This window comes from Tauraco erythrolophus, chromosome 4, assembly GCF_009769465.1.
Source record: "Tauraco erythrolophus isolate bTauEry1 chromosome 4, bTauEry1.pri, whole genome shotgun sequence".
Taxonomy (NCBI): domain Eukaryota; kingdom Metazoa; phylum Chordata; class Aves; order Musophagiformes; family Musophagidae; genus Tauraco; species Tauraco erythrolophus.
The window spans coordinates 28,812,817-28,884,905 of NC_141468.1; positions in this window are offsets into that span (position 1 = coordinate 28,812,817).

Consider the following 72,089-nt stretch of genomic DNA (forward strand, 5'->3'; position numbering starts at 1 on the left):
TGTGCTTGGTGTGCACATTGGCATCCCTCAAGGTAATCGCCTCTCTCTTCTTCTGCTCCTGAGTCCCCTCAGCAGCCAGGAGGAAGCTCTGCTGGTGGGGTTGATGTAAGCTGCTTTGTATCTTCTAGTTGGCTCACTCTTGTACAGTGAGCAAGGAGAAAACTGAAGGTAAGCATTGCACCTTAAATAGCAGGCACCATTCTCAGAAACCATGGCCCATACCAAGGTGCAGCCCACGGTCCACGCATGTGTTATTATAGGTGGAGATTCTTGAAAGGTTTTGCAGCACACTCTGAGTTACTAAGGCACTTTATAGGATCAAGGGCAGGCATTGTTGTTCAGGTAGTACAGAAGGTTAAAGAAGGTCGTGAAAGTGGAACCAAAGGGAAGCTGGTGGTGTAACAAAGAATATTGCTTCCCTTCGAAATGGTCTGGTAATAATACAGACTGGAGTGAGATAGTTCTGAACAGCATAGCGAGCAGCAGGGGTTGCAAAGTGACAACCGTTGTCTGTGGTAGACTGTGAAAAATCCTGATTTGATAGAAGAAAATAATTCTGTGTAGCATGTGGTGATGGATGGAGTACAAGAAAAGAGGGAAAAAAACAAGGAAATTCCTGCCTCATGTTATCAAAGAACAGCACCAGAACCTGAGAAATGATGCCAGAATGTGGACTTCCCACCATCACGATGTTTAAGATCTGGTCAAATCTTACTTGGCTATAACTTTTCTTATCTGGTAGGAAATAGACTTAATGTGATTTACGCTGTAGCTGTTGATAACAAAGCCAAATTTGTATTTGTGGTTTGATGTAATATGTCAAATCAGAAAAGGTATTCGCCCTGACTATAGGGAATCTGCTCCACAACAAATTAGTGACTGGACCGGAAATATTCCTGCAGGCAGCTGATCTGACTGCCCTCAGTTGACAAGCTGCACTAGCTGACATGCCACACTTTCCTTGTGCTCATCATTTCCTTTGCTTTATAGAAAATGTTACGTCTTCGTGTGACTGCAGGAGAGAGAAAAGAGGAGAATACACAGAGGACCTGAAATTCTCCAGCAACGTTGAACAGTATCTCCAAACCTGGTGCATTGCTGCAAAAACTCTGATTTATCTCAGCATTCCCAAAAGTGTAATTTTCTATGAGTGAGATTGCATAGCTATGTCTGCTGCTTGATTCTATTTTCTTTAGAAAAATGTCTGATGCTCTGCCCTATACTTTCAGCTCTCTGCAGCTGACTAAAGCAGGGGATATCTTTCTAAAATAGATAGCCTGTTTCAACCACAAATTGAGTGGGCATTGACTAGATAGAATTATATGTGGGGCAGAAGGTCAGATGAATGATCGTAATTGTCCTGCTTGGCTTTAGATCATTGGATTTATCTGTGCTAAGTCTCTCCATTCAGCTTGATTCAAGAGAGTAAAATCCAGAGCTCTATAAAATAGGAATCATACATTCAACCAAATGGAGAATAGCTGAGTATAGACATATGGCAGATTCATTTTTTCAGGCTGTTGATAATCTGAAAGAACATGTAGTAACAGAACAAATCGGCATGTTGGTGGAGGTTCCCCCGCCACCCACAACGAATGATATTTTGGGGCATATAAATAGGAGTCAATTACAATAGCACATCCCTTTCAACATGAGTAATTTCTACTGAAATCCAGGATGACTACTGTCAAAAGCAGATGTACAAAGGCATAACGTTCCTTCTGCTTTAAAATGATTATATATTGCAATTACATGCAAGAGAAGGCAAATCACTTAAGGACTCTTGGAAGAAGTAACTTAGTGGAAATAGGAATGTCTGTCAGTTTCCTGACATAGTTTAGATGTTAAATGACAGATAACCTTAGATCACCCAAAGTAGATAGCAAAGGTTTGTTGTATGATACTGTCTGACAATGAAATCCTGCATCTTGACAATTGAATTAAAACATTTCTTTCACAGCCACGCTGAAGGTCTCTATGCTGTTATTGTCTCTTGCACTTACATGACTCTACAATGTTTAACTTATGTAGAGCCAATGTAGCAGTGAAGATTTGCTGCATAAAGTCTTGAAGGAAATTTTCTTCTAGTCTAGGAATATATTTTTTTGATCTTGAATTAAGAGCCTCAGGGTGGCTGATGAGCACAAGGCAAAAGCCTGGCCCCACTGAAGTGTTACCAGATACTGCCCCTGTAGTGAACAGAATCCTCTTAAGAGGATGACTGCCGAGATATATTCAGTGGTCTTTGTCTCTCTCAAACAGGGGAAAATGAAATGCTGTCTTTCCACTATGCAAATTTTGCAGGCAGTTTACTGCATTTAATGAACTGTTACAGCATATGCAGCTGAACACTTCCCACCTGCTCTTCACAGATCTGGCACACGATAATCACTTGTCCTATATTTCTGTGCTATATAGTGGCTTCCTCTGCTCATAGAAACACAGCCCACAAAATTGAAACAAAGGTCTCTATAGGCTTCAGTTTGCCAAAGGTTAAATCTATCTCCTCTGCTCAGGCCAGCACATGAGAGGCTGACTGGTGGTATCTTCTCAGCTTTAAACAAAGCCAAAAGCTAGGTGGTAGGCAAGAAAGTCTGCTGCCCTTTCTGTGCTACAGCTCAGACCAAGCAAGACTATGACTTCCTTTTTGTGTAGGCTTTCACCTTTAGAGCCACAGAAGTCTCCATGGAGCTTTGAACTTCTTCTTACCGCAGCAACTTTGCAATGGTCATACTGGAATGGAGGTAACTGTGCAGAACGGGTGCAGGTAAAAGGAAACGTGTTAAGCGCGTTCAGTGACATTCAGCTCATTGCAGAGCGTTTAGAAGATACATCCATCAGTAAGGTGCCTCTTGAGGTCAGTTATGCATAACCACAGCCTTTTGTAGGTCTCCTTTTTGCCTCTCCCATGTTAGGCATAGCACTCCCATTCCTTTCTTTTCTATCTTTGTTAATATAAAATTATGTCCACGCTTGTTTGTCCAAGAATATTTATTATCCAAAGCCTGTGCATAACTGCATGATAGCTTCCTGGCTCTTAGCGTAATTAATACTAGTGCTATGTAGGTTATGTCAGAGTATGAGCAAGAAACTGTGATCAAGTCAATGGCTAGAGTGCTAGGGTTCAAATGCTTATACTGGGGACTGTTTTTACCCATTTATACTACTAGTCCCAACTTCACTGCAGGAGTGATATTTGTACAGGTTTTTGAAAATGTTCTGACTATCCTACCATTACTTGGAAACAAAAGGTGGACCTGAACCTTCTCATAATTCATTTGTCTTGCACCTGGAGAAATTGTTCATTTATATAAAAAAAAGATCATACATAACACATATATAAACTGCATACACTGGCATTGCCTCCCAACAGAAATGTACTTCAATTGTGGACCAGGCAAAATTTTTAAAAGATTTTAAGGAAAGGTTCATGATTTAAGTTGCCAGCCTTGAGGCATGTTACACATGTACTGTTTTAGCTATCTTGAGTTCCGTCTCTAAAATTGAAATATCTCAGATCAGTAGATACTTTTGCAAGTTTTGATCTCATAGATTTTAATTCTGAAAGCATAAGCTATTTAAACTTGTATTCTGAAATGAACGTCTGTTGAGTTAGGTAGGACATAGAAAGTTTACTGGGAATATTAAGAATATTATTTGTTTGGTCAAATATTTTATCGAAGCTTTTATTTCCTGAGTCAGGAACAAAAACACAGCAGTTAAGTTTCACATTCAATCAATCATCTTCCAAGTTTCTTCTTTCAACTTCCTACCAAGTTTAGTAGCTTGACTGATTCCCATCTTCTGATGTAAACTGGTTTTATTAATCTTTGAACAACTTAACTAACCATATATCTTATTTCTCACATAAAGGGAAGTTTTTCTCCCCAGTCTGCACTGCACGTAAATATCCAGCATCGGTGGGATTTTTTTTAGTAGAGTTGAGGCAGAATAGATGTTCCAATACCAGAATTATCCAAATGCATCTTACTAGATTCAGACACTATCTTTGTGAAAATAATCACAATAAAGATTCAGGTTGAAAATGCAGTCACTGATTTATTTCACCTGGCTTTTAAAGACAGTTAGGGAAGTTAAAGTACTGACCAGAGCATTGTAGGTTTTGGTATTCAGTATCTCTACCTTTAGAGCTACTGCTTGATAGAAAGAGCATTTGATTATGGTAGAAAGAGCTAATTTGATTAGCTTTGAAGACAGGCTGAGAGAGTTGGGGTTGTTCAGCCTGGAGAAGAGAAGGCTCTGAGATGATCTTATTGCAGCCTTCCAGTACTTAAAGGGGGCCTACAGGAAAGCTGGAGAGGGACTTTTTACAAGGGCATGTAGTGATAGGACAAAGGCTAATGGCTTTAAACTGAAAGAGGGCAGATTTAGATTAGATATAAGGAAGAAATTTTTCACTGTGAGGGTGGTGAGGCAGTGGAACAGGTTGCCCAGAGAAGTTGCAGATGCCCCATCCCTGGAAGTGTTCAAGGCCAGGTTTGATGATGAGTTAAGCAACCTGGTGTAGTGGAGAGTGTCCCTGCCTGTGGCAGGGGGATTGGAACTAGATGACCTTTGAGGTCCCTTCCAACCCAAACCATTCTATTCTATGATTCTATAAGGTGCTTTATGAGAAAGCTCGTGTCTTTGAGCTCCACCTACAGCTGGTAAAGCAATAGACTTTCCCAAAGGTTGAGTCCAGGTTGGAGTCAAAGGTATTTGATCCAAGAAACCTTCAGAATAAATAATCAATGTCAGTGGACTATAAAGGGAAATAAAGAAGACAAGCTGTTTAATCTATGTGCTTAAAGTTTGAACATTTTGAACATTTCTCTGAAAGCTTGCATTCAGAATTATTTTCATTTTATATAAAAAGAAAATAACAGTCTGCTTTCAGAAAAAGCACATATGAATTGTAGTATGCAAGACACTGCTGATGTCAGCGATGGAGTCACTAAGAAGGAAGTAAACAGTTGACTCAGGTAAATTATGAGCTCACAGTGACGAAGAGGAGGGGAGCCCGAACTCAAACCTCTGTGTAGTATACCTTAGTATACTTTAAATTTGCTTTGCATTTCTTCAGGTTATGAACTCTTAGCCAAACCATCTCCACAACAGAATGAGTCAAAATATGTATTTAAAACCAATTTACTTGTGGTTCAAGGTTTTGCATCTCACAATCATCTCTAGTAAAGTTTTTTGCTTGCTTTTGATTGATCAAAGAAAGCATGGCACAGCAAAATTCCTAGTGAAGTGATAAATGTCCTTACCAGTACGAAACTTTGCACTTGTACCCTCAAAGTAAAAGAGTGCTTGCGAGAGTCAAGAGTGATTAATCACCAACTAACGATTTCAGGATTAGGCCCAGAGGAAAATTTAGAAAGATATTTATCAGTATCTGGTAACTTCTCCAGAGTGAAATAGAAACACTTTTGCAACAATACAAAAGAAAGCCTTATTGAAAAGGTACTTCTTTTTATTGTTTTTAGAAATGTTTCCAAATAGGCTTTTCCAGTGGCTGTGATCCTTAAGATGAGAGCTGATATAACTTTCTCTCAGGGCATAATAGTGATAATATGAATTGTCTTTATGGATTTTCCTAAGTGTGTATATTACAGTCCTGATTGTGCTATTCAGAAGTGGAAAGCTTTGGGACAAATGTAGCCCCAAGTCTGGTATCTTCTACTCTACCAGGCAAACAGTGTCTGTTCCTCATCATGGTTTCAGTGAGGTACCTCTGACAGAGTCTTCTTCCATGGACTGCTTAAAAATGCTGAAACTTAAAAGTCAGAGCCTCAGATTTCCTCTCCCGTGGAAATACAAATGGGTGGAAAACTGGAGGAAGTTACATCTTGAATTGTCTCCTGAACAGAATTGTTGAAAATTAATTCCATGGAGAAAGCTGTTTTTTACTCTGAGAGATTAGGCCATTCTTCTCCATGAGTCTCTAAGATACGTAAAAGGCTTGGATGACCCACACAGAGGTCCTGCAAAGCAGTGCTCTTGTGCCCTGTCCTTGTTTCTGCCCCAAATCTCTGCCAAATTCCTCAGTCAGCACCTTTACAGATAAAGCTGATCAAAACCCAGATTTTTCTGGGAAGCTCTTCCCCCGCCTGATCCAGTCTTAGGATTTATCTGTTGAACTGAATAGGACAGCTGACCTAGCTGAAAAGAAATCACCTCCTCTTGCGGTGGGTTGGGTTTCAGCTAGATCAGCTCTTCAGATCTCTGCCTGATGGTGCTAGTCCAGTGTAAAATCAGGTAGAAACACGTGATAAGGCTTAAGAGAGGGATTTATGTCCTAGGTTGCTATAGGATTTTATCCTTAGTTTTCAGTGTCTTTTCTGCCTAAGAAGAACAACTTGTCTTTCTCCTGACTTGCCCTCTGCCTCTTTTTGTTTTATCAACAGAAGAGTGCAAGTAGATACCAAAACATTTTACAAGATAAGAAGCAGCATGTAAAGTGCTGCAGAAGTGTCATATGAAATAGATGAGATCAGTGCAGCCTCCCTTTACTCTGCTATGAATCAGCTTCAGCACAGCCTGCCTAGAAGTGCTTTGACAGTATCTGGCCTTCTTTTCCTTATGAGCACAAAAAGACCTCTGTCTTCTTCACTCTACTGGAAGTTTTGAGTCTCAGCATTGTCTCTCTGTGTCCGATAAACAAACCAGAGAGATACCTGCAGAAAATCACAGGCAGCAACTCCTGCAGTCATGATGGTTTTTTAACCTTTGCTCCCAGTCCTTGCAAAACTGGGTGATATTTAGTGATCCAACAAGTCTGACGTCATAGTCCCTGTATGGGAAATAGAATGTGAAAACATTAGTATATTATTATCAGGGATTAAGAACATTGAAACGCTGGGGAAGCAGTTGATAAAAAATGGGGATATTGTTTACCAACAAAATAAGTCAAATGACCTGAGTGGCCTGACTTTCAATTGCAAACCTTCCTGTCAAGTTCTCAGAGCTTTTGTAATAGCCTTATCTTGCCTGCTGTGTTAGGGGAAATTAGAATAGTTAGAAATTTTTTATACCTATTTGCTTCTCCAGCTGCAACATAAGTCAATTTATATTTTTCATAAATTTAAAACACTCTAGTCCATCTGGTTTTTATTCAGTAGTGGCTTTAAAGAAATACCACTAGAGGGCAAGATGACAGCTGTAAGCCATTTGAATTTTGGGACTTCGGTTCTGCAGATGTTGAGGTTGATGAGAAATTATTGACTCCAGTGGTGCTGAAACAAGCCTTAAAAACCCATTCTCTTCCACGAATGCTTAAAAATTCCCCTGAAATCCTTATATATGAAAAAGAAGATATTTAATTTAGCTAACATGCTATGAATAACTGTTCAATGTAGTTTAAAAAATGATATACATTGTCAATCTTTAACAAGAAGATACAAGTATCACATCACATGTCCTTCTGAAGTTGTCTAGAGTTCCTCAATATAAACAGCAGATTTTATTCTGTGATGGTTAAATATTTCAACATATATATATATACACACACGCGTATGTCAATGCCTGCACATACACACAAATTTACCTCTGCATTAACAATATAGATGGAGTGCTGAGCAAATGTGGAAGAGCTGAATTTGATTCCTAATACTGTTTAATTGTTCCCTAGAGCTTAAAAAAAACACTTTAAAAAATATCTAATGCAGTCTTATAGCCAGAGGCTTTAAGCTTGTCAGATGCCATAAACAAAACCTAAGTGGTCCTGGTCAGTACTTGAATGAGAGGCCTCAGAGGCAAGAAAGGAGTCTGTGGGATGTGTGTGTATTTTCTGCTTTTAATCCTGCTGCTGTTTCAGTCTCCCACAGAAGTTCTTGTATTTCAGTTTGTTCTCATCATGAAACCTTTGTTTCCTTTTCTTCTTATATTTTAAAAAGAAAATTGTATACAAGCAGTGGGAAAAATTCTAAATTACCAGCTCATTTTTTATTCTAAACATTACTTGCATAAGGCTTCAAAGGAAACAATAAGCAGTGTTTGAAATAAGGTCTTTAGTATTTGGCTCGTTGTTTCAAGGATGCTGTGGATAACATTTCAATTACCAAGTTACTGTGGCCTCAACCTGGAACTGTTTCCCTTTAATTTTGTCCCACAAGGGAATATAGCTGTGATAGCACTTTTTGTTACATTTATGCAATATTCTTTGCTTTACGAGTCCCTAAACACACTTCATCAGGCATACAGCATGTTGATACGTTAAAGGGGTTTCCTCCTGCAAGAAATAAGCATCAAGCCTTGGAAAAATAAGACTGTTAACAGAGTAAAGGGGAGAGGCCCCAGTATTGCTGGCTGCTGAAATCAGTCTGAACTTCTCTAGCCTGTTGAGAGTCCAAATTTGCCATGTCTTCACATGATTGTTCCTTAGAGTTGACCCAGGAACCAGGACCTGGTGGAACCAGCTCTGGGGCTTGGAGGAAAATCTCAGCTCAACTTGCACCTTGAAGCAAGTTCAAGCATGTACTTTTCGACAGTGAGTAAGGTCCTGATGTACTCTCCCAGATCAGATTAATCTTATGCATATTACTAAAGATGTTCATGGAGAGAAAATCTGATTTTCGCCACAAGTTTTGGAGGCTTCATCCTGATGGAACATCCTAAAGCTTTGAGTGCTTCTTTCATGGCAGGGCAGGCTTGTAAGTCAGACCTCTACACCAACAGCTTTTAAATCTCCAGCCTGGTGTGTCAATCCCAAAAACCATAGACTTCTGTGTCTGATGGGTCCTTGGGGTCAGATCCTGTTGGCCACAACCCCAGATGAGAGGCTGTCCCTCCTCTACACAACTCTAGTCTCAAAGGAGCTCCAGGACCGACCTTCAGGGCCAGCAAGTTCCTGCATAGCACAGATGTAGCGACACCACCTCCCAATTCATATTGAACTGACATCTCTGGGGCTTGGGAAAATGTAATGATGAGCTGTTCAAGTGCGAGTGAAAAGTCAGACACTTTCTTTTAGGACAAGGTAGATGATGTAGAGATGTTATTTGTCCCGTTTGTCTTTTCTCTTGTTGTCAGTCCCTGAGCTAATCTGGCTGCTGGTGACGGTGGAGTCATCAGAGGCACACGCAAGGGATTCAGAGGGGAACATCATGCTTGTGATCCAAGATGGAGAAGGGAGATCCCACTCAAGAGACTGCTGTTTGTGAAATCCTGAGAGACATTCAGTTACTGATGAAATCCTGCATGTGGTGATTGCAGTGCCCCATGGGGTAATACTGTCATTCGAGACCAGACAGCTCTTCTAAGCTAGCACAAGCCACAGATAAGCCATTGGTTTTGGTCGGCTTCTGCAGGACTGAGTCACTTATTTGATGGATAGTTGCACAGATTAGTATTTTTCTAAGGAGCTAGATCTGTAATGGACAGGGTACGGCACACTTATATGGCTTGACTCTCTGGTGGATGAAATTTCCCAAGTGATTTGGGGAAAAGTGTTTCTTCGGTTTCTGTGATTTTGGAGTATTCTATATAAAAGTTTCTGTCACCACTGTTAATCGTGCATATTTTAATAGCCATGTGTCCAGTACCTAAGGTGACTACATAGGATAATAGTAATTAATGATGATCATTATAGGTAGTTGAGTAAAGTATAGCTAGTTGCATTTTTCAAAAAAAGTTGAAGGTCAATACCTACACGCAGACACTTGCACACACATATTCTGCGAAAGGTTATCAGTGACTCTTTTATTGTTTTATTTTGCAAGTTTATACTCTTTTTGGTCCAGTTTCTCCATTTATCCTGTATCTGATGATCTACCTGTTGCTAAATAGGAGCATCACTGGAGTTCCTTACAACAGTGCATCAGGGGAGATGTGCTCAGGAGAGCAACCCAAGGAGATGATCTGAGGGCTGGAGCACCTCTGCTATGAAGACAGGCTGAGAGAGTTGGGGCTGTTCAGCCTGGAGAAGAGAAGGCTCCGGGTGATCTTACAGCAGCTTTCCAGTACTTAAAGGGGGCCTACAGGAAAGCTGGAGAGGGACTTTTTACAAGGGCATGTAGTGATAGAACAAGGGGCAATGGATTTAAACTGAAAGAGAGGAGATTTAGATTAGATATAAGGAAGAAACTTTTCACTGTGAGGGTGGTGAGGCAGTGGAACAGGTTGCCCAGAGAAGTTGTAGATGCCCCATCCCTGGAAGTGTTCAAGGCCAGGTTGGATGAGGTTTTGGGCAACCTGGTGTAGTGGAGGTTTTCCCTGCCCATGGCAGTGGAGTTGGAACTAGATGATCTTTGTAGTCCCTTCCAACCCAAACCGTTCTACGATTCTATGATTCTATGATAGAGACAGGGAGATAGTGAAACTCACAGGACATCTGCTTGCGCTTTCAAACGTAAAATTTAGAGATTCAGAGAAAATGTTTTGTCTTTCAGGTTTTCATATTTCAAAGGAAAATCAAACGGAGCATGAAAAACAGACCTTGGAAAATTAACCGAAGCTCTAATTTTCTGCAAAAAGACTGCTTCAGTAGGAATATTTTCATCAAGCTGTTAAAGGCATAAACCCCTCTGATGATTGAATATAGTGCTCTACTCTAAATTGTAAAAACAAGTATGAATTCTTAGACATTTGCATATATGCTAAAGATACGAGTCGGTTCCAGCAAAAGTTTGTCTATATCCAAGATGTCAGTCTCTTGAACTCCACTGAAACTCTTCTCGCAGGCAATGCCTAGGAGATCTGCTTCCAGCTCTTAATTTTCCTTTTGACTAATCTCGCTATTAGTTAATAAGAAGCTATTTACACTTCATTACCAAGATACTACTGTCAATATTAAAATATAATTGATCCTCAAATTCACCATTTACATCTGCTGCAAAGTGAAGTCTACATTATCTTTTTGTAGCATTTGCTTCAATTGAGGAGTGTTTTGCATGATCTTTACAATTTCTTATGCTAATAATATTCTTGCAATTCCCTTCATAATATAAAATAGTTAATTATCAATCATGACAATCCTGCTATGGGCTTAGATAGAGTATTTCATGCCTCCATTTACTAACCCCTGTTGTCAAACAGTGAACAAAAACCATGACTGTTTTCTCTTAGTTACTGTTGCTTTGGAAACTAGTTACATGTCTTGATTTGTAAACGACTAGTCTTTCAAAAAGAGAGTTAAAAGAATCTCAGTGCTCTTTCCTTCCTTTCTTTCTTTCTTTCTTTCTTTCTTTCTTTCTTTCTTTCTTTCTTTCTTTCTTTCACCTTCTCTCTCTCTCTCTTTCTCTGTTATGATTAATATACTATATCTAAGAGCTCTATTTCAAATTGGGGGGCTACAGCTTTTGAGCCTCCTGTGTCAGTCTTCTGAAAACTAATTAACTCATAATTCAGTTTAGAGCAGGCATTTATCAGCAGAAACTTAGAGAGGAAGGATGGTGTAACAACTAATGAAGTCTTGCTCCAAGGTCTTTACCAGCCTTCCTCAGTGACCTTAGCAAATCTCTGTGTAAATACTGTTATTCTCTTTTCTTGTGTCTGGTTTCTAGAGAAGAAGCATTTTGAGCAAGGGCTATCACTGTATATGAGAATGCTTTCAAAGTGCTGCTGTCCTGACAATGTTCTTCAAAGATGCTTCTTTTTGCCTTTGAGTCAGTAACAGGTCTCTGGAGTTTTTCCCAACATAACCAGAGTGGAAGGGTCCACTGTTACTTAAGCTCTTGCAAGTAAGAAGGTAGAAAGCATGGAAAAATCATTCAGATTCCATGATAATACAGTGCCCACTTTGAAATCTGAATGCAATGTATTTGTGATTATTTAATTGTAGATTTTAAATGGCTTTTTTTTTGTTTAAGGTGTATCTGTCTAATTCATTACATGGATACCAGTTAAGTCCATGTAATTTTTAAAAATAGTTGTTGTAAAACAGAAAATGTAGAACAGCTACACATCCATCTAATGACTTACGCTTTGAATACATTGTTAGAAACACCTCTTTACTTACCATCCAGTAATTGCCTCATTAACTCTAAGAAACTGTTAGGGTGCTTTGTCTTCTGTAACATACTCAGAAGTACTGAGTTATTTTCACATCAGAAGGCAGCAAGGAGTCTGATTTTAGTAGTACCTGTTCACCACGGTGCAAGATTTCTGGCATTAACCCAAAGAATGCAGTTTTCTTGGGATTTTTGTCAGGGATTGAAATGCTTTTGAAAGTTACCAAGCTGATAACTCTGGAGACTGTCATCCTGTATTTATCTCTTGAATGGGTACCACACTGGCAGTGACTGCTTAAGCTGCCCTATATTGCTCCTTTGCCATCTACTCCAGCCAGATGTAGAAGGTCTACTGTTAAAAAGGAAAGAGGCAGCCTTCATGACTTCATACTGAAAAGCAGTAACAGGTCTGCAGTGCTTCTAAATGCTAAAATCCTCCATTGGAATGACACTCAAATCACCACGTTTATTTTCATCTGAGTCTTGACTGATACCAGTTGAGCTGGTAACTAAGTCAGCTAAGATAAGAGATTTTCTCCCTACTCTTTATAGTCAATAGTCAGAGGTCAGTTCTGCCAGAAGAAAATTCAGAGCAGGAGCCTAAAGTCAGATGCTGCAAATCTCTGATGTCACTCCCCACTCCTCATCAAATTACCAAAGTTTGAGTATCCCTATAACAGGATTGCAGCTCATCCCACCAGTCTCCCTACAAGACCTAGAAGTGCATGACTTTTTTGAATTCTCCTAAACTACTGAAATGAGATTGTAGCAAGGTGAGCGTCAGTCTCTTTTCGCGAGAAATGGCCTCAAATTGTGCCAGGGTAGGTTTAGATGGATACTGGGAAAAAATTCTTCACTGAAAGGGTTATCAAGCATTGGAACAGGCTGCCCAGGGAAGTGGTTGAGTCACTATCCCTGGAAGTATTTAAAAGACTTGAAGATGTGGTGCTTAGGGACATGGTTTAGTGGGTCTTGGCAGTGTTAGGTTTACAGTCGAACTCGACGATCTTAAAGATCTTTTCCAACCTTAATGACTCTATGATTCTAAACCCACAAGGCTCCAGTCGTCTTCCCAGGAAACATCTGTACAAGAGAAAAGATATATGGATAATGCTGGTCTTGAGAATACACTTTTCCATTTCCAGCTCCCGAAACACCTCTGAAGAGGAATACCTCGGTACTTTTTTAATATTCTGAAGCAAAGTATTTGCATTTCTCTGAGTATTGCCCAGGACACTGATACTAATGAGTAGTACATCCTTATAGGATTGGTATATTTTAATTTTACCCGGCTATTCCAAATCTGCAGTACAGGAGACATTAACTTGAAAGCAAATGAAAGTACTCTTTTAAAAAATGCCCAATAAACACTATTGTAAATATTTAATAACAACCTGCCAACAAAATTTAAAGAAAACTGCTAATTGATCCTAAACTTACATCTGAAAGTCATTTAGCTAACAAGCCGTAGACACTGACAGTTACGTAGTCCATATGATCAAGGACGCAGAACTTGCACACAGTATTTGCAAACAGGTTACCTTCATGGGAGATGGAATATTAATGATGGACTGGGGAAGAATGAAAGCATTTCTGTTTGATCCCTCCCTTGAGGTTCCTTGGAAGGGAACAGGAAGAGACTGGGACTGGAATTTCCATTGAGATCTCTACCTCCTTTGTGACTACTGATCCCAAATTTATTCAAGGTAGAGGTTGATCCTCATAAACTGCTGTCGTGGGTTAGGCTGATCCGGCAACCAAACCCACGCAGCTCTCCCACTCCAGTAAAATGGAGAGGAGAGAAAAATGTAATAAAAGAGCTGAGGATCGAGACAGGAACAGAGGAGCACCCACCAACCACGGTCCCGGGCAAAAGAGGCTGTTTTCTTAAAGCAAAACTGTTTATTAACAGCTACCTACAAAAGAGAAAAGCAAACAAAAACGGTTACTTGAGAGAATAACAAGAAAACAAGGCCAGGTCTTAAAAACAACACCACTCCCCCCCTCTTTGCCTCTTCTTCCCGGCTCTACCTCCTCCTCCCCCCAGCGGCGCAGGGGGCAGGGAATGGGGGAGTGCAGGTCAGTTCATTCCAAGTTGTTACTGCCGGTTCTCTTAAAGGAAAAGGAGTCCTTACACCATTGTCCCTTGCTCCAGTGGATCCCCTACTCACGGCGAAAGCGTGAATCCTACCCGCTGGGGGGCAAATCCTTACCCCATCGGATTTGCCCCAAGTGCGGGCTTTACCAGTCCTGGACCTTTAAGGAGCTGTAGCCACTCGCTCTGGCGTGGGTCATCAACAAACTTTAAATGCGCTCCGGCGTGGGTCGTCATGTTGACCTTAAATGCGTCTCCATAGAGACTTTAAATGCATAAGTGCGTAAAATGCGTAAAATGCGTAAAATGCGTCTCGACCTGTGCCCATGATTCACAATAGTCTCAGGCTCAGGCATCTCCTTTAACAAAGCACCTCCCCATCGGCGGGGGTTGTCTCACGGACTCTAGATGCGTACCGTGCTCAGGCTCTGGCATCTCTTCTCGACGTGGGTCATCCACGGGCTGCGAGTGGGTCTCTGCTTGCTCCACCGAGGACTTGTTTGCAAAGGGCCTGCTGGCAAGGGGGACTCAGCCGCGGCACTCGTTGTTCCGTTCCATCTTCACTGACCTCTTATCTGTGTGTGGCCGTTTCTCTTAGATTTCAGTCCTGTCTGGGTGAACTCGGCCCGGTGGGCGCCCCGGCAGCGGGGCTCTCCCCGAGTTCCCCAAGCGGCTCCGCCGCCGCCATCCTCGACGGAGCGGGTCCGGCCCGGCCCAGGCCGCCGGCCCGGCCGGGAGCCGGGAGGGGGCCGTGCCCCCCTCCCGTCTCCTTGCTCCTGGGCACCGGCACACCTTTCCGGTTCCTTTGTCCGACGTAAATAGGGCAATTCGCAGAGGCGCCGATTGGCTCAAGCCCCGAGGGGGACGGGAGTCCGGTCTGATGGGCAGCTTCTGCCACCCGGACCTCCCCCCCCCACTTCAAACCATAACAACTGCTTTCCCTTGTATGGAGATGTTAATGCCCTTTTTGCAGTCATCTCCCCTCTCAGTGGTAAACGTGGCTTGTTTTCATGACTTGTCTAAACTACTAGCAAATCTTTACTGTAGTTAGAGGTAAAATGCTCTTTCTACCCTGGAAATTTGTAGAATTCATCCTGAAGCCTTTCTACGCTGGACACCTCATATTTACTGCAAACGTGTACGAATGTGGGATTAGAGCTGCATCTGAATACTAGCTCTCTCCTGGGACTAGAGGGTTTGATAATCAGTTTGGGATGGCTAATTCCCAAACCTTGTCCTGAAATGGTACAGTGATACTACTACATTTGCATACACATGCTCATTCCCTCCCCAGCAAATTCACTGCCTGCCACAGTTCTTTGATAATTAGCCTCACCTTTCTTAAGAACCCCTTTTAATTTGCTACTGAAAGATACATGCAACTAAGATTATGAATCGAGCTCTCAGAAGTCTGGCTATTAGATTGCAGCACGTGACATATAAGCATCAGTCACTGAAGGCAAGAACTTAGAGTTGTAATGATCATAATTACTGTTCCTTTCTCAAATAATAATTCTTAATTTCTGTTTAGGATCTATATACCCACATGTTTCACAGAAAGTATGTTGTTAGTCTTTGAACTGCAAACTCCTCAGGTCTCCGGAGGAATATACTTTAAAGGATAAAACTAGATGTTCTTGTGAAAGCTGAAATCTGCAGTATTTTTTAAAATTTCCTTTCCTAAAAATATGCCTCTTGATCTATTGTGAATCAGATATCTCAGTCTATCCACTCCCCACTTGCTGCACTAATGAAAAATTAAAAGGAAATAGAAATAAAATATGCATTCCAAATGTATTGGAGACTTCTTCAACAGCACAACAGTGTAGACAGTATTAAGTTATTCTTTTATAAGCGTTAGCTACAGAAACTTGGAAATTAAGAAAAAAAAGTGACCTTCAGTTTAATATTCCCAGCAAAGGTAGTGAACAGCATCCTGGGGATAAGAATATATTGAGCTCATCCACATTTAAGGCCCCTTTTCACCTCAATCAGCTTGGCAGAATAGTCGAGGTTTTTTTTTTTGTATAAATTATCTCTTTTTGTTCCTCTTCCAAGGACTAGCACTTACTGTTCTAGGCCAAAATTCTGACTTCCTCAGACAAAAGATAATTATAAAGTGTTTGGAAAGTATTTAGCACACTATTCTTGTGTGCTAATTAAAAATGTGTGTGGATACACCTGATCAGGTAAAACATGCACTTATACACAGAACAGTTTTGCAGCAGTAGCATGTTGAATGTCAGACAAAATACAGAATCTAGAAAAGGGTTGCTCCAGAATATTTTTCATCAAATGACAGGGAATGAAATATGTGTCTCGGATTTTCTCTTTTGGCCTGTGTGTGACCAGCAGTCACTGGGTAGCAAAAGATGCTGGGTGACACAGAATCTTCAAGGAAAAGCCCAAATGCTGAGAAGAGGAAGCAGAAAGCTTTCACTTCCAGCACGCTCTAGAGCTTGTAAAAAGTGCAATTGGAATCTTGTTTTGTTGTGGATAAAAAGATCTTTGAGAAATGTCTAGTCTGGTTGTATCTTGCCTCTTAATGACGCACCAGGACTACTTAATTGCACTAGCTGCCTAAAAACATTCTGCCTCCCCGGCGTAACATAAATACCATGGTGCTCTCCTTGAAACAAAAGGCCTAACACTTTTAGAAAATATTAACTTTTTACTTATCTTTTGATTACTCTAGCTAGAGGTGAAAAAACAACAAAGCCACATCTGTGGAAAGAGCTGTTATCTCTCTTAATATCCGTATTGAGAAGTTGTGTACTTTTTTAATGCCTAAAGTCAATTGCTGTCTCACAAGGTCGTTATCAGAGCCGTAGACGAGGCACCATATATCGCTTTCTTGGAAAGCATTCTGAAACAGCATCATACTTTCCGAATTGTAAATAAAGAGATATATATATATAAAAGTGCAAATAAATAAAAAAGATAGTTAATTTACATATGTCATGGAACATATTTTTTCTTTTCCAAGTAGTAGGTATGAGGTTCAACTCTCAGTGAGTGGAGACCAAGGCAACACTAAAGGACTGAGACCAGAACCTTAGAAATACCAGTTTCTTGCGATACCATTTTTTAATGACAGCAGTATACTTTCCTGACATTTCATGGCTTGCTTTTGTAAATGTAACTCCTACTCCCAGCTTTACCACCTAGAATATATTTTGTGTCTGCTAGATTGCAACGATATTGCTTCAAATTAAAAGATGCTGCTTTAACCTAAAATCTGTCTTAACAGAGTTTTGTTTGTGGTGATGGTTTTTTCTCAGGTTCAGTTGTACCACATTTAGTTTGGTGTTTTGAAATATGATTCACATCACCTTTGTACGGTTAATCTAAGACAGTTTGATAGTTCATCAGCAATTAGAAAACAGAAGGCCATAGGCCTATATTAAAAAAGTGAGTGATGCAAGTATGAAGCAATGTCGCCATAGCAACTCGGCTTGCACACAGGATGCTGTATTTAACCTTGGGGAGCTCTTAAAACTCTTCATTCCTGAAATAGCTAAACACTATATGGTAATGGGGATGTGCCTTCAGTGCTATAGCAGTAGATTTATCTAAGAAATGTGCAAATGCTTTGGCACAGTATAACTTCTAACTAAGAAACCAATAGTGTATGAGCATTCAAACTGACGTGCCTCATGGAAATCATGGCTCACTGTTATAAATGTGCAAGATTGCTTGCTCTTTTTGGAAGTGGGAGGGAGCTATCTGTAGAGCTTATTGCAGTAAGACAGAAGTACCTTAGCAGGAAAATATTTCCAGGAATTACAGTTAGAGTTTTATTTACTAGTCCACACACCCCCTTCTATCTGCACAGTAACTGTGAGCTTTGTCAGGAAAAGGAGGAAAAACACGTATGCTTTTGTGTTTTTCTTGCAGTTTTGAATTTTCCAGCTCCTGGTAAACTAGCCATGTGGATGATAGAAATTAGAAATGTGAATCTATATGCCCTCAAGTCAAACAGAAGTCATGTGAATTAGCCTCACTAGATGGTCATGATGCTAGTAAAAAAAGCTCTAGGCAGCCAGTTTTTGCTATAACCAACATTTCAATAATCTTTGGTAAGGAAACAGAAGTTTTAGAGGTGTAAGATCATAAGATCAAAACAAATTATTAGAAGAAACAACCAGTGGTAGGTTTGAATACTGTGTGGTTACTACCTCCCTCAGTGCTCAGGCTAATGCTTCACCATTTCCCCACTTAGCTTAAGACCAGCTAATACCATAAAATACCTAGGACAAGAGTCCAGATTCAAATGATGAGGACTTGTTACCCAACTACCTTTCAGGGTACCTAAATTACATATAAAGTTTCACAAAACCCTCCTGAGCTACCTTAGGTGTCTACAATCCCTTGGCACCTCAGTTTCCAGTGGTAACATGCCCCAACTTCTTACTTTTCTGCAGAAACAATACATCATAGTCAACCATTCAGTGTCCACCTCATACCTATGCTCTGGCAAGACTTGGAAACAAGGCCCTCCCATCTGTATCTCACCTGTAGGATAGAAGTGCTGATGTCTTTATACAAAATGATCTTCTGGGAAGAATAATTCATTTGGGACAAGGAAATGTGAAGATCTATCAATACAAGAGACACATTTATGGATACTTAAATTCCAAGGGAAAATTTAATAGAAAAGCCCCATTTAGCCTTTTAAGAAACTTATTAGGCAGGTTTACCAAAAAATGAGAAAACAATGGTATTCACAACATACGAGAGAAAAGGAAGAGACACTATTACAGAATTATATCATAGCTGACATAGTGTGGATTTCTACTATATGGTTGAGAGAACTGTATAGAGGGAGCTGTGTTAAATGCTGTTTTTTCCTCACTCTGCTATTGCACTGCTGTTCAGGAACATGTGCTCGTATTACATTTTAGTAACTTGTCTGAACAGGTAATTTAGAACTCTCCATTATAGTTTAGTGGGTTTTACAGAATTTCACAACCAGAAACTCTGGTGTGAAAGCGGAAAAATAAATAAATATTGAAAAAAAAAATCTATTAAATATGAGAGCAAAAAGAAGTATGAATGCTTTTAAAATTTCTGCCAAGTATCAAAATCAGGTTACAAGACTAGCTGGAAGTATTTTGGCCAGTCCACCAGTTTCCAAGTCAGTAATCTGTAAAAGCTGTGGGTTCATTTAAGAATCAGGTCCTGTGCCTAAGTGAAGTCAGAAGCCAGAGATTCCCCACTGACTTCAGCAGGAAAAAAAGGTAAACCTGTTTTAGGAGGGATGAATGTTGAAAATTTCCAGCTTCAAGACAAATACCTTTTGGCCGAGCTCTTCAGTCAGGTACAATCCTGTTATTTGCTCTGTTGCTCCAGTGACAACGTTCTCAGTGGAGGCTGTGACTAAAGACTCTCTTGTAATGGGGCCAGAGACGCCCATCTGCCAGTCTGACCGCCCTGCTGGGACTTGGGCTTCTAGACTGATCCAAAAACCTTAGGCACAGTGGAAAGACTGTTGAAGCATATCCAGTCCCTGACTGTGACTCATGCTATTCGTGTTAGTCATCCATGTGGGCACTAATGAAGTGACTGTGAGGTTCTGGGAACACAGGGGACGGCGTCCAGGTCACAAGTGATGCTTGCCAATAGTCCCGTTTGACTGCAGAGGCCTACCCTGGGTCATATGAGTCATGAATGTAGATCTTTACTGATAGTGTTGGCACTGGGCTTCAGCTTCCTTAAAAATAATGCTGCTTTTTAAAGGTGGAATGGTGGGAAGAGGGAGGCTGTAACAGGGAAACTGTCTGATACCAGTGCTCAAATTTTGGGAGAAAAACTTTGATCTAGGGTTAAAAAGATGTGCACTCAGTCTCCAGAGGAGTCAATTACAGAGTTTCAAATGCTGTTTGAAACGTTATGTGTCATTCACAGTATTGCAGAATCTGGCAAAATGTCTAATTTAATCCCCCGACTGACCGTCAGGTTTTTTCAATAGAACGACTGCAGATCAGACCATGACTTCAGGCTATTTAAAATTACTATTCTAAAAAGTTAAAACTGCTTGCAAAACACTGTCTGAATTCAAGCAAAAATATATAAAATAAATAGCATTGTCTCATAAATTCATAGAATCGCAGACTGGTTGAGGCTGGAAGAGACCTCTGGAGGTCTCTAGTCCAAGCCTTCTGCTTAAGCAGGGTCAGCTACAGCAGGTTGCTCAGGGCTGTGTCCATTCAGGTTTTGAGCATTGCCAAGATGGAGACTCCACAACCTTTATGAGAAACTAGTTAGAGTGTTTGGCCATCGTCATAGGAAAAAAAAAGTTTTCCCTTGTGTTTAAATATAAATTGCTGTATTTTGCTTGTAAGCATTGCCCCTCAGCCTGTCACTGGATACCACTGAGAAGAGTCTGGCTCCATCTTTACTACCATTTCTGGAAAGCTGGATGTTGGGAAAAGGTGTCATAGACTATAACACTAAGAAAAATCTCATTTCCCTGGATAAGAGCTGGGCACTACCACAGCCACTGGGGTGGTTTAGCCACACTCAAGTAAAGTAAGTGCTGAACCCCCTCCTCTGCATGTCATTGCTATTGAGTGACTGCCAAGAATGATTTTCAGTGATTTATGTTAAGCTGGAAGGGCACTTCACGTGGAGTCCCATTTCTTTGAAGTATATTTATTAATGGTTGAACGATTAGATTAGAATCATAGAATCACAGAATGGTTAGGGTTGGAAGGGACCTTAAAGATCATCTAGTTCCAACCCCCCTGCCATGGGCAGAGAAATCCTCCACTACATCAGGTTGCCCAAAGCCTCATCTAACCTGGCCTTGAACACTTCCAGGGATGGGGCATCCACAATTTCTCTGGGCAACCTGTTCCACTGCCTCACCACCCTCAATGTAAAAAATGTCTTCCTTAGATCTGACCTAAATCTCCCCTCTTTCAGTTTAAAGCCATTGCCCCTTGTCCTATCACTACACGCCCTTGTAAAAAGTCCCTCTCCAGCTTTCCTGGAGGCCCCCTTTAAGTACTGGAAAGCTGCTGTAAGATCACACGGAGCCTTCTCTTCTCCAGGCTGAACAGCCCCAACTCTCATAGTTGAGAGCTCTTCATAGCAGAGCTGTTCCAGCCCTCAAATCATCTTCGTGGCCCTCCTCTGGAAGCACTCCAGTAGCTCCATGTCCTTCTTATGTTGGGGACTCCAGAGCTGAACACAGTATTCTAGGTGGGGTCTCACGAGAGCCGAGTAGAGGGGCAGAATCACTTCCCTCGACCTGCTGGCCACACTCCTTTTGATACAGCCCAGTATACAATTTGCTTTCTGGGCTGCCAGCGCGCATTGCTGACTCATGTTGAGCTTCTCATCCACCAGCACTCCCAAGTCCTTTTCCTCAGGGCTGCTCTCAATCCATTCTCTGCCCAGCCTGTACTTGTGCTTGGGATTACCCAGACCCACTTGCAGGACCTTGCACTTGGCCTTGTTGAACTTCATGAGGTTCTCACAGGCCCACCTCTCCAGCCTGTCAAGGTCCATCTGGATGGCATCCCTTCCCTCCAGCATGTCCACAACACCACACAACTTGGTGTCATCTGCAAACTTGCTGAGGGTGCACTTGATCCCACTGTCCATGTCTCCAACAAAGATGTTAAATAGCACTGGCCCCAGTACCGACCCCTGAGGAACACCACTCGTCACTGGCCTCCACTTGGATATTGAACCGTTGACCACAACTCTTTGAGTGCGACCATCCAGCCAATTCCTTATCCACCGAGTGGTCCACTGAGTGGTAAATTCAATTCCTTATCCACCGAGTGGTAAATTCAATTAATAAGATTAGAAAATCTATGGATCATATGAAAGAAGAAGGTGCTCCCACTTTGGTGACAGGATCAGAACTGAAAATTAAATGAGTCTGAAAAATCAGACATCATTTGAAATCAAAAGCAGATGAAATTCAACAAAGAAATGCAAACAGACAAATGTAACAGGAGTGACTTTACACAGAAAAGGATCCGGGGGTTGTAGTGAATCACAGACTGGCTATGAGTAACAGCATGATATTTTTTAAAAAAAAAATGTTTTGGTCAAATAGAAATATTTGGTCATAGGAATATTGTACGCAACCCTTGGGAAGTAATTATTCTGCTCTACTTTGGACCCAACCAGATCTCAGACCACTGTGTCCACTTTTAGACATCACTTTTTAAAAAGTTGATGACTTGGAGAAAATCCAGAGGAGGATGCAAAGAATGCTGAAGGTTTAGAAAACACAATCCGTAAAGAAAGGTAACTCCATTCTTTTAGGCTATGAAAGGGGACACTAAAAGGGGACAGGATAAGTCTTCTAGTATGTAAAAAAGATCATTATAAAAAGAATAATAATCAGTTGTTTTTTAAGACCAGTGAGGAAAGACAAGAAGAAATTATTGCAACTAAATATTGTCTGCTCTAAATTGCACTATTAGTGCGATCTTTTAAGAAGGAATATTTTGGCTGTTGAGGTACTGGAGTAGCTCTCAAGAATATGTCTGAATGTCTTTATTGGATGTGTTTAAGGACAGTTCATACCATCACCTGTTGGGGACAATGCAGGGGAGGGACAGGGCATTCTCCTGTCGTCCTTCCCAAATATGTGTCTCTGTGGTTTTAGGACAATGAGTCTCAAAGCGAATTAATTTCATCCTTTTTTGTAACATAGAAAAATGTAGATTCTGAGTCCTATACAGAACACATGAGTGTCCTTGGAGAAGGAAAGGTTCACATTTACCAGTCTTTAGATGGGATGAGGATCTATAAGCAGGAACGAAAGAAATATTTCCTAGCGTGTAAATTTGGTTTACAAAATCTACTAATGCTGTGCTGAAGGCAATCCTAGAGAGCTCCTGAGGTAGACTAGACTTCTGCCAGCAAACCAAAAGCTTGGGATGATCTCCCTCTCTCATGTAATCCTCTCTTTCTGTGTCTTCTTAAACAATTCTAGCTAGAGATGTTTTCTCCCTGGGCACTCAGAAATCTTTCTTTTGGAATATGAGAGCATGCTAAGTCCCAGATATTTTTTCTCAAGTGTGCTGAAAAAAATATAACCTAAATTCTTCCTACACAGTCCCCAGATCATCAGCTAGCGTAAATCAGCACATCACCATCGGCTAGAAGGTGCACTTCGTGGAGGATGAATGGCATAAAAGTTCTGTAGGTAAATTAAAGGTATCAAAGCAGTGGTCTGAATCTAGCCACATTTCTCAGATAGACAAAACCTCAACTCTAATTTACCAGTTTGTGATGTAAAGAAGAGATTATTAATCTGATGCATCCAGTCTTTATGAGTAAAAATTATACAGCAAAGCTTGTATGAAGGCCATGGCTGCTGCTGCTTTTCCATATAAAATGAAGTTACGGTGCCAAACCAGCTATATACAGAAGCAAACCTACTGGGTTTTTTGGCAGACAGAAGATCTGAAATGAACTTTGACTAAACTGAAAAGGCACAAGCACACTTGGTGTTTTGTAGTTAAAACCTTGCTCTCTTTCCAATCCAATGGGCCATGCGCAGAGCGGGCAGATCCTCCTCCTTAGTGGAGCTGTCACTGACCTCAGTCAGTGTGAACTGGTCACTCATTCTGCGGAAGCTGTGTGGTTCCCCACTAAAGCTAAAATCATCTAGGAATATAATGTTTTCTTTATTTTTTTAAATATAATTCCAAATGATCTAATAGATAATGCATACAGATCACACAAAGCATTTTTGTTGCTAAATCAGTGTTGTTCCTTCATGTTAAATTCTATAGATTTTGTCCATAAAAGAAGCCATGCCCAAAATACCCTTCTCCAGAGCAAGGTCATTTCAGGGCAATATAGAAATTTCTTTACCTGTACAGTCTAACTTTGTCAACATCTCTCTAAGTAATTTCACAATAAACTTTGTGGGACAGATTCATTCCTGAGGAAAGCCAGCAGAAGTCAGTATAAACAGACTTAAATGAATGCCTTTTCACCAGACACGAATTTATCACCGACTTCACAGTTGAAAAGTTTGATCCAATAGTAAGGCATCAGAGAGTGAAAATAAAAAGTTACGATAAGACAAAAGATGCCGTCATTGCCTGATAAAACCTATGTTAAAAATGCTACCGTTCCTTCAAACCCAATTCATTCCAATAATTACACAGTCATTAAAGCAACAGTCTAAAGGGAAAAATACCCTCATGGAAGAGTTCATGTGAACAGTTATTTAATCTGCTTTCTAGTATATCTAGATGAAGGGCTTTCTTCTGAATTTAGGACAATCTATTATCAGACCTTTGCAGTCATTCTACTTAATTACTTTTCTGCCAGGATCATTTTTACTCCTAGATCTATGTACAAGGGTAGTTTAGAGGGAGAAATGTTATTCTTTCAGCTGTAGGAGAGTCATTCTCATCATTCTGTGAGTGGTTTCACACTGTATTTTTCTCACGTTATCCAGCACTAAATAGACAACTATTAATTTCCAGGTAGCCTCTTCTGTACTGTCTGAGGTCTACTGCCGCAATCAGATTTTAACATTCATATTCTGTCTTATTACCAGTGTGAGCACCGCAGTCCCAAACACAGATCATCAATGGCCTTGCTCTGCTACTGCTTAGTCAGGTATGCTCTCATGTTCCAAGAGAGTATGTTCCTCTCACCCACCTTCCCCGCTGAGCACCCTAACGACCTGGTTATAGACACATTTTTGCACTTTCATTCTCTCAGGAGCCAAATGAATATTCATTCCATGCAAAGTGGAACAGTTTGAACAGAAATAATGGGACACCTCACCCTTGTGCCTTAAAATAGCCGACCTTTTGTGATCAGCATATTCACCTCGAGGTGGGAGGTGTCAGGTCAGATTCCCTCAGGCAGCAAAAGGAATTTAACCCAAGCCTTCCACAGTCTTGCTGGGATAGGTAGGTTTTATGACACGAGCTTGTTCTTTGCTGTATCTTTCTGATTAGCTTAGCTTCTGCCTACATGTAACTGTTGATCCCTTAAATAATATTGGTCATTTATGAAAAATTAGGATTGCCTCTGTGATGCTCAGCTGGGCTTCCTTTCAGTGGAAACCAGGGTGCACAGAGCTGAGCCCCAGCCTTGCCTGAGTAGGATACAGATATGTACTCAGATCCAGAGTGAAAGCAGTCACTCTTTGCATGGTCTGGATGCTGGCATTAGACAACCTGATATGCTGGATACTCTGGGAGATGTCTCTCTTTCCTAGTGTTATGTGGAAGGCAGAGCTTCACAAGCTTTCTAAACTGGAGAAACACCTAAATTTTTGGAAAGAGATCTGTCTTGCAGTGTTACCACAACTGTTTTCATTTACAAATACCTACAAGTAGTTGAGCCTGGAATGTTTGTGTGTTCCTCTTGCTTTCCTTAACTCTCCTTGTTTGTTTGCTTGAGTGTATAACACTATACATACACTTGGTGGGAAAAGGGGTTCAGTTTTTGCACTGGTTTTATGCAAAACCTTTTGATGTCTTGCAGACTACTAATTCAGAGTTGTGGATCCTATGCTATGATAGGGCACCTGAAAGGTATCTATTCCACTACCAAAATCTCTGCAGATGTGCTTTGAGCAACCTGGTCTAGTGGAATTGTCCCTGCCCATAGCAGAGGGGTTAGAACTAGATGCTATTTAAGGTCTCTTCCAACCCAAACTACTCTATGATTCTGTGATTCTGTGATTCTGTGATTCTATTAACTTATCTTCTCCGGATTCTGGTAGAAATCATTTGTACTAATATCCTATTGTCAGAAATATCCACTGCTTTTAGATAGCCAGCTTGGAATTCATGTTTCAGAGCACTTAACTTTTTTATAAAGTTTTATGCAGTAGAAACCAGCTCCAGTTGGAGTTGTGAGTACTCATTATGTCTGCAAATTCATTCCCAGCTCTTTCATATTAGATACTCAGAAAATGAGGAACCCATAACTTGTGGCCACTTTATGAAAACTGTGGTTTGGGTGACCTTCTCAGCATCATGCAGGACTTGAGGAAAGATGCAGGGACACAATCCCAGGTATCCATGTCAACACTCAGATTTTCAATTAAAGAGGAGATATTCAGGGGGCAATATTTTCCTCTGGTGCACAGCCTTCATTTGACATGGGACAACACTGACTGCATGGACTGTGTCAGAATTCCTGTGGAATAACTAGTATCTGATCGTCAAAATAAAGACTTCATTGTAACACCTTTGTATAAAATCAAAATACTCTTTAAAAGCAGTAGTAGTCCAGTAGCAGCCTATCTTATTCCTTCTGAGTGCTGGGGTTTGTGGTCAGAGTGGGTGAAAGGAGCTGTGGTCGCATAACCAAATGTTGGCTTATCAACTGATCTGGAAATCTAATTTGGTTTATAGCAGTTCAGAGGATGTGAGAGATGAGCCTGGCCTGATGCTAGTTTATGTAGCCTAAATGTTAGGAAGTGAAGCAATTATATAATGAATTAATTTGAACTTTTTCTCTTTACTGAGACATGTTACAGGTTAATTTATAGGAGATTTTAATAGAAAAGTAATGCTGAGTCTCACTCTAAAGCTTACTTCAGGCTCAACAAAAAGAGCGAGTAGATGTTCGTAGGGAAAGATAAGAACTGTGACTGTTTCCACCTGCAGTTGTGGTCTCACGATAACCTGGGGGTAAACTTAAGGTGTCCTGTCCAGGAGCAGGCTGTGTGTGTGCATACGCATGCGTACATGTGCACGTGAGTTGAAGGCAATGTCTGGAAAGTACCCATAAATGTGACCCAGAGAAGCAAAGCGTGAGACCTTCTGAGACACAGAGGCAGAAAAACTTCCACATTTGTTTATTCTGTGTCTAGCAAAGCAAAATTACCTTATCATTTTTTTCTTCTTTTTTTTCTTTTGTTAAATAAAATTGCAAAGAACATTTCCCTTTTTTCCCTTCTTTTTTTTTCTTTTGTTAGATAAAATTGACTTATATTTGAGTGCTGTCTAGTTACTCTGGCCAAAGAAGCAGCAATGGTGAAACAGGCTTCAGGCCTGGGATAATATTGTGAAGAATGACTCCTTGGAAAGACATCATAAATTGGCTGGATGGTCGCAAAGAGTTGTGGCCAACGGTTCAATGTCCAAGTGGAGGCCAGTGACGAGTGGTGTTCCTCAGGGGTCAGTACTGGGGACAGTGCTATTTAACATCTTTGTTGGAGACATGGACAGTGGGATCGAGTGCACCCTCAGCAAGTTTGCAGATGACACCAAGTTGTGTGGTGTTGTGGACACGCTGGAGGGAAGGGATGCCATCCAGAGGGACCTTGACAGGCTGGAGAGTTGGGCCTGTGAGAACCTCATGAAGTTCAACAAGGCCAAGTGCAAAGTCCTGCACTTGGGTTGGGGCAATCCAAAGCACAAGTACAGGCTGGGCGGAGAATGGATTGAGAGCAGCACGGAGGAAAAGGACTTGGGAGTGTTGGTGGATGAGAAGCTCAACATGAGCCGGCAATGTGCACTGGCAGCCCAGAAAGCCAACCGTATCCTGGGCTGCATCCAAAGAAGCATGGCCAGCAGGTCGAGGGAGGTGATTCTGCCCCTCTACTCTGCTCTCGTGGGACCCCACCTGGAATACTGTGTTCAGCTCTGGAGTCCCCAACACAAGAAGGACATAGAGCTGCTGGAGCAGGTTCAGAGGAAGGCCACAAAGATGATGAGAGGGCTGGAACAGCTCTCCTATGAAGACAGGCTGAGAGAGTTGGGGCCGTTCAGCCTGGAGAAAAGAAGGCTCCGAGGTGATCTTATTGCAGCTTTCCAGTACCTAAAGGGGGCCTACAGGAAAGCTGGAGAGGGATTTTTTAAGGATATGTGGTGATAAGACATGGGGCAATGGCTTTAAACTGAAAGAGGGCAGATTTAGATTAGATCTAAAGAAGAAATGTATTACATTGAGGGTGATGAGGCAGTGGAACAGGTTGCCCAGAGAAGTCGTGGATACCCCATCCCTGGAAGTGTTCAAGGCCAGGTTAGATGAGGCTTTGAGCAACCTGGTGTAGTGGAGGTTTTCCCTGCCTATGGCAGTGGGGTTGGAACTAGATGATCTTTGTAGTCCCTTCCAACCCAAACCATTCTATGATTCTATGGTTCTATAAAAAGCGATGGTGCAACACTTTCAGTAGCAAAATGTATCCTTTAGATCCTGTACATAGGACAGGGAATATCCTTGCACTGAGAACACTAGTAAAAAGTACATAAGATGACTTGTGATCCTTCTTCAGGAGTAGCTTTTAGTTACCCACACAGAAGAGATTATTTGTTTCTATTTTTTTAAGTGTTGATTTCTATTAGTGAAGAACAATCAGACAATGAAACCACTACAAAAACTAAAATGAGCGGGAGAAGATCTAGGACACTTTTTTTTCCTTCATATAGAAACAGACTTGCATGGAGCTCCATAGAAGATGGGGGATGAGTATTTGGTTAAAAGAAAGATGTCCAATGCTATGTTAGCACAAATATTAATCAGGTAGAAGATAAATCTTATTTTTACTTGGCCTTTTATGTATTATATAAATTCTTTTCTTAAATTATTTTCCATGGATAATCCTCAGCAGATGTTGGCAAGGTGTTTTGAAGAAAAACAGAGCAGGACGGAGCTTTCATCTTCCTTCTGGGAGTTCCCAAGCAGTACTCATGAGAGATATGGACAAACTGGCAGAGCAAGAGATACTGGGAAGCCTAAGCATAAAAGGATATGAAAGGTACGGCAGGAGAGAGAGAATTTTTAAGTGGAATGCAAACTTATGCAGAAATCATGTGGGTTAAATTCTCTCAAAGCTGAAAATTACTCATCCCTTTCAAATGCAAATGATGTAAAGATGTCTTGTATCTAAAAAGGTAAGAGTGCTCACTTACTAATGACACATAATATCAAACATATTTTAATTTAGGCTATCTGGAGTGTGCTAGTCAGGAAATTGATCTAGGCAGCAGCAAAAGTCATTAGAGATATTTACAGAGGTTTCAAAAATAGGCTACACATTTTTTACCAGAAGTCTGTATCTGAGAAGGTGGTAGCTAGAATTAACTTTAATTTCCTTGGTGACAGTAATGGCTGAATGAAAGTTTTCCTGTAGTGCGGTGAAGCTGGTGCATTGGAGCCATCCTTCCAAAAAGTTATTCCTTTTAACCCAGTGCTCAAGAGACCTTAGATTTTAAATGAAGCAAAGTTCCAGTATGAGGCATTGCAATTTCTTATGCTGAGATGTTAAGGGAGGGAGTTGGGGTTTTTTTTTGCTTGTAAAATGATTGACTTGCATGTGAAGAGGAGAGGGGCAATTGGGGTAACAGTCTAATTTATAAAATGTGAAAGTTTAAAAATTCAGTGGCTGACTTGTTTTGGCACATTCTCCAGTGAATCACAAGTTTAATTCTCCCTGACTAGAAAATTAATAAACTCCTCAAGTTCCTGTTGGGATACATTCAGCAGGGTGTTTAAATAGCTGGTCTACAGAATTGTTTGCAATTGTCAAAATGTTCAAGTGAGCTATAAATAGCCAGAAGTAAAGTAAAACAGCTTGCTTCCTCCATGAACTGGTATTATTGTTCCCTACAGTATTTCGTGCATATCAGGAGATTCTTTTGTTATAACAGGGTCTCTGCTCCTCAGCAATCAACAATAACTGTGAACAGTTAAGTTTGAAGACTATGCTGTGCAAATGTGTCGCTGCCATGTCATGGCTGCAGTGCTTCCACAGGTTGTGTCCCACAACCTCCACCCTCTGCTGTCACCTGCAGCGTAAATGACCTCGACTTTGACAGAGCTCATGTCGGCAGACATATATGTCAGGTTTTTCTGTAGTCGTCTTAAAGATTTCATTCCGGCATGCCAAAATTGCTCCAAAATTTCAGTGGCTTAAAAAAAGCTGTTGGCAGTTGTAAGAGATAAGCGTTAAGACCATGAATGTGCAGATCTTGTCCTCTGTAATGGATCTGACCACTTAAAATTGTCTTCTAAATTTGTTAGGATAAGTACATTCATAACAGGTGTTGATAATAACACAAAGGTACCTGCTGCTGCATCCATTTTCCAAGGGACCACTGACTGGAAGGAGAGCTGGGGGAACAGGACACTTTCTGATGAGCAATGGCGTGCTGCCCAGAACTATTCCTCTCTGGCTGCCTGGCCCTCGTTGGCCACAAATCCTCCAGCTCAGCAATTTTAAAGTCTGATCTAAAGCCTGCTGAGGTCAGAGATAGTCCTTTCACTTTGAGAGACTGAATGATATCTTTCAGCATACCAGTAATATTTTTGTGCCCTTAAAATTATCAGGTATTTTGCTAAATTGAGGCCATACAGAGGTTTCAGAGACAGGTCATCAGCTTTTGAATCTATAACCAAGTTCATTGTTAATAACACTATGACAAATTTATTTCCTTTTATGCTTTTTGGAGGGCTTCTTATATTTATGTGCTATGCAGCAAGTCAATATCATTCAGTGCAAACGTGTAGGATTTTAAAATTGAAAGAGTTCAAACTGTTTACCTCCCTCAGTGAGACTGAGTCATGGAAGGAAAGATTCCCTACAGCCCTTGTAATATCATTCATTATTTAACTCAATTTCATATTTCTTTTCATAACAAAAAGATCTTTAAAAGCTTTAAGTAAAGGTGATCTCTGTGTATGGAAAGGTGTGGAAAACCCTTTGGCAGACTGTGACTAACGCAGAGAGAAGCTGTTTTTGCTACTGTGTTTAAAGAGGATTGTACAGTACAATTCTTTGATTTTAGCAATCAGGAGATTTTAAAAGGAGCCGTCTGGTCATGGCAGCTCTGTGTCTCTCTGGAGTTATGATATTCGACAGTAAGACAGGCGTTGCTATGGTAATTAAGCATTTTTCAAGGTTTCGGGTTTTTTTCAGATTTCTTCAGTTATTAATAATTTTCCTAAAACAGTTTGGAAAAATACTGGTACTTTAAAATATCACTTGTTCCTCATAAATGATCTATTTAGAGTCTAATCCTTGTCTTTTAAAAGTCTGTGGCAAATCTCCTACTGACTTTTATGGAAACATGACTCGGCCTTAAATATTTGGCAATTTCTGTATTATTCCCTCCAAGTAAATTTTTTTAATCAGAAATATTGAAAAATGCCACGGTTTCTGACATACTAATTCCACCAGGGCTTTCGCAGGCGTGTTGTTTCTGGCAGCACAGTTCAGCCAACTCGAGAAACCTCAAAGCTCATTTCACATCCCCTTCTGGTTCAGAACTGTCCTTTGTGGTACTGCAGAAGCCAGGCATGGACGTTCTCATCGCACCATCTCTGAGAGGCTGTGAAACCACAAGTTCTCATAGTGATCATATGGAAAAAAGAAGAGATTATAGGCAAAAAGATGCCGTAGTCTGACAGCTTTCACCAGCGGTGTTCCCCCCGAGCCACCTCTGCCCCAGGTTGCATCCCCCAGTAGCTCACTAGCAGGATGCGATGGAGCAGTCCTTCTACAAGGAGATCCTGGAGACAGCTCCCAGGCTGGAGCTGAAGGCTATGTCACCCGTTGCTGCAGCACCCAAAGTGAAGGCTCCCTTCTCCTGGGGGAGCCCAGATGTCCTGGAGTCTGGCTTGGCACCACCAGGCACCTCAGATCAAGACAGATATATTGAGTGGCTCAATCCTTCGAAAAGACACATCAGACTGTTTTCCATCTCTTTGATAATAGCTGAGTGGTTAAAAGCAGGCTGGGAGGTGGAAAATGTGGAGCTGCATCTTCAGCCTCCTCTTTACTTGGCAACTGCCCTAATAGCTAAGGTATTGTGTAAACAGCCATCAGTTGCTGCTGCCATTTCATTAAATTCAGTGTGTGTGGAATATGGGCACATCAGGCCTGTGGAGGAGTCTCCTAGGAGACACGCCGATTTTGTGAGTCCTAAGGAATCTTAGAGGAAAGGTAGGTTCATATCAGACGTTCAGGTCAAGCAAGAAAGTAACATCTCCAGCCGTTTGTGACAGCGCAACATTTGGCACCCAAATAATTTTTCTGGATAAGACTTAGTTGCAGACAGACTGTCAGGCATCAGAGGAGGGGCAAGACTTTTTCTTTTGAATCGCTGTCGTGTGTTGCTCACCAGCCTGGGCTGCAGCACCAAGGACACTGTTACATCTTCCGCAGCCAGGAGGAAATGGCCTGCCTCTTGTAGGCAGGGTCTGTACCTTGAGTTAGTTGGTTAATTAGTTAGGCAGGGTCTGTACCTTGAGTTAATTGGTTAGTTAGTTCATTGTATTCAACTCAATCCAGCTGGATAATAATGATTGGATGCCATAATTCCCCCTTTTTGTTTTACAATTTTTGTTTTCAAAGGTTTTTTCAAGAAGGCTTTAAGGTGAGCAGAGACCCGGTCCATTCATCCAACTCCGGCACACTTCCTTCCCGCGAATACCACGTCAGGGCTTGTGGCTTTACCTTCTTCACCAAAGGACTCTTGCTCAGGCTCCCAGCTCCAGCTCTGGCTTTGGCTCTGGCTCTCAGCTCCGGTGAGGGAGTCGGGGCTTCTCAGGGTCTCACAGATGTATCACGTCAGGGTCACCAGTTGCTCACCAGCCTGGGCTGCAGCACCAAGGACACTGTTGCATGTTCCACAGCCAGGAGAAAATGGCCTGCCTCTTGTAGGCAGGGTCTGTACCTTGAGTTAATTGGTTAATTAGTTCATTGTATTCAACTCAGTCCAGCTGGGTAATAATGATTGGATGCCATAGTCATGGACTTTCACATCTTCTGCATGAAGAGTGCTTTAGACTCCTAAATGTTTTTTTTTGGAACTTGTCCTTAAGGAACTGTAGATAGACTGTCATCTCTATTTTGCCAGATACATAGTGTCTGTGTCTTGTGTGCAGTACTGGAATTTTTGTGAAACTTCTGCAATAAGATGAGACAAATACAAAGTTTTCAGTCTTATTTTTACTAATTGAAAATACCACCTCTTAATAAAGAGATCAAAGAAAGAAAACAGATGGTTTGGTGCGAGATCATTCCTCTAGTTGAAAGAAACCCCTCCTCTTTTTCTGTGATAGAGTCACAAGAGAACATCATCTTTGAAGAGACTTCAGCCCAACGTGATCTTTCCAAGCTGTCTTATGTAACCAAGAACAAAAATGATTCCTTGACACAATGTTCATTCTAGTCTTGTATTTTCAGCTCCTTGACTTTTAGCGCAGGGTTCCTGCAATATTTCTCTCCCTTTTGCTGAAATAACCTGTACAGGTAAGGTGGGTGGGGTAAGCACCAGCATAGGTCTTCTCATTTCCTCTCTTCTCCCAGACTAGTAGTTGACATTGCTTTGGTGCAGTGTGCCTCTTTATCTCCTCTTCAGCTTACTCAACAGTTAAGGATCTACATCTTTAATTGCCTAAAACTTGAAGGTAATTAATTACAGCCTTCGAGATTCAGTCTCCCAAATGATCACTCTTAGTTCAGCTTATAACAAGAAAAGCATAAACAAGCATTTTTCACTGAAGTGCTGCAGGAAAAGCTGACTTCAGAGTTCAAACAAGGAGCTGACCTCAATATATCTCTGGATTTGTCCTCAGCATTTTGAATTGTCCCCTCAGATGATTGATGAAAAGAATGGTAACCCAAATTTCCTGTGGGGAAGACGGTAAATCAGCAGAAGACAATCTCAGAGGTAGAGCATCTCATTGGTCAGTCCATGAGTATGTCAGTGATGCAGACTGACTGGCTCAGAGTTCAGGGAATTCTTGCATTTTTGTTTTTTCGATCTCAATGGTTTCTTTCCTTATCTTGGAAAGTCTGGCTATTGAAACTGTAGTCCCTATGGTCTTATTAGAGCTATTGTTCGGAGGCTCTGGTACTTTAGGTAGGCTGAAACTGTTACAAGAAATGTAGCACAGTTTATCAACAATGCCAGGTCAACAGCCCTTGTTGTCTTGTTCATCTTTCACTGCATTTTCAGGAAAGTCACTGATCTCTGGTGAGCTGGAGCTTTTGATACACACTCAAAACAACCCAAATAATCAGAAGAAAAATTAAAAAGCTTAGTGTGCATTTCTTGTAAGTTATCTTATCCTGATAATATTTCATGTAGTTGATAAGTGTTCATAAAAGTTTGCCCATGGTCTTCTGAGCCAACCACACTTGAAAAGTGGCCAGACACTAGTGATAACATTGACTAATTCAGCTATAATGAGTTGGTTCCTGCCAAGGACATTCACTGAAAGTCTTCATTGTGAGCAGTTCAGTTTTGCAAGAATGCAGCAACGGATATAGTATGTGATGCTGGACAAAAAGTCTAGGACAAAAGGTCTGGTTACTTGCCAGCTTAGACTTGATGGTAGCCTCTGGAGATTTTTACAAAAGTAAATTTTAATTCTCAAGATAGCTTCCTGAATTGTACAAAGGATAAGACGGTTTCCAAATGAAAAGGATTTGCCAAAACCGTGAACTGGCGGTAATGTTTTTTCAAGATTTCAGTATCTTGACCGGATATGGCTTGGAGTTTTGACAAATCATAGAATCATAGAATCATAGAATGGTTAGGGCTGGAAGGGACCTTCAAAAGTCATCTAGTCCAACCCCCCTGCAAGGAACAGGGATATCTCCAACTAGATCAGGTTGCTCAGGGCCTCATCCAACCTGGCCTTGAATGTCTCCAGGGATGGAGCATCCACCACCTCTCTGGGCAACCTGTTCCAGTGTTCTACAACTCTCATGGTAAAAAATTTTTTCCTAATATCCAATCTGAATCTACCTCCCTCTATTTTAAAACCATTACTCCTTGTCCTATCACAACAGGCCCTCCTGAACAGCCTCTCCCCATCCTTCTTGTAGGCCCCCTTGAGGTACTGGAAGACCGCTATAAGGTCACCCCGGAGCCTCCTCTTCTCCAGGCTGAACAGCCCCAACTCTCTCAGCCTGTCCTCATAGGAAAGGTGCTCTAGCCCTCTTATCATCTTCGTGGCCCTCCTCTGGACCCTCTCCAACTGGTCCATGTCCTTCTTATGTTGGGGGCTCCAGAACTGGACGCAGTAGAGTCTTCCTTCCTTCAGAAATCATGCAAAGGGTATACACTCAAATTCAGAGTTCCTGAGTCCTGAGAGGACTCAGCTAGTTAGATGTATATCTCTGCAGGAAGGCTTTGCCACAGTGACCATGGATTAGCACCACTTGGAAGTTGTAACAGAGCCATTTTTGATAGAGTTCCTGAAAACAGAGGTTAGCGAGCAGAAGGAACTCATTGACCCTCAAGGATGTAGGCTCGATTTTCCCATCCCAATAAACATCTTGGGAATTCTTCGACTCATTTGAACCCTGCAGCTTGAGATTTGATCTTGGTCGGCTTCTGATCAAGGACTAATTTTTCATGTACATAACAGTTCAGCAACCTTCGCTCAAAGTCTTTGACCTTTACAGATACTGTGCTGTTTCATACTGCACCTGTTCACTCACCATTCTTGTGGTGTTCAGGGACCCCTTCTCAGACAAATAATTTCTGATCAATGGGCAAAGCTTCAGATGAGCCAAAACAGGCTTGTAGGAATTTCCTGAGGATGAATGATGACAACCCTCATGTCACTGTTTGTCACTGTTAAACAGAACTAAGTGTCCAATGACTCACTTGAGCACCAGTTGCACGTACATGTACTGGAAGAGGTGTATCATAGAGGTCAGACTAAACACAACACAACACATCTGTTCACAGGAACCTTTTTTTTTAATGAAAACTGTTACATGTGAGATTCATCACATGTATAGCTGTAGATATCTCCACATTAGATGCATGGGGCAAATTGCTGAAGAAAAAATCGGTCATTTTTAGGAGGTTCATTGTGGTCTTGTTACAATGGCTAGTATTTAATATTGACATCACATAATAACATGGTGGTGTGTCATTAGGTTTAGCAGGACTCTGCCAAATCTCTTGCTGCTCTGGGTGCTGCTAACTTTCCAACCTGCTCTAGCTGTGTCCATACGTGTCAGACTTAAAATTTAGGAGGATTATTTAAGGAGGAGATAAAATATTTATCAAACTTCCTAACAAAGTATCATGTGATTTCTTTGCTTCTTCAGATATTTTGTTAAGGACTGTATAATATTTTGGGCTTCTGGGCCTGTGGCAGAGAGCCAATCGGTTCCTTTCCTGGCTGATTTTTTTTTCAGTTCTGATGCTCAGCTAAAACCCTCAAATTTGATTTTCCAATTGCCTCTGTTAGAAGCAGAATTAAAAATAAATAGTTCTGGGATTGTTACCTTATAAGCAGGAACAATGGAACCTGAGGCCCTGCTTTTTACTCAGCTCTTTCACGGATGTGAAACTTACTTACTGTTATCAGAGCTTCCACTATTGCCCCATGCTAACACCATGTAATGGGTTTATTGTATTAAATAAAGATACCTTCTACAGAGCTGCTTGAATTAGTGTGTCTTTATTCAGGGGCTGCTTCTTGGAAGAGGGAAAGATGGTTGCAAACCTGGAATAGGAGTATCTGTAATTTATTTTTCTATTTAAAAATAAAATGTTTCCACATAACCAGAACAGAGAAGGATGACTCCACTTAAAAAATTAGCAATTGCTATTTACACTTCATTCAAATAAGATATGCTGAAAATGCTATCGGTGTTGCACAATATTCAGCTTGTATAGTCTGAACTTTGTGTAGACCTTGTGCAGGGCTCTGGCATTTCATTTCTTGTGATTTTTAATAGCTCCCAGATCATGCAAGCTGGAGTATTTAAAAATTCCTGCATCCCATATTATTCTTATTTCACTCCACGGTCAGTCACCCTTTACAGGGGCCTTCAGCAGTATCCGAAGGATGAGTTGCGTAATGCCTCTCTTCAGCACGTGGGTGTATCTTTAATAACGTGCTGTCATGGGTGCTCGGGGATTCCTTATCCCTGGAACTCCTGCTAACTCAAATGCAACTGGGTGTTACTCAGGACAAGAACTAGGAAAGGCCCTGGGGGCAGGACTGACCGAGGGGGAGCAACCAGAAGTCACTGCCTGTGGTGGCTCATGCTCCAGCCCCTGGGAAAGGCAGCAGCAGCAGGCAGACTTCAGGCTGCTAAATCTCCCAGACACTTTCCTGATCAGAAATTCTTGGACAAATTAAGATTATTAATAATAACTAATAATAATGCATCAGTTATAGAACCTACTCTTTTCTCCATGGAAGGCCTAGCATGTGCTAGAGCAACAGCCCCTGACCACTAACTGATTTAGGCTGCTTGAAATTCAGTCTTTCTGAGTAATTATTAGTCAGTGCATCAGGTATCCTTTTTGCTGTTGCTAACTTTCCTTGCTAGCCACATTATTTTGTGAAAGATCAGCTGCATAATGCATTGCCTCTGAAGTGTAGGAACATCAGACTATAGGAGGAAACGAGGAGAATAGCTGCTTAGCCAAAACTTCAGGTTTAAATCATGTCGCACTATGTAATGACAGGTAAAAATGTTGCTGTATCAGAATTACTGATCTTCATGGCTGGTGATATTTTACATCCACTGCTTGACCTCTGGAAAGAACAATTGCAAGGAAAGGTAGAAAGACTCACACTTAATCTTGTTCCCAATCCAAGTTTGAGACCTGAATTGAAAATTATAGACAAGTGTGAATGTTTTTTAAAAATTCTCAATATTTTTGTTCATTTTTAACAACAGAAACAATCTGAATTTCATCTTACGAATTGAAAGCTGTGGTCTTGAGTCGTATCTGCACTTGAGCTGACTATGAGTTATTGTAATTCCTGAAAGGCTAAGGCCTAAAGGCATGATTTATTTCTAATGGTGACACTATGACCATGTGTCATATCAGTACTCATATACAGACATGAAGAATTAGTAAACAATGGACCAAGAAAAAGTGCAATAATGCTGTATTATGAGAGAAAGATCTCCCTGGGTTTGTGCCTGGCAAGGAAGAGCCAGAAAATCCCAGCTGTGTTTCAGGCAACAGAACTGCTTGTGAGTAGGTCTAAGAAGTAAAATATGTTGGACTGTTGATGTTGACTCAACTCTCAGCTAAATTAGAGAAACAGAGAGAGAGAGAGAGAGAGAGGGAAGATGGCTAAAATAAAGTTAAGTGAAATTCATGTGGAGGAAGATGGTCTAGTATGCAGGATGGGAGCAAAAGTAAGGGAAACAGGTATCAGAGAAGCGAGGGTCTGATGCTGGGAGAAAAGAAATAATGAATCAAGGCTGAAGACTGAAGCTTAATTAATCACTGATGTATCAGCACATCAGTAGGAGAGAGGATCAGAAGATGAGAGATGAGAACAGATGAGAAATTACCAAAAATAATGCCTGAGAAATTACAGAGAGATGAAGTGATGAGACACAGAGAGAGGAAGAGGAAATCTGAAGTTGGATTAGAGAAAGGAGTAAGAGAACAATGGCTGGTGCAGACCAAGTTTGTGAACAAGAGCGTTTAGCTGGTGCTACCTTTTTTCACAGTAGCTTCTTTTAAATATATAGAGTTGCTTTGTGAAAAGTTTCCTCTTTTATGGAAGGGAACATCCAGTGCTTAGTTTGTCGCACTCTTTTTTTTCTTCTACCACTTCCAGAGGTATTGTGTTTGTCCTCTGAAAATCATCCTTCTCCTGTAAGATATTATGCAGCACACTTTTCTTAGTGCCTGATAAAGAGCTGAAACAAGCTGTTTCAGAATAAGGTATTTTTAGTGCCTCACCAGTCACTGCTGTAATAGGCTTTTATGGCTCAGCATGAATTCCCTGCAGGTAGATCCTGAAAGCCTAATCCAAAATTGCATAAAGACAACTAAAAGAAGTAACATAATATTTGCAAGCAGATCTACAATTCCTTTGTCCTGCAGGAATGCGATCAGAGGCCTAAGCTAAAAATACATTTGTTGAGTATGTTTATCTTAGTCCTTTGAGAGGAAAAAGAAAGAAACAAAAGTATAAAAATAGTTATAAAAGACATAAAACAAGAAATAAGGGGGACTAGAGCTTTTGTTGCCAGGTATAAAGCATAGCAGAAGGATGTCAGGTGCTGCTAAATGTATCCTCCTTGCTAGATAGTTTATAAATTACTATTTCTTTTCAGGCAGCAAATCTAATGATTCTAAAGTTTCAGTCTTAATTTTTGTCTTGAGCCACATTTGATCAGTTAATAGCATGAGGAAATAATGTCCCTTACATCTTGAAATGTCCAGGTGCAGCTAATCTAGTTTAAACATGAACTAGACAGCTAGCCACATAGTCATCTCTTTTATTTGGCAAACGTCTTTTTTACTGAAACTTTCAGAGGCTACTACCAGCTCTGTGACAATTCTTCCAGAACATATTAGGTTCCTAATGGATAAAAATGGTCGACGCAGCTTTTTAACTCATCAAACCGTGGCACCTCTGCTAGCAAGAGAGCACGGGCAGTTGTGGATCCCTGCTCCAGGCTCGTTACATATCCTGCTGCCCACATTTGCTTTCTGTGGTAGGTTCTTGGCCACCAGACAGCTGGTAGGCTATGGCGCAGAGATGCTGCCGGCAACTAATCAGAGCTCAATTTCCCTTAAATGTACACATGCTAAGTCTATCATTCAGCCTTAGTGTATATGTTACAGGGGGTGATGAGGAGCTTCCTTACAAAATGAATTTCCATTGAGAAATGCCAGTTTGTTGGGAAAGAGTTTCTCAAGCCAACTCTTCTGCCAGTTCAATGTTCCCTTTGACTATCTTCAAAGTCTTCTCTTTCTGTTTCTGTTCGGCTGGAGGTGGGCTGAGGTTTCCTAATCCCCCAGCCAGTGGCCATAGGGGATAGCTGGTATCTGAGCAGTACTTAAGTCACCACCAGAACCAGGGCTCCTGGGCTCTCGGCTGGCTGCCTCCACAGCCCTCTTCTCAAATGATGGCTTTCCTGACGGCAGCAGTCTCTTGGTCACCATGAGAGTAGATTGCTAGTTTGCTGGATATCTGCTGCCCTGGGTCTCCATATCAGCCCAGGGAAGGCGAGAGCAGTGATCCCTTGGTCAGTGCCTCTTCCTGACAGTCAGCAGGCTTCAGGGTTTCTCCCTCATGCTCTCTCGCTGTCTTTTTTGGCGGAGCCGGCTTCCAGCTCTGTGGGAGCCTTCCAACGTAGCAGGCAGCCAGAGGAGCTGGGCAGCCCAGGAAACAAGTCGAAAAAATGTCTGCATCCTTCCAAAGCAGAATTTTTTCAGGCTTTTCCCTCCCACAAAAACGTTCCGATTGTTAGCCGTTGTGTCCCGGCTCAGCACAGTTTTGGTTTTCTTTCAAAAATAAAGCAAGCTGAATTAAAAGACAGTCATCTGCTCAGCCCTGGTTATTTTATTGCCCTTTTGGGCCCTACCTTGGTACACGCCAGGATACCCTGATCTGGGAGCCAGAAGCATTAGGCTTGCTTGGAAACGAAGGCTGAGATTTTCGTCTCTGGACAGAAAATCAACTCACAGAGAATTAAAATGACCTCTCTGGATCACAGTGAAAGCTCCACAGCTCTACATGAAAGGAGAAGCTTAAGCCAGGCAGTATTCGAGGGGCGGTGTAAAGCTGGTTTGGTCACACTCTCTTTAGCTGATATAATGATGTTTGGAACAGATAATTACTTCAGCTATTGTCATGACTATAGGTACTGCAATCCGTGCTCATAACCTCAGAGAGAGAAGGAGAGAATGAGAAAACTATGAGCCATTAAAATAGCAAAGCCGTAATTGATTATTGTTAATATGCAGGCAGAAACCGTGTTAGTGGAGCTCACTGATAGTGTTCAGCAACAGTAGCAATACAGGCTGCATCTAACAACCTTCAGATCCATGTAAAACTAATGCTGATGCTGTAGAGTTCGGGTTTTTTCTTTTTTTTTTTATAAACATTATTCAACTTGGAGGACTTATTACATGATGTATATCATAAGGAGATGCTTAGGTGTTAAATGGCTGGGATTGCTCTTTTTAGATTTGTCATGGCAGGAAGAATTACACATATGTAGCTATGTATTAACAAGAAAATATTACATGCCGCACTGTATTGCTTATCATTGTGATTTTTTTAACTTGATAACCTTAAAAGTGTGATGAGCACATTACCTATAATTTGTTTTTCATAGTATGTGTTTTTCATAAATATAGCATTAAAATATTTGTAATAGCTTTTCAAAGATTAGACCTCAAAAATGAGAAGGAATTTTGGAGACTGGTAAATGTTTTCAGGAGTCTGTTGGCTGAAAAATACTGCATTTCACCAAGCAGAGAGGAAACCGAGTATTGCAAAAAATAATGCATAGAGCAATGTATTTAAATGCTTGCTGTAGAAATTTAATAAATATACTCAGCAAACAATCTTCAGGGAGCTTTGTCAAATATTTAACATTTTGCCACCTTAAATGTAAGTGCCACTATTTCAAAACATGTATAGAAGTAAACAGTAGCCCATTATATTGAAAAATAATTGTCAAGTACCTTCCGCCTACTTTCTAGATGGTTAATAAAATCAGCAATCTCTCCCTTATTTCAACAGAATATCACACTGGACACCTTTCACGGCGCTAGGAAACTTTTCTATTGCGATGTCATTGCTTATGAAGCATACCATACTTGTATTTTGGTGACTGATTAGCAACTCCATAGTATCTGAAATGACATTAAACAAAATCTATCAAATGAAAATAAGTACGTCTTGAGAAGCATTAATTTCTGCTGTTCATTTCTTTCATGCTCATGAATTTGAAAAGCTTAGCAACTTCCAGTGACTCACTCAGATTTTAGTATAAAATAGGCAAGGTTCAACTACGCTTGAATTAATTACTTTTGTACTTGAATAAACTTAAAAGAGGAGAACAAAATACCAGTCTGCATATAATTCTTTTAGTATTAATTCAGACTTTGCAGTTGTCTAAAAGCTTTGATTTTTCACAATCAAGTCTTTCTACTCGACCCTGAAGTGAAAAGTGTAATCTTGTGTTTCTTGTAGAACATAGCAGGGTAGAAATGAATGCCACTAATTCATCTCAAGATTGGATAGGAGGAGAAGTGGGCTTACTCCTCAGCCATCTTATTTATATAAATAACAATGCTGCCTCCCTTTTCTCATGGTGGTTATTTTTCTCTCTCAATCTGAAATATATAGCAAGAAGCTGAGCAATCTATACCCTGCAGTCAAGAGGAGTTATGAAGAGAAAAATTAGTGCCCTATGCCTCCCCCTGCCCGTGCTCTGAAGCAGCCCCGGCCATACGCTGAGCCCTCCCTCGGTGCCCTCAGTGGGCACCCATCAGCCCCCTGGACGCTCCTGGCTGGGGTACATCGCTGTGCATCGCGTTCTCTCCTGCGCGTCATGTCACTGCCTTATCCCTGCTTACATTCATGATGTGAATGGCTCCTGAGATGTCTGTGTCGAAGCACTGCGTGTGCACATAAGGGACAAACCAGCTGCCCTCCCCAAGCCCATAAATCCAGGAGCCTGATAGAATCAGACTGACTTTTTCTCAGCTTAGAAACTTGCTCCCATCTCTAATTATACATAATAATTCAGTGCAGTCACTGGCATAATTGGCCATCTGTGTACTTTCACACGTGTGAAACGAGTACCGAGAAAGGTTACATAGGCTGTTGCCACTAATGCTTATGGAGGGGTGATGGAAACTAATCTTAAGAGCTGGATTTGAGCTGAAATCCATTTTGGAAATGAAATGAGATTTTTTTTTTTGTTGGCTTTTGAGACTTATGAAAGGACCAGACAGTGTGACAGTATGACAGAAGACCCTGATGCAGGTGGAGAAACAAGGGTGGGACCAAAAGGCTTGCAATTTGTTTCTGGGGAAAAAACAATTGTGTTTGTCATACTTGTTGCTCAAGTTTTGATTTACTCCTGGATGGCTTCCACTGTTAATGAAATAAAGGACAGTGTTTCAAAAAGGCATCTTCCAAGATGCTTCTCTGAGAAACCCCAGTAACAGGCCTTACTACCTATTATATCTTTTTAGAAACTTCCCTAAAAATGTAAAAATAGGATGGGGAGGGGGAATGGGGAGGAGAGAATCCTCATCTTTATTTCAAGAGACTTGTATAATATTTCAAGAGACAGTGTAATAAGAAATCACTGCACAAGGCTGCCAGGCTTGGAAAGGTTGTAATGGAATAGTGATACTTTTCTTGTGAGTTAATACTTGATGAATACAAATAGTGGACAATCACATCAGAGCCACATCTACATCCACAAAACTAGGCTTAACACCCTTTTAAAAAACAAGCCTTCTCTCAGCAAAAACGTCTTGCAGAAGAGTCCAGTTTCTCTTTTAACACTAAGAGGAATATTACTCAGGTATAAGGGTAAGAGAGCATGGGCAACTGAGATAGCTTTCATAGATCTGCAGCAGGACAAAGAGACGTTTTTGAAGAACTATTTCTTAGAATCGTTTAAGTTGGAAGAGATTTTGAAGATCATCAAGTCTAACCATTAACCTAACACTGCCAAGTCCACCGCTAAACCATGTCCCTAAGCACCACATCTACATGTCTTACTTCCAGGGATGGTGACTCAACCGCTTCCCTGGGCAGCCTGTTCCAGTGCTTGACAATCCTTGTGGTGAAGAAATTTTTCCTAATATCCAATCTAAACCTCCCCTGGCACAACTTGTGGCCTATTCCTCTCATCTTATGGCTTGTTACTTGTGAGAAGAAATCAACAACCACCTTGCTACAACCTCCTTTCAGGTAGCTGTAGAGAGCAATAAGGTCTCCCCTCAGCCACCTTTTCTGCAGGCTAAACAAACCCAGTGCCCTCAGCTGCTCCTCATAAGACTTGTGCTCTAGACCCTTCATCAGCTTCATAACCTTTCTTTGGACATGCAAAGCATTGGCATCCTCTGCTTGCAGTTTGTTCGTGTGCACTCCCAGGAGCCCTGCCAAAGGTTCAGAGGGTTTTCGTTCCAGTGAGGAAGCTTCCCAAAATGTTATTAAATTCCACAGAAAACAGGGTGACCAGGAGAAAGTTGCTGATACAAAGCAGCATGCACAGTGGCATAATGCACTCCTGCACCAACCAGAGGTGTCTGCTTTGTGGTCCTGCTTTTATTGTGATATCTCAAAGCTTATGTATGCATTATATATATTCAGATCTCTATATCCACTTAATACAATCTTCCTCTTCTTTGAACTCTGAAGTCAGAAGGGCATTTTGATAGTGAAGTCCAGCCAGCAGGGAGGCTGAGCGTGATGCTCACACACACACGGGCAGCCTCATGGATCGAAGCAGTGCCTTACCAGCACCCACGTAGACATACAGCGTTCACAAAGAGCACAGGCTGCCCCATGCTGTTCCTCCTTTCCAGTTGGTTAGGATAGAAGCCCGCTAGTGGAAAATGTGTGTGTGTGTGTGTGTGTACAAAAATACGGTATGGATCATTCCAGTAGAGGGTCTCAGATTCCCTGGCCTCTCCGGGTTCTAGCACCCAGACATACTATGTGTGGAGGTTCACAGTCCTGCTCTTGTTGCTGATACACCCACCTCTTATCCTACTTGCCTAAAAGTCCATCTTGAAGCTCACCAGCATTCACACATTCATAATGAGAATAGAAGATCATTATAAATAGGATTTAACTAGAATATTGATTAGACTGTAGTGATGAAGCACAGGGCTCAGTCAGGCAAGTGCACTAACAACCTGTTTACACAAAACCAGCCCCTTTTGTTCCCTTTTACCTCTATTTCCGCCTACTTATTCCTCCCCCATTCACCCTGATGCCTCCCTTTCCTCACCTATGTTCCATCCCCTAAATATCCTGGAAGACTCACACATTTCCACAATCTCCTTAAAACTTGACATAGTAAGTTTCATACAACCCCCAAATGCCCTTCCCAGCATCCTGTAGTGAGTCCTGTGCGCCTGTAGGCAATCACCCCTGGCAATCTGCAAGGTGTTCAGGGAGGGTAATTTCTGTGGTTAACTCATCTTGGTGGGTTTCACACCAGACATGGTGGGTGAATACTTCTCCTCGGACAGTCTTCAGTGCAGCCAATTCAGTGTGCACCATTTTCCCAGTTATTGGGTTGCTAGGGCTCCTCTGCTCCGTGGTTCATCTGCTCCTCACCAGGCCTTTGTGTTTCTGGTGATTAGCCTGTAATCACATAACCTAACAACTGTCTTCTCTGTCTCTGTCTGTGCCAGAAAAGCCAGGAGCCTCTCATTATGAGCTGGATGTGAAGATGATAGCAGTCGCATAGTGCTGCAGGAAGATGTGTTGCAGAACCTGAGGGTGCTGGTCTTCTTTTAAAATTCGTTTTGATAATATGCCCAAGTACAGTGCTGGAGAACATTATACTCCCAGGGGATTATTTTCTGGAGCCTGCAATGTGGAGTGAAAATGACTGTGTGCACATAATGTGACAACAATGTCATTTTTCTTCCAGGTCCCAGGACACACCTGGGTTAGAGGAGGTGCCCTACCCAAATTCCTAACTGGATTAATATATTATGCCAATGAAATACTTTCTATTGTCTCATTGTTAAAAACTATTAGATCCACTTTTCTAACAGCTAGCACAGGAATTTATTAAACAGCTCTCACATTTTACATGTGCTGATGGGAGACCCTAGACATGGAGTCAGGATCTCCATCACCTTTCTGAGGGGCAGGCCGGGAGTCCAAGCAGGCAGACAAAGTTGAGGGTGCACGGACAGGACCGTGCTGGCTAGAGACCACCTCCTATAGCTTCAAGCTACCTCACAGAAGGCCATAGTGGTAACACCACTGTGATGTGCCCAGCATCACCTCAAGTCCCAAGCTATCCTCAGAAAACTGCAGGGATGATGAAAGAAAAGCATGGAAAAGCACTACTATCTTTATTGAGGCAAAAGCAGCTCTATGCACTCTTGAATAAATCTCTTCTATTTGGGTATCTTCATCACTGTGTTTGTCTCTGTACTAAGCTGCAGTAAAAACTTTTGCAAATGGAAAAATACCAGACTGGAGCAATGGGTTTTTTCCATGCTAATGCAAAATACTGGGATATGAAAGCAAATTGTTAGTTAGAAATTTGTGAGACAGAAGTGACAGTGCTCCTCTCGGGTAATGATAAGCAAAAGACAGAGCTTGTAACCCAAGATGGATTTTCAAAAGATTATTTGGAAATCGTTTCAAAACTGAGTCCTTTAGTGACTCACTAGAAGTCATATTAGTGACAATGAGAAAAACAGTTCTTAAAACACTAAAAAAACTTGGCTGGGAGAGAGTTTTCTTCTTAAGAAGCATTATGGAACTGAGTATTTTGAGACTATTGGTTTACCATAAACTCCTTTTTATATATATATATGATTGTGTTTATTACAGTATTTATTTCATCTGTTTTTAACATAGTTTTTAACAATGTAGACTCTACCTCTTTAATATAAATGTTAGCCATCTGAAGTATTTTTTCTTAAAAAAACCCAAATCTTGACCAATGTAAGGGACACAATAAAAGTATATGGCCTGATTCAGTGTTTGTGTATCTCTGAGTGTCGGTTGCCTCCGGAGGAAATGGCTTTTGACTACATGCACAGCAGTTTGTGCTAAGGCCGTGCTCGGGCTACCTCCTGGTAATCCTGGGACACTGCAGGTGCACCTGAATCAGCGTGCTGGGCTGCAAGCACATGCTCGCACACACAAAAGTAGGAAATGGCAACTCAGGGCTGTCAGCGGAGAGGTAAACTGAGGCCTGATCTCTTCCTTCTGCCAGTACTTAGCATAGGGCACTCTGTGATAGGGCTTCAGCAGCTTGCACTGAAACACCACATCTGTGGACACCGATCACTCCTGTTCTCTCACATGTGTCTTGCCCAAACACAGTGTCTGAGAGGCTCTTTATTCTGCATTATGCCAAAGTTTTGTGTGCAGTCAGCACCACTCTAGACCACTCATTACTTTTTCCTTTAGAATCATAGAATAGTTTGGGTTGGAAGGGACCTTTAAAGATCATCTACTTCAGCCCCTCTGCAGTAAGCATGGACATCTTCAACTAGATCAGGTTGCTCACAGCCCCATCCAGCCTGACCTTGAATACTTCGAGGGATGGGGCATCTGCCCCCTCTCTGGGCAACCTGATCCAATGTTTCACCACCCTCATTGTAAAAAATTTCATCCTTATATCTAGTATAAATCTGCCCCCTTTTAGTTTAAAACCATTGCCCTTTGTCCTATCGCAACAGGCACTGCTAAACAGTTTGTCCTTGTCTTTCTTATAAGCCCCTTTAAGTACTGAAAGGCTGCAAATGCCACCTTTTTATTTTAGAATGTTACTTTACAATGCGCCAGCTGGAGGTTTAAATATTTCTCCACAAACTGGATCGAGAAACCAATGCACCTTGTGATGAACAAATTAAGGCTACAGAGCTGCCACTTTGCCACATGCATTGTCACCTAACTGAATGATTGTACAGATACACCACCAGAGCTGAGCCATCAGTCTAAACATATGCCTATAAATAACCATCTGAATCCCAAACCAAGTTCTGAGTTCATGACACTCTCAGATTTGCATCCAAATGAAGACAGGCTATTAACTTGCACACTCAGTCTAAAGGGATGTTTCAGCTGGCAATAAATTTCCAGCTGTATATTTGATGATGGCAATGGGAGCTTGCCATTTGCCTTCCACTGTGTTCTCTCATCCTGAGGCAAACCCAGCAATGCATGAGTTACCCAACCAACAAAGCTCAAATAACCAGAGCTTTGTTACAAAACACTCACAGGCTCTGCACTTGGGAAACATTTTGCAAACCAATTTGAAAATAATTTTGAATAATGAGCATCTCTCAGGATGTTGCAATCTGCCTGCACACATTTCTCAAACAGAGAAAGAAGTGAAAGGCAACCATATATACATGATGGATTAAACAAGGAAAGTGTCAGGATTTAACTTGCTTGGCGATGTGTAGGTCTGTACCCTTAGGTATGCTTCCACTGCTGAATTTGTGCCCTGACGGGCTTGTGATGGTGGATTAAATTTGGGCAGTTTTTCCTGTCTTTAAGGCAGGCATGTGTAATTTGCTTTCTGAATCAGCTGTTGGACTGATAAAGCTTCCAGTACTGTGCATAAGGATAAACTACAATGAGACCTTATTTGCCTTCATTGCTGTAAACTGCAACAGATGGGAAGCTCTTGCCCAAGGAGCAACCATAGCCATGAGGGAGAGAGATAGGTGAAGGCAAAGCACTTTGAGTCAACCCTCCTGCCTCGAGTGCAGTTGAGGCCCTTTGCTTTCTCAACCCTTGCTCCTACTCTGCCATTCACCCACCCATCAGGTGTTTTCATTAGGTGGCACAAATGTATGTATAAGCTTGAGGCCAAGAATCACTTTTCTTTGGACTGGTGATTCACTCAGCTTGTACTGACATTGCTGGCTAAGTCACACAGGTGCTGATAGCCCCTTGCCTGCCTTCGCACAACTCTTTTGGTGCTCAGAAGGACAGGCAAGTTCATTGGTAAAGTGGTATGAAGCAAAAACTCTCTGTATAGCTGTAGAGACAAGAGCAGACCAGTCCAAGTGCTACCAAGAACTGCCTTCTTGGGGAGGGCACAATGAGTGAGATGTGCAAATGATCCCATTGATACTGATCTAACCCAGAAACTCTGGACTGGATGGCCTCTTGACCCTGCAGTGAAGATCCCCATGGACATGGGCATTATCTGCTTGAAGATCCTGCCTCTCTGTGCAGAAGGGCCTGTGGTAGGTGCCTTTAGTGGTTGCCCTTTCTGAGCAGGGGAGCCCACCTGGCTCCCAACGCTTAGCCGAGGTGCCTGGGTGAGAAGGGTCATGCTCTCCTCTCCTGCTCTCCTTCTGAGGCCAGTGGTTGATATGTAGACAGTTGCAGGTGGTGACTTAGGTCCCAGGGGTACTGAATGGTCTTCTGGCGACATCTTCATCTCCTCACGGACCCAGGGACACTGCAGTTGAGTAGGTATCTTAGGCATCTCAGTTAGGTGCCTAAACTTGGGTGACATTGATCTCTCACTGCTTTGTCCCTTCTAATCCCCAGCTGCCATTTGTCACTTCTTTATATATATAGCACTCTTCTAAAGAAAACAGTGAGATATAAATTCAGAGGAAAAAAAAATCAGGCTGAAAACCCTTTCATAACTAACACTCCCACAGAGATGTAAGAACAAAAGAAGAAAGGCCAAGACAAAATATCTGCAAGTGGTGCCGGGGAGATGGAGGAGGGAGTCACATGCCTACATTTCTATTGCCAAGCAACCAGGAAAAAGCCCATATGATATATCACTGGTATAAGGGATTTGGGCTTTTCTTTTTTTCTGTTTTACTTTGTGTCTAAAGCTTGCAAAGTAACAATACATTTGCAGGAAACTTGAAAGCTGTAGCATAGACCTACAGAAGGAATAGTTAGTTTAGGAAAATATTTTTTTAAAATCTTTGTGAAAAAAGTCAAGAAAATTATCTATTAGGCAAAAGAAAGGAAATTTAACATACAAAGAATGCAAATTGCCCAGGACTAGGCAGATAATCCTTTGAGTTAATCACCTACAAAATCATCTACTAATATAATCCAGATTTCTCACCCATCAAACTGTGTTGGCAAGTGACATTCCACCCTGTACAGCTCAGAAAAATTCCAGATTGCAAGCACTGTAAGAGGAAGAGGTGCCTCATACCAAAATTGTGTTTGACCTCCTCTACTTCTTTCTCTCTGTTTTTCATGAGTAGATAGTGTCTGACAAGAGAACAAATCATCCACACATACTGAATAGTAGATGTAGAGGTTTTCTTCTCATAGTGTGTTGTGTCAGTGCACAATTTGTACAGCATAGCATGCTTTATTTATTACTCCTGAAACCCAGGCCCAGAGTATATATCAATAGGTTTCTTTCGCGTATCTCTACAACATAAGGAAATTAAATATATTTATTTAGTACATATTTCTTGTCTGATCTATTCTTCAACCTTTCCAATGACAGAGACTCTTCAAACAGTATTTACTGGACAGCATTTTCAAGACTACACAGCTCCTCAGATCTCTTTTTTGCCCCAAAGTGTAACTTGAGTCATTGATTGCAACTTTCACAGACACAGGGCAGTTTACATCTCCATCTTTGCAATTGTTGTTAAATACTTCACCAGCTGAACTACATTTCTTTCCTTTTTTTTTCCCCTCACAGGTCAAATCTTCTATCCGATTATTCTCATTGCTTGACCTGAGTGAAACTACTTTCTTGAAGAGTGGGACCTGTTGCAAAACACAGCTGAGCTGCCCAACTAAGGAGATTGCAAAGCGGAGGAGATGGATTACTCCTTGGTTTTTGCAGCTTATGCGCCTGTCCCACATTCTCAATATGGTCTTTTCCCACTTCTCAACACTGATATTTTTTTCTGATAGACATCTGTTGTCCATGACCAGCTATTAAATTATATCTTAAAACTGCAGAATACAAAAGAAGGCTGACTACCATGAAGAGTAACTCTCACAGCTTACTTGGAGAACTTGGCACGATAAGCATGAAGACTTGCAGAGTACATTGTGATCCTGAATGTCAGATGTGTGGTAGGAGAGAAAGGCAACCAAACAAACCAATGCTCAGCTTGTTCTGCCTTGGATTATGCTACTTTGAGCTAATAAGGCTACTTTCAATAAAAATACTGAAATAAGGTGAGGTAGGTTTGAAATTAATCCATGTTTCTTATTTCAATGTATATTTAAAGGGATATAAGGGCAGACAAAATCAATGGTAATAGAGGTGTCTTTTCCAGAACTCTCTGAATATGAATCTACCAAACAAGTAGAGAAGTTGTGGATGCCCTATCCCTGGAAGTGTTGGATGAGTAGCTCTGATTTCTCTAAAACCTGAGAAGTGCTCGCAAGTTCTGTCTCATGCCCTTCCTTATACTTCCATTTCTTTTACTTTCTGCTCTCTTCCAAAGCAGCTCCTCAGTTACTCTTGCCTTCACCATGTCGTCACCCTCTGACCTTGCTGCTGTGAAGATCTCTTTCCAGTAAACGCCTTAGCTGCCTTTGTGCTCTCTCTCTTGCCTCTGCACTGCTTCTCCTCTCAAGTTTTTCCATCTCCTCTGAGCCAGCCATACTACTGACTTTATAGCTGTTCAATCTCCCCCGACTTGCACCCACACAGCTGCGAGTTCCTTGGCCCAACTTCCATTGCCTTTGAGGCTGTGATACCATCTGCCACACTACCTGCCAGGTCTGACATCTGGATTTCCTTCCTCTGCTCCTGGGCTGGAAGACAGATTCTGGTGAAATCACTGTGTCCTTGCACTTTCCCTTGCCACAGGCTCATTCTTCAAAGCATCAACACTGGATAACAGCAAGATAAATACGATGTGAATTCAGTGGCAAGTTCTTTTTCTACAATATGCAGCACCAAGATCTTGGGATGGAAAATAGGAGAGGGATGCTTACCTCTAGCTGTGGCATCATTCTTCTTAGAAGCCTGAACACTAGAGTATCAAGAAATTGGTTCCCTGCCTACACTTTTCTGGCTTAGTGTCTCTGTGAAAATCACTCCAAACAGTAGCACTTGCCTACAAGTTGTACCCCTGCAAGCAAACAGAATGCTGCTAAGTGTCAGTAACCTCACGTGTGAGCATCTGAAACTAAGAACAGAACTTGCCAGCACATGCTATAAATAACGTCTCTGGCAAATAAGAAAAACACTCAAGGACAAACAGCTCAGAAAACTGATTTTTAAGCACTCCTGGAAAGTCCAAAGCTGAAAAAGTAAAAAACTGACAGCTAAGCTAGTAAGAATGATTCTATATTTTGGATATATCACAAAAAGAGAAAAAAATAAAGAGACATAGGTGCATTTACAGTGCATACAGTCATTCCACCCCAGAGGCTGTTTGCACATACAAATTCTCTAAGAAGGTGCAGAGGCACCTTGCCACAGAGCTAGTTGCCACTCAACAGCTGTGCCTTTTCTGACATACATTAAGTGATCTGTAACAGGAGAGAGTCTGATTCACAAAAAATCTGATTAATTTGAATTTTAAAAAGTAAGGACTGTTAAAAACTCATTCATGACAAAACATCGTTATTGATCTCTATTATGATGATAGTGACAGGGTTAAAAAGAGATTATGCAGTCTAGAAGTATAACAAGACCCTACTGAAGAATAGAAAAGTGGTGAAAAAGATTCAGAAGGGTATGACTATGGGACATACAGGTTACGAAATGTGCACCATAAACTGTGTACTTTCCTCACATAGATTTCAAGCAGCGTGTGTTCAATAAACCCCAATCAGCACCTGGATGAAAAACCTGAAAACCTATTGTCTTGAGACCTTTGTCAGACAATAGATTGTGTTCAAACCTATATAGCCTGCATAAATGTTGCTTTGCATGTCTGAGGCCCAAAATGGCAAACAGACAGCATGGTGACTTCGATGACAGCATGTATGACAAAAGCTTGTAATATAGCTGCTTTTGCACTAAAAGTCTTAATCAAAACAACTGCTTGATCAACACAGCACTCCCTACTGTATTACAATAATTTGGTGGTGTGTATTCTTAAAACCATTTGGAAAGAGCAAAAAAAATATTCTTCACCAGGTCATGCCTCATTTTCCTGTTGTTGAAAGCAAAGCAAAAGACGTATGCTTAAAATTTAGGAAATGACTAATGGAGTTACTGCAAATTTTTGGCATTAGTGATTTTCTTATGATTAATGACTTTACTGTTTCCCCACCTATAGTATTACAAATGAATACCACAAAGAGAAAACATTTGGAAAAAAAAAAATCCCTACAGGAGAATTAACAAGTAAGCTAAAGCAGCATACTATTAACAAATCCAAACCAATTTTGCACAGGCCATCTCAAATCTGGCCAGGATTATTAGCTAAAACGTAGCAGTACTACACAAATGTGGATCTATTGCATCTGTCCCCATGCATTCATGTAGCGCTTTGAACAAATGAGTCGTTCTTGAATCAGGAGCACAGAGCAGGGATAGTCAGGGCAGCAGTGCTCTCTAAATTACCCCACTTTTAACAGTAATGTGGATTGAGGAGAATTTAGCCGAGTTTATTTCTGTTATTTTGTTGCCGTGAACAAATTATCGGTCTTTATTTGAGGCACATATGATAATGCTTACTTTTATTTAGATCATTTCTTCTGTCTGAGTAGTGGCTTGATTCTTTCTTCATGTACACAAAAAGACACTATTTTCCTCCATTTCCTGTCTTTTTGAACTGCTGCATTCTACTGTTGGGAAAAAAACCCAACTTTTTGGCTACGTTAGGCTATCTCCTTTCTCTCTTTAATCATCTTGCGCCTGAAGTTTCATCATTCTTGCCAGTCGGAGTCTAGATGCTTTGAGCAGTGTCATTGGCATGCAGCCATCTTTCAACTGCTTCACAAACATTTTCATTCATTTTTTTGGTCTTTCCTCCATTTTCTGCAATGCTTCCTATTCCACAGCTTCGTTTTATGGCCAAAACTTCAAATAATGAAAAGGCAAACGTGGCATGGTTGTTAAGTTACAGCAATTAAACACACAAATGACTGATTTGCTCGTTCTCCCTTTGCAAATGCACTTCAGAAATTGCTTTAATCTCTCCACAGGCAAAGGTGGCACTTGCAGTTCTAGGTATTTCTATTTTTACCTTAAGGTCGTTTTTTTTTGTTCAAAGAAAATGTATTTGATACTTTTCAACTGTGAAAAATTAAATTCACTCCAATAATATGATAGTGCCTTTCACAAAATCAGGTAACAGGTTTGAGGTGAAAGCTTCAAAGTACAGAAAGTATCTCTGGAGCCACAGGTACAATACAGATGCAAGGGTCTGGAAGTAGAAAGTGTTTCTTGTTACCTACAGTCAGAGTGCACATATATGAAGAAAATTACTTTATCAGGCACTGCGTGACAATCAACAGTGTTAATAAGTGGTCTTCCTTCACAGCCTTACTGGTCTTAATTTTTAATACAATTAGTGTGTTTTTATCAGAGGAGTTCCATGCTGGTATATGTAAGGCAGCTAGAATTTGCATTTCAGTTCGCAGCTACACTGATGAAAGCAAGGGGGTTTGCATCTTTTTGTGCTAGCTTACCTGGGATGTCATCTGTGCTCCGTAGGTTAGTGGGTACTGTTTCCCTAGACACATATTTGACAATCAGAAATTTCTTCATCACCTAGAGAATGTTTCCCCATTAACTTTTCTTTTTAAAAGTATGAATAATTTCTATAATATTAGCTGAAATCTACCTTTTCACTTTCCTAAGAGGTTGCAATACTGCAGAAAGTGTATTAACAATGTGATTTGGAAATTTAGCTGTTTCTGCCTAACAAATCTCCCCAGCTTCAGCTAACGTTAGCCAAAAGGATTGACTTACACAATCAGACACTCCAACTCTTCATCATCTCTGGAACTATTTTTTTAATGTGTTATGGTTTTTCTTTGTATCCTCCTTTTAGCTAAATTAAAATATTTGCTTCTTTCTTTGCCCATAGCAAACTGTTTGCTGTGTAGTTATGGTCTGTTGGCAGCTTTGTGTAACAGCATAGGAGCAGAGAGAAGTAAACCCATGAAAACTGTATATGACCTAGTCAGTGAAAAGGAGTTTTTAGATTATAAGACTTTCCTTTATGAATTTATAGTGCTGGCCTAACTGGAGGTCATAGTTGGAGTGGGGAACCAAGGAAGGACTACCCAAGCTGTGAAAAGCCAACCTTTGAGTAAACAGGGAGGAGGCAATTTATCACACATGCTGGAGGTCCTGCCCAAAGCCAGAGAGCTGGTAGGCCTGGGAATGAAAACTTCGGAGGATAACCAGTAATTACACAAAAATCGAGGGGCTGGGGTTTTGCCAGCTTAGGGAATGAAACACAGAGAAACTGCGTAAGAATGCTTAGAGGCCATCCTGAGCTACCGTTGAGACAGGGGAGTATATATAGCTTATTTCGAGACCTGTTTTCTCAAGAAATAATACTTGGAGACAGTTGGCTGGTTTTAATCACTCTCATAATTACACCTGGAGGGAACAGAATTGCAGGCACTGAAAATGACTCAGCCCTGCCAAGGTAATCACTGTTAGTGCTGCTCTGTGGGTTAGTTAATCAGGTGACTCTGCGCGGAGGTACATGATGGTGAGAGGGATGAGCTCTGCTGAGAGCTGGGCTCAGAGGCCCGTCTATAATACCCTGTACTGCAGGGTAGACTGGACAACGGTGCCGTCCTCTGCATCCCTATCACGACAGCATGGACACTTGCAATTTGATGGCCAGAATACTCAGAGACTACTCCTAAATTGTCTTTACCTGCCAGGACTGGGGCATAGTGAAAAGTCTGGCATGCTTCCTGACATGTCTCGGCATGTCAGGAGGACTTTTGCACCTTGGGCATCCTACACATCTCATTTACCACTGTGATAGGTGACATCAGTATCCATCAAGTAACAGCATCACAGGGCAGGGGAGGAAATGTTGAGGTTGCTACCAGCTTATCTGCCTCTAGATAAGCACTAGGTATGCACTGTGGCTTGACTATATGATATTTGTCTGATTTTTCAGTTCAACACTGTCAAAAGTCACCTTTAGCCTGTGTCCAGCCATGCACTTGCATCACCATGATGTTGCGTTGGTGCAAGATAGCTTCTCCTTGTTACTGAGAACAGAAAGGAGACATCCCCAGAGTGTGCTGAGATGGACAATATAAGGCCTTTCTAGGAAAGCCTCTGAGTGACTCTCCTGTGTGTTATCAGCCATGTGGAACTCCAGGGAGGCAGTCCTGGGCATGTGCCACAACCAAGGTCATCTGTGGTATCTCCACACCGTGGGGATTGATGAGGCTAAATCTGCACTAACAATTATGGAAACAAATCCCTCCTTCTCCTCCTTCGCTGGTGTCGTGGAGCTCATCTAGGGAAAAGGCTGGTGTCCAGATGGGGTGGAGGTTTGTAAGAACTGGGGCTAAGAAAGGATTGGCCTGTTTTTGAAAAAGTTAGAGGAATAAGAAATCTGGCTGACCTGATAATTGTGGCAGATACTTCTTGTTACAGGACTTCTTCCATAGACATTTAGTAGCATTTTGACTAAAGCCAAGAGGCTGTACAATTACAGTAATTTACCTGCCTCGGTACCTGGGAGCAGCAGGTTCCCACTAGAGTAGAACTCCGACTGTCTTGCTTCCCCTTGCAGAATTCAGTGCCATCAGAAAAAACCACGTCCTGAAACTGTCAGCTTTGAAGGAAAAATTTCCAGGACTTTTTCTCAGAACAAACCATTCCAATTAAAAATTTTAAAATGACCTTTTAGATAATTTCAAAAATATACTAATATTAGCATATTGTTCCTGCAGAGTGTTGTATCTACTTACCAAAATATGAGTTTTAAGAAGCTGAAATTGAAGCAGAACACTGTTCCACTGAAATGATTAATGTTTTTGCATAAATTTCCTCCAGGGAGGATTTCAAACTTTTTGAAGAGAGGAAGAGTTTCTAATTCAGAAATAAAGTAAAATTTCAGGATTTCAATTTTCTCCATGTGTCAGGCTTCCCAGTCTTGCAAGAACATATATCTCAGATGGTGAAGCAGAAAAATGCATTTATTCTTAAACGAAATAGGATCCATAAGATAGTCCCTTTCTGACGCAGATGCTTGATACTGTACAAGAAAGATAGCTGTCGTGACTCTTCTTCGCTAGCTATCTAAGGGTTCGTCTCAGTAATTCCCTGTTGAGCCGTACCTGACAAAGCAGATCTGCGTGCAGCCTGTCAGGGCTGTTGCTACAAAAGTAATCTGAAGGAAGAAGACAGACATGAATGAGAGCAGCTTGGTCCATAAAGTGCAGCAGCCTGAGCAGTGTAAATATCTTGCATTGCAGACTAGAACTGATCCCAGGTGTCCCTAACAATCACAAAGATAAAGGTATATCCGATTCCTTTGTGCCAAGCGCTGAATAGCAAAGCACAACACCCAAGCCAATATCTTTAAGCCCAAGACAACAACGTCATATGTTAAACAAGGAAAAATGTCTCTGCCTGAGCTATCAAATGACACTGCAGATACTGAAGTGTGAACCTGATGAAGCTTTTCACTGAGAAGTTTTGCACTTACAGCCACTCTAAAGAAAAGAATTCAGAAAGATCTCAGAAAAGAAATAGGCTACGGGTCCTCATTTTTTCTCTGTCTAGGTGCTATACACACAGTGACATTGTCTGTGTAATGATTATCAAGCATGAACTAGAGCTCTATAAGTCTTTGTTCAAAAATCAGGTTGGACTAAGAGCAATCCCTTCAATAACATTTCATTTCTTTTACATTCAGGATGTTGTCTGAGCAGGAGGCTGCAATTAATGACTGCATTAATAGGCTTAGCACAAACAGGGTACGTGTACTTTCCTCTCCATTTGCAGAGCATCTGGTGACAAAATTAAGTGACCTTCTGTGATTCCTATGCATTGTCAGTGAGCACAGTACCAGTCTGTCACTTCCCTTATGCCTTCTGAAAGCCAGACAGACCTACTTATTTGTAGTCATTAGCTTTTGTTTAGAAGGCAAAAGGTGACACATGACATTCACAATATTCAATACTTGATAATCAGATTTCTGCAAACTTCAGGTTAAGTTTAATGTATAAAAGATTATCGGAGCTTGGAAAGAATTTGTTGAATGTCGAGAGCATCTTTTTATCTTTGAAAATGCTGCTTTAAAGCAGAAATATGGCATGAGAAAGCATTATTGTTTCGTGAGAATCTGAGATTGTTTCTCAGCAACAACAGAATATAGTAGACAGTAGTTCTGTAGCCATGCTTAAAGCAATGTCCTCATCTACAATTTTAACCTAAACAACAAACATTTCATAAAACAAACACTTTCTCTACGAGTCACTTTGAAGAGTGAAGTCCTGGTTCCATTGAAATCTCTAGTGAGAAATCTTCAAATAGGTTTTCTTACGGTTCTTATTTACTAATATACATGTATATCAGTCAGGTAAGCAAACGATCCCAAGTCACTCTAGCAACATAAAACCATGGAGCAACTGGAGAACTAATTTTCACTTGACCTGATAAAAAGCATTACTGTGAAAAAGAACAATAGATTATACCTGGCTTCCAGCAACTGGATTAAAATACACCACCGACACGTTCACAGGGCTGGTAGCATCCACAGTCTTGTTCCCAGGAGCACTAGGCACAGAGTTTCAGTCTCCAGCCTGAGACACAGAGGAAGCTAATGTATTACTGGGAAATGCTTATTTGAGCACAGACAACAGCCAGAAAAGATTTCCAAGTGAAGATTAAACTTTCGAAGCTTAAATATGTTTGCCATGTGCAATCACTTCACTTTGTAGCTGTCAAAAAGAATCTGTTTCTCTGTTATTTCTGGAAGACAAGTAAATCTCTGGACTGTTAACTTTTGTGGTCAGCTGGCCTTGAGATGTCACCTTTTCATTTGTCCCAAACATTGTTTATATGTTTCTATTCTTTTCTGGAAGAAAAGATACATATACCTGTCACTTTCACTGAAAGAGAGGCCCTAAGTTTGGCCCTCTTTCTCTTTCCAGTGACAAGAGCACGGATCAGGTTTTCCTCAGCTCCCCTGAATGCAACTTATTTGTCTCAGCACAGAATTGGTAAAACTGAGAGAAGAGCAAAACCTCTATTTAGATGAAAGTTTTCTGGATCAGAATTGTTCCTTCAGCCCTGTTGCAAATGTAACATCTTCCAAAATTTGCATTAAATAATGATTAATTTTTAAGGAACCCTTTTTTGCATGCCTCTAGATTTATGAGTCTTTCAGTTCCATCTATTTCATGTTGTCGAAGTTTTCTGGTTTGTTCTAAGGGAAGATTTAGGTCTAGCTTTCCTTTTGTTGGTTTTGATTTTATTTTTCTTTCCTGTTTTTTTTTTTTCTTTTTGTTTCTTCTTGTCTTTCCTGCTTCCTTCTTAAATAGGAAAGGTATGAGTCTCATGCAGTTTCTTAGTTTAAGCATCTGATATTTTTAGAAAGATGTCTGCAGCTGTGAAACACTTAACAAAACAGTAGCAGACAGCCCTACCATTAGTGACAGTAAGGAAGGCATGAATACCAAGCCAACATCAGAAGCAAAACTGGGGACAGAGGAAATTGGGAAGGGCAAATTGTAGGAGGGAGTAGCAGGATCAGATTCCAGTGCTAGAAACAGAGACTGCAATTATTTTAAAGATCCTCAGGGCCTTTCTCTGAGGCCAAACGGCACAGAAAAGCCTACATCCGTATTATTAAACTCTTTTACTCTCCAGAACAGGGTAGCAATATGTATACTGTCTATTGCAGATAGACTCTGGCTTGTGTTAGGTCCTGAACCATGCCTGGGAGAACTCTGAAATCCTTAAATTATTTGTGAGTTGTAGTTTACTCAGGCCAACCTGTGCAAGGGACTGCTCTAAAGAATTAGCAACACAGCCAGCCAAGTTTCTGAGTCCAACTCTGTCATGGTTTAATCCCAGCCGGCAACTAAGCACCACCCAGTCACTACTTCCCATCAGCAGGCAGATCTTCAGCCATCTCCAGGAAAGCAGGGCTCCATCACACCTAACGGTTACTTGGGAAGACAAATGCCATCACTCCAAACATCCTCCCCTTCCTTCTTCTTCCCCCAGCTTTATATGCTGAGCATGACATCATATGATATGGAATATCCCTTTGGTCAGTTCGGGTCAGCTGCCCCAGCCGTGTCCCCTCCCACCTTCTTGTGCACCCCCAACCTACTCGCTGGTGGGGTGGAGAGAGAAGCAGAAAAGGCCTTGACTTTGTGTAAGCACTGCTTAGCACTAGCAAAATCTTCCCTGTGTTATCAACACTGTTTACAGCACAAATCCAAACGTAGCCCCATACTAGCTACTATGAAGAAAATTAACTCTACACCAGCCAAAACCAGCACAACCCCATTTATTAATATTGACACAGCAGAAGTTCCAGGGCATCTGAGGGTAGTGACCATATTCCTGTCATTATCTACTAGTACATGTCCACCTATCTAAGACTAGAAGAGGAGACTAGTGACAGATGAGGAGGTGTTTAGGGCTTAATACCAAGTCTGGACCCCCAAAATGCATGAAATTATTTCAGAGGATCATCTCAAGTACAAAATGGGAGGTGCAAGGTCTCTGATATCCTCTTCTTCCATGTGATTGTGATTACCAGCCACAAAGGCTGAGTACACCTAATCAGCAAGCAGTGACACAGTCATCACAGCTGCATTCCCTCAGACGGACTGGCAAATCTCTTTTAAGAAACTTGCCAGATATTGCAGGAAAGTTTCAAGTTCACACCACAGCGTGGTGGTGAAAACCACTGAAGTTTGGAAAGAGACTCTCATAGTGGCAGGAGGAGGGACAGCCTGGAGGCCACTGCCCTGAGTAGGGGAGCAAGGCTGTGGTTTCAGGATACAGCAGTTTTGGAATCACCACGGGATGATTGTAAAGCTCATTGTCCTTAGTCCAAGCTGTTGTCTGAGTGCGACGGGGAGGCAGCATGCCATGGCAGGGACGGAGCAGCTGCCTAGGCAAATAAAGTCGAAAATTTTGCTTTTACCAAAAGATTCAGAGTCAAGAAGTGTGCAAAACCAACACGCCTTGATGCAGAGCACAAACAGTACAACTGCTGCCCCTGGCTCTGGGGGTTGCACATAGGGAACAGGGCGCAGCTTGGCTATCTAGAGGCTGTGCTGGCTGCAGTCCTTGCCAGCAGCCATCCAAACAAGTTGTCCTACCTGTCTCAGAAAACGGAGGTTCACTTCTGTCCTCTCTCTCCATGGCCACCTTCTTCGTATCACCCTTTCCCTCCCTTGCCATCATGCCGGCTGTTTGCCCAACTTGCACGCAGAGCTGCTCAACATCAGTCAACAGGTCATTCCTGAGCCTCTTTGACATCTCCTGCTTTGTGCCGGCAGTCTGTACCTTTTAGTGCACTCCACATTCATTTGACTACTCATCTTATCTCTCTCCCAGTCCTCTGGAGGTACTTTATGTGGGGAGATTCTAAGTGCTCTTCTGAAAGAGCACTTTTAACTGCAACCACACGGGGTTTTAACTAACAGTTGAGTCTTCAGACAGCCAACAGTAGATTTATTTTTTAAAGTCTTTTGAACTGAAATGAGCTCAAAATGGAACAAGGCTCATAGGCCGAAAGACTAAATGTCAGCAAAGTGGATATGAACTGCCAAGCAAGCCTAGCTGATAGAAAAGAAAAAGGACCTGTGCTACAGAAGGGCTAGGAAATGTGAGCCCAGGAATTGAGAAATTACTGTGGAAATGAACAGAACTTTTTCGCGGCTCTAGCAATATCCTTCTGGAATTACAGGCAGGACAAAAGACTATTCTGTGAAACCTATTATCAGATCTACCTCTCTCACCTAGGCAAGCAAGCCTGTCTAACCTTGGCTTCTGCCAGGACTTTCCAGAATGCTGAGATAAAATCCAGGACAACCTTGCTTATAAATAAGCCGAATATGTTTGTATAGTAGTTGGCAAGTAAGTGGCTTTGAGAATAGTTATAGACAGATAAGACTGATCGTTTCCCTCTATTCATTACTCAGAGTGTGTCCAGTTTTAGCCTCCCTCATACTGGAGAGATGTTGACGAGCTGGAGCAAGTTCAGTGGCTGGAGCACGCAAGGTGTGGAGAGAAGCTGAGGATGTAGGGTTGCTGGACCTGGCAAAGAGAAAGTTAAGGAGAGATCTTACTGCTGTTTTCAATTAGAAGAGGGTTATAGAGAAGACAGAGACAAGCTCTCCTCAGAGCTGCATAGCAAAGGAAGGGAAGCCCCAGTTGCGTGTTGGAGGATGGGCTGTTCTGACTACCTGTATGGAAAAACATCTTCACACTGAGAATGAGTAAGCACTGGGTCACATTGCTCCAAGAGATGGTGGAATTTCCACTCTTGGAGATTTTCAGCACGCAGGTGGAGAAGACCCTAAGCAACTGCTGTAACTTGAGGCTGGCCCTGCTCTCAGGAGCAGTTCAGACTAGGTGACCTCTGAGGTACCTTCTAACCTAAAACATTCTGTGACTCTAAGCACAACCTGCTAAGCAGATGTCTCAACTACCCAACTGCTCTGCAGATACCAAGCTCTTGATCACTTTTCAGAGCTGTGCCACCGTTCTGCTTGCCTGTGCACACCAGCCTTTCTCACAGCACTGACACTACCCACTCCAGACAGCACCTTTCCAAATCAGAGACCTGTGTTCAGCAGAAAGCAATCCCCTCTGCCTTCAAACCCAGGACGCCGGCTGGATCTGTGGCTGTGGGCTCTGTGGTCACCGGAACGGCCTCAGGGCCACACAAAGCTGCCACTGCAGCCTTGACAGCAGTCTGTGCTGCACCTGGAGGGGATCAGGTGTGCACAGGGTCCTGGTTTTGGCTGGGACAGAGTTTGTTCTTCTTTTTAGCAGCTAGAAGAGCTCTGTGTTTTGGTTTTAGCCTGGGATTCATTATGAGAAGAATGCTGATAGCACACTGATGTTTATAGTTGGCACTGAGGTCTGAAGGACTTTTCAGCTGCTGTGTTCTTGCCAGTGTGTGGGAGCACAACAGGATAGGGAGGAGCACAGCCAGGACGGTGGGGTCCACAACTCCTCTTATGGTTTGAACTTAGACTTAGGATTGAGGGCCAAACTGGCCGGTGAAGTATTCCATATCAGTCATGCCCAGAATAAAAATGAGGGTTGACTGGAAAGAAGGGCTTTTGCTCTTCCAGAGGCTCTTGCTCTCAGACTCTCGGAGTGCTGTTTCTCCCTCTTTTTTGGGCCTCTCACTCATCTGGGATTGCGGTGTCAGGACTTATTTGTTTAGGGATCGTTAGTCCAAGACAGGATGAGCCTTGGTCACTCGGTGGTGGGCAATTACAATGTGCATCGCTTGTTTGTAAGCATTCTTATAATTATACATATGTATATATTAATATAATCTTAGTATTAGTATTATTACATTGTTCTTGTCTCAATTCACGAGTCCCTTTCCCTTTTCCCCTTTAATTCTCTACCCCATCCCCAGGGAGTGGGACAGGGTGAGCAAGGGGCTCTGTGGCATTTAGTTGCCGGAGAGGCCTAAACCACAACACACCGCGGTGGAGAAAATGCTCCTGTGTGTGCGGAGATCTCACAGCAGCTAATTGAAAGCGTTCAACATACATAGATCCCTCAGCTGAGAGGCTTGCCTCCCTGCCTCCCCTGTATGCACAGTGAAGGACAGCAGGTGCCTCTATGACAGCTAAGAGGAAACGTGGCGAGGATGTTCCACCTGAGGCATCGTAACCACATGCTTGGGGTTTGAGGGGCTGATTCAAGGCCTGATGTGTCCCAGCTGGCAGCTGGAGACTGGCACTGTAATCCTACCCCCTCCCTTCAAGACAGCTTCCTCTGCAAGGACAAACCCCAAATGCTTGTGTACATGGTGACTTGTCGGCGTGCCAGCAAGCGGTTCCTGACCACAGCTTGAAGATGTTTCGGAGGGCAAGCAGCAGTAGAAGATGCCTTGCCTGAGACTGCAGCCGCTTTCAAAATCCGCAGCACAGACTAAGCATGTAAAAAAGTGTGAAGATTGTCTTAAGAGGTGAAGAAACAGATGTTATCTGCAGTGATGAGATTTTTTTAACAAATTTTTATTAATTAGTGTTTGCTTCAGACCTCAAATGCTAGAACAGAAAAAAGAAGTAAAGGGTAAAAGCAGAAAAATCACAGATTAATAAGCAAATCAAAGAAACAAATAGATGAAAGAGTGGGGTGGGGGGCAGGAGGAGACAAAAAAATACGTTAAGAAGTTACCCATAGCAGCTCCTTCAAGCAGGATCTTGCACCACATTACTCCCTGTAGGCTTTTATCAGCCAGCGTTTGAACTCCCCCAGTGATAATGATAAGCCACCTCACTTGGCAGCGTGTTACACTGCCTCGCTGTTCTCTGCTCAACCACAAAAACTGGGAGCGAAACTGAAAATCCAGGGCTGCTGGTACAGCATGTGCCCAGGGTGGCTGTTTTTGGAAGAGTGAATGCTGGCATGGGCGGCAGTGCTGCCCAGCCCCGTGCCCGGGTGGGTGACGCAGCTCTCAAGGGTCTTGGTGTGCAGCCATGTGTCACCTGTGCTACTCTCCACACTGCTGCCGAAGATGAACACCACCCTCAGCTGCTTCCCAGAGGTGCTGGCGTGGCTGCACACGTGCTGTGTAGCTCAAGGCAGGGGTAGGTGCCAGCAGCTTCTGAGTCGTCCTCAGGAAAGGTACAGGCAGAAAAAGCACTGGCCATCATCAGAACAACCTCCTGCCCTCCCCCAGCCCCTGAGAGCTGTGCTGTGCCACCTCAGGGACGTTTCGTGGTGCATTCATGGAGGTGGTTTCTACTCTTTAATTCGTATCAGTCTTGTGTACTGCAGTCTCCTTCTCTGAGTTGGCAATCGTTCACCTTGAGGAGCAGTCAGATCCTCAGAGAGCAGTGTGTTGTTGCACTGCCAGTTATTGTTATTATTACTTAGTATTTTAATTGTTAGCGTGATGTTTTAAGCTGATGAAAGCAGGATTTCCAAATAAAACCTGCAAACAGTGAATATATGGAAAAGTATGTTGCATAAAAATGAATCCCACTTCAAAGGCCTTACTCCAGATTAATACTGCTATAGCTGAAAGCAGAATTTAGTCCCATGTTGTTATCTCTGAAGGAAGATTAAGGCTCAAGATGCAAAGGCTCAAGATGCAATTAGTTTCAGTTTAGCAAAAAGGGCAGGATGGAACAAGCATGTATCCAGTAGAGTATTTTCCATAGAAGACCAAGGAACCAAAGACCTTTTCTGTTGCTTTCTGAATTATATATGTCTGGACATTTTGTCTTAACCTTTAACAAATGAGTCATTAGACAAACAGTGCCTTTGCATTTCAGATTTTTTCTGTATACTGAAATAATTACCTCTGTAAAATTCCTGGTTTAAACACAAGAATATTGGTACGAAAAAGTTTTTAGGAAAAAAACCCTTCCTGTTTCAGAATATGCTCTACTTACTTACATAAGCACAATGATACTGGGTATAAATGCTTTTCCCAAGATACAACTAATGCAATTCAAATCTTTATGTGAAATAGAGCCTAGACATTTTCCTAGTCCTGTGTATCCCCTCGATCAGCATGAAGAGGAGGAAGTATATGAGTCACTAGAAATGTGTTTTTCACTTCCCAAAAAAGTTAGATTTAGGAGGCCTAAAAAGTATGTTTAGTTTTAATACAGTGCTGTATTCTGGCCCAGCACTTTATTCAATGACAATCTTTAAACTCCAGCAGTTTTCTAATGCCTTAAATTCAGAACGAATCAGTTCTATTCTTTATTCTTTTTCTGCTATAACTGATCATTTCACAGTGATTAGTTCCCTTCCCTTTTTTGTGCCAAATCACAATCAGAGAGAAATCTTGAAATGTATCTAAGATATTAATGATTTTGCTAATATGGACTGTACACTGCTTTGGGCAGGGACAGGTTTACACTACAGGGTTGCTATATCTTTTAGCACTGAGCAATGACATATTTAGTTGAGATCTCTACACATTACCGCAGTCTGCATGTTATGCAATAAGTGTTTAGTTTGCAAATCATTCTGGAGGATATTTCTTTTTTCTTTTTGGGAACTGAACTTAATAGAATAGGCCAAGAAGAAAGTAGGAATGCTGAAAAAAAAAAAAAAAGGACATTTGCAGAAAGTTTCATTTTAGTCATAGCAAATATAATAAAGTAAACTTTATTGCATGCAGCAAATCATGCTTAAATATAACTTCTTACAGGCGCTGTATTTTGAGAACAGACTTTGGGCTTACTAACACACTAACTGGTGAGTAGCGAAAGCAATAAGGAGAAGTCTTTACCAGAAGAGCGTTCCTGGATTGGAATTCAAGCCCTAGCTGCTCTAGAGACCTGATCTTCCATTAGAGACTTTAAGGTCTCCAAGGTCCATAATTTATGAAAGATAAAATGTCTTCCCACTAGTCTATGGAGAGCATGCAGAGTGTTTTCTGGAGAAAACATTTTTAAAAAATCTTTCATTTTTCTCATAATCATGCCCTTTCTTATGGAAAGGGTGAGAAGAGTAAGAGTTCACTGTAGCCTCACTGATGCTGCAGTTAGGTGTGTGTCCCCAGGCTTACAGTTCGTATGCTGTAGTGAGTTAAGGTCCTCTGCGACTTTTTCCTTGATGAATTATGAAGAAAATTTTCCAGCCTTTCTGGGTATGTGGGTGAAGAAAAGAAAGACTCTGGAAAGTTATCAGCACTCATATGATTTAGTTCACGTCTCCGTTTCAAAGCGCGCAGTCATCACCTGAAGTGGCTGGAAGTGGCTGAAATTGGCAGCCACTTTCTAGCCCATTCCTGGAGACTGGAAGGACAGCCTGGTTTGAGATCAGTGTTAACCTCAAGTGCTTCAATTTTTGATATGTGTGACATAGCTTCCAATATGTCAGTACAAACCTGAGATACATCCAGCACAGATGGAAGATTTTGAGAACACCATATTAACTACTGTCTTTTCCTCTATCAGCATGATTTCCATGGCCCATATTTTTTCCTTGCATTAAAAACAGGGTAAATAATAATTCTGACTGTTTGGGAAGTTAGAATCACTTTTCCATATTTTGAATGATCAGGTGTACCCTTTACTATATGGGATTCAAATTATGTGAAAGCATTAGCTCTCGATTATTGTTTGTCAGCTCGTCTCACGCACATTGATGCTTTCTATTTAGCTCTGTTTAAAAAACTAATGTTTTGCATAATGAGGTAGGAAATGGGGTAAAACAATAACAAAGTAATTACTCAGACCTCTTGAGAACTTTGTAAACCATCATTTATCATCACCATGGATGTAATTTGTTTGAGAGTTTAAGGAGTAAAATTATTTATAACATTAGAGTAGTTTGAAGTCAGAACAAGCAGTTGTGTTAGATATCCAAAAATGGAGCTTGGAAAACCAGGAGCAGTGGTCAGCCAAAGGCTTTCACAGGGCTGAGATTTCTAGAGTGACGTACATATAGTCTGATAATCATCAGTGGAATATCTTTTTTCAAAATCTAGAGCATTAGCTGTTCACAGTCCTTCACAAATACTGTTATTTATTTATTAGTTATGTTTGGTGCAGCTGTACCTAAGGACTGACTTGGGAGACCGTTTGGATGCAGAGGAATACATAGGATCTGTCTTGAAGAGTCCTAAAATTGAAATAGGTGTAGGGAAAGCGTGTAATGTGAATATCAACAAGGTAATGCTTGAATGTCATTTAGTTCTTTTTAAGCACTTTCTTTCAAGTGGATTGCTCAGCAGAGTAACAAGTAAATGGAAAGAAAAGAGTCGTGTGCTGGGTAGAAAAGAGCAGAGGAGGAAAAGAAGAGGTGTAGCTGTGCAGAGACATGGACGTACAAGGTGGTGAGGAGACCACAAAGGATAGACAGATGAAGAAGAGAATGGAGGTGGTTTGTGCACACACAGAGCACACCTTGTCATGGTGCAGTGGGTCCAGCATCCCAGCACAGGCACGGTGAGTCCTCTGCATGGACACTTCTCACACACTGAGCCAGCAGGCTGGATGTGCCAAGGGACATGCCCTTTGCTGGCCTCGTGCTTCTCTCCTCTCTCTGACACCTGGCAGGGAGAAGACCTTCAACCAGCTGTGGGATGGGAGGAGAGCTGCGCCCCACGGAGGTGCAAGGACTTCTCCAAGCAGTGGTCCCACCTCTGCACCTTATCCCTCTCAAAATCAGCCTTTAGTTTGCTCCCTTTGGCAGTCTTTCCTTGACTTAGCATGCTGCAAGAGAAGGGTAGCACTAGCAGAGTTTGCATTCCCACTGATAAATTTGTTGGTGCAGGCGGGTGCTGGGGGTTGGGTGCACCAGCGCTTGCTTTGGCAGCCTTTGTAGATTCACCAACCACTCATACGGCTTGTACACAACATGAAATGAACTTTCCCCTGGGCAAAGCAGAAGAGGATGCGTAGCAAAATCCTACTAACAGTGACTGATTACTGGGGCTATTGTAGATTTTCTCGAGTCTTGTAACTAAATGGGCAGTTGTTTCATAGAACACAGATGCAAGTCATCAGTATTAGCAGGATATGATACAATTTTCTTCAGAAAGAAAGTTAAAACCTTGTATAATTTGAAGCAGCCTCTGTGTCTTAGCTCAGGCTTAGTATATTGCCTACTACTACTGTAGCCCCTCTCAGGAGCTGGGACCTTGCAACCCAATTAATAAATATTATAAATACAAATTCATTATACAGTTGGATGTGATAAGGATCAGAAATAATAAATGCATGCTGATTAAAACACAACCCTAAGGAAAATTCGAATTTGTGTAGCCTATATGCGTTTGTGTCAGCTCGGCACTCTGAAAAATGCCCATGTCAAGTGTTATTTTTTGAAAGGTGGAATAGTATACTGACAATCCAGATTTAAATTCATACATGACCCTAGGTTCATACCTGTAACACTCATTTATGATGAACCTAGGAGAATATTGTATTAATGAATGCAACTTATACACTACTGGAATAAATGATGTGCCACACAGGGAGCCATCATGGAGGGATCAGCTTGAGATGCATGTATTTTTCTGATACATTAAGCTGAGGGACTGACTACCATTCATTTTTTCTTGCTGAGGTATTTTTGACGTATTTTTCCTTAGATTTTCTTATAAAGACAGAATAAATTGTCCTTGACACCGGTAAACATATTTCTTTTGTTAGTCCATGCCCCTTCCCTCTCTATGTGATATCCCATGGAAATAGTGCATGGAGAAGCCGTGCTTAGTATTCTGCAGTGTTGAGTGCCTGAGAGCTCTGAAATAGACAGCTCTCCCCTCCAACAAATTACTGCAGGGAAAAATAGTCCATGCTCGCTTTCAGCCTACGAATATTTGCCTTTGTGAAGTGTAATGCAGTTTGGAAAACAATGCTGATGGCATTTCCATATGAATCTGGATTTCTTAAATTATTGAGTAGTGAAGAAAGATGAAGAGCTGAACCATCCAGATTATTCTAGGTAATAACATATTCCCTGGACTGTATTCATCTGCATATGTATATGTATGCAATGTTCTTTGTACATGTATGCAATCGTGCATATGTACGTTATATAGCTTGTTAACACTGAGAAGCAAAGATCCTACTCCAGCATCTGATGCTGCTGTCTGTACTCCAGCCCTCCTCTTTTTCCCACACTCACTTTACTTAAAAAGCTCATTTGAGATAGAGATTGTGTATAGGCCTGATACCGGTCCTTTGCAAATGCAAATCCATTTCAAAAATTTGTCGATGTTAATCTGTCACACAGGTCTTTCCTGCAAAATTGCCTGTCAAAGTCTCCTTCGCGATCCTGCTTAACAAGAACTTAAACGTTTAGGCTGATGGTGCCCTAAGACCCCTGCCTGTCATGCTGACAAATATGATTGTGGTGTTTCTTAGGATTTCTCTGCCTGTCTGGATTAGTCTGCTGTCTCTAGTCTTCTACTTCTATTGCATGCTTTTTTTGTTTTGCTTTGTTTGGTGATTTATGCAGCTCTTCAGACAAAGAAATGTTGGTTCTCATGCATTAAGATAATGCAAATAAATAATAATAAATGAAAAGTGAACTCACTAATAATACACTCAAACAGGACTAGAAATGAATAGCAAAACCTGAGGAATTAAACTAAATTAAATCGGACAGACAAACGAGAAAGAAACTCAGGAAAGACAGCCTGCTTTTTTTCAAAGATAAAGAATTTAATCTGTTTTCTATTTGAAGAATAACAGGATTTTCACAAGATCCTTGTTGGCCGACGTAGACACACTAAGGTACCAGAATTCCATCATTTTTCTCTTCTTTCAAAGTAACCATTATGGCAACAAATAAGAGATTCCTAAGCAGCTGCCTGCAGTGATGGTTTCAGCATTCAGGCTCTTTACACCTGAAGAAACTTTGGAATTCTGATGAGATTAGAGCACTTGCAAAATATAAGCTGCATCAAACGCAGAGGACAGGCATTCTTTGCTCACAAAAACTATTGTGCTGAGACGCCACGTGTGTAACTGAGCTGGTCTGCACTCGGTGGTCCAGCTTGCAATGCTAAATTGCAGCAAAAAGGGTTGAAACACTGTCCCTGCCTTTGCATCCTCCCTCTCCCTGTTACCCAGCCAGTGCAGAGGCAGTACACAAAGGGCAGCACGTGGTTCAGCATCCCTTAACTTCGAACCAACTAAAAATAAATTCATTGATAAAAAGGCAGGCAGAAGCTGGCAGCTGGTGCTCTGCAGCAAGCGTGGGTGGGGCAGAGCCCGCAGAAAGCGCAGAGGCGTGAGTCGGTGGGAGTGCTTCTCACGGGGGGTACCGAGTCCCCAGAGGAGGACGACTGTCATAACGTGGAGATTGGCACTGCATATTTGCAGTGCGTAATCAGTTTAGATTGTGTAGAAAGCAAGACCCAAACTCTGCTCCACTTAACCCAAAACACTGCATGTAAGATGCCTCTGCAAGTTCTGTTTCCATGGAAATGAACGTTTTCATCAGCTTCCCTTGGTAAAGTGAATCTATTAGACTGAGCTCAGTAAACCAGGTATTTTATCCCGTTTCATTCAGGGAGAAGATAAGGATTAGTTTGAAATCTGCACGTGGCATTATAAGAGCGTGATTTGATTATTCCTTTGGAGCTTTATAAGATTGGGAACTACTAGGCTATATTACGTAAGTAGAACAATACCCATTTATGCTGAGGCTGACTCAGATGTTTAACTCTGCCAAAGCCTTAAAATCTTACTCCAAAAGGAGGACAAAATAAATTTGAACGTATCTGCCCTCAAATTAGACTTTATTACTGATACGAACTTCCACCAATAGAATGATTCTGATTTTAAGAAACAAAGGAGATGTTTCAATTACCCTACTGATTTTTTGGGGGATTGGATCTATTTCTTGCAAATAAACCCTCTTCCTTACCACAACATTAAAGTATGAAATCATCTAAGCTAAGTGAAAAGCAGAACTTTTCTGTAATAATATTAAATAACAAGTTAAACTCTATCTCAAATGTGGAGGAAAGGCAGGATTTATATGGATTTGTTTTCAATATACATTACAAGAAATACTGCCTGATGGGTCTCTCTCCAAGCTGTCAAAGAAATGGCAAATCTCCAAGGAATATTCTGGAAAGGAAAAGTTTTCAAATAAACCAAAAGAGGTTTCAAAGCTACTTTCAAAGCACAGTGGATCACTGGAGTTTGACAGAATGAGTACAGTGTTTACTCAGTTTAAATGTGGTAACCTTATTGAAAGTGGTCAGTAAAGCAGCTAATGCCGAAAAAATGGAACAATTTTTCTGAGAAGAGCTGTTCTCTTTTCATATCTGTAAGCACTGGAGAACCAGGATATCTGTGGGACAGGGAGGGTCATGCCCTGGCCCATGGATCATTATTATGACTGGTAATTACAAACTCAGCTGCAGAATCATTAGTTTCTTTCTTTCTGTGAGAGAAACCAAATAAGACTTCAGATCCCAGCCTGGATTTATGGAATTTGGTTCACTGTTGAAGAAAATTTTTTTTTTGTAAAACCGAAGATAATTTGGCTCCTGAGACAGAAAAACAATTAAACTTGTATCTAATTTTAAATGTGTTCTTGGTTCTTTTGAGGTAAGATCTTGATATAAAATAAGAGAAGGCTGTACATGGCCTATTATGTTGACGAATGTCGGTTTGACTCCTGGAATTTCGGATATCTTTTCGTAGAAAGTAAAGTAAGCAGAAGTGAGGTTGCCTCTTCAGAAGTGCAAGAGTGCTCCAGTGAAGTCAGGAACACTCTTCCCTGCCACCAAATCCTACATCGCAGAGGGTGCTCATCGTCCCATCCACGTTATCTGCACCTTACAGAACAGGGCCTCTGACAAGCCACGCCGTCTCAGTGGAGGATCGCAACAGATGTTGAGAGAATTAATGTCTTTGTCTTTTTAAAGCTGAGGAAATTTTTCCATTAAGTCCACATTTTCAGAGGCCTTCTGCGTAGCATCCATATCTGTAAAGTTTTCAGGTAAACCTACGCAGTCTTTGTTCTGTGTCATTATTCCTTCCCTTGCAAACCTCAAAGAATATAAGGTTTTATATTACTCCTTAAAAATGCA